We start from the raw sequence: 72,089 nt of genomic DNA on the forward strand, positions 1-72,089 counted from the left end.
ACATTGGTGGGACAATATTGGTGTAAATTCTGAGCTGCACTGGTGGGGCACTATTGGTGTATATTCTGGCCTGCATTGTTCGGGTACTATTGTTGTATATTCTGAGCTGCACTGGTGGGACACTGTTGGTGTATATTCTGTGCTGCAGTGGTCAGGCACCTTTGGTGTATATTTTAAGCTGCAGTGATTGAGCTCTATTGGTGTATATTCAGGCCTGTGGTTTTGGGCTGTATCTTTTCATGTATATTCTGAGCGGTAGTGTTGGGGCACTATTGGTGTATATTCTGAGCTGCGCTGGTGGGCAGTATTGGTGTATATTCTGAGCTGCGCTGGTGGGCAGTATTGGTGTATATTATGAGCTGCACTGGTGGGACACTATTGGTGTATATTCTGAGCTGCATTGTTCGGGCACTATTGTATATTCTGAGCTGTACTGGTGGGACACTGTTGGTGTATATTCTGGGCTGCAGTGGTCAGGAACTATTGGTTTATATGCTAAACTGCAGTGATTGAGCTCTATTGGTGTATATTCGGGCCTGTTGTTTTGGGCTCTATGGTTTCATGTATATTTTGAGCTGCACTGGTGGGACACTGTTGGTGTATATTATGGGCTGCAGTGGTCAGGCACTATTGGTGTATATTTTAAGCTGCAGTGATTGAGCTCTATTGGTGTATATTCCGGTCTGTGGTTTTGGGCTATATGGTTTCATGTATATTCTGAGCTGTAGTGGTAGGGCACTATTGGTGCATATTCTGAGCTGCAGTGGTGAGACACTATTGGTGTATTTTCTGAGCTGTGCTGGTGGGCAGTATTGGTGTATATTATGAGCTGCACTGGTGGGACACTATTGGTGTATATTCTGAGCTGCATTGTTCGGGCACTATTGTATATTCTGAGCTGCACTGGTGTGACACTGTTGGTGTATATTCTGGGCTGCAGTGGTCATGAACTATTGGTGTATATGCTAAGCTGCAGTGATTGAGCTCTAGTGGTGTATATTCGGGCCTGTGGTTTTGGGCTTATGGACTCATGTATATTCCGAGCTGTAGTTGTGGGGCATTATTGATGTATATTTTGAACTGCACTGGTGGGGCACTTTTGGTGTATACTCTGAGCTGCGCTGGCGGGGCACTTGTGGTGTATATTCTGAGCTGCGCTAATGGGCCAGTGTTGGTGTATATTCTGAGCTGCATTGGTGGGACACTATTGGTGTATATTCTGAGCTACATTGGCGGGACACTATTGGTGTAAATTCTGAGCTGCACTGGTGGGGCACTATTGGTGTATATTCTGGCCTGCATTGTTCGGGCAATATTGTTGTGTATTCTGAGCTGCACTGGTGGGGCACTATTGTTGTATATTCTGAGCTGCACTGGTGGGGCACTATTGGTGTATATTCTGGGCTGCAGTGGTCAGGCACTATTGGTGTATATTTTAAGCTGCAGTGATTGAGCTCTATTGGTGTATATTCGGGCCTGTGGTTTTGGGCTGTATGGTTTCATGTATATTCTGAGCTGTAGTTGTGGGGCATTATTGATGTATATTCTGAACTGCACTGGATGGGCACTTTTGGTGTGTACTCTGAGCTGCGCTGGTGGGGCACTTTTGGTGTATTTTCTGAGCTGTGCTGGTGGGACAGTGTTGGTGCATATTCTGAGCTGCATTGGTGGGACACTATTGGTGTATTTTCTGAGTTACATTGGTGGGACAATATTGGTGTAAATTCTGAGCTGCACTGGTGGGGCACTATTGGTGTATATTCTGGCCTGCATTGTTCGGGTACTATTGTTGTATATTCTGAGCTGCACTGGTGGGACACTGTTGGTGTATATTCTGTGCTGCAGTGGTCAGGCACCTTTGGTGTATATTTTAAGCTGCAGTGATTGAGCTCTATTGGTGTATATTCAGGCCTGTGGTTTTGGGCTGTATCTTTTCATGTATATTCTGAGCGGTAGTGTTGGGGCACTATTGGTGTATATTCTGAGCTGCGCTGGTGGGCAGTATTGGTGTATATTCTGAGCTGCGCTGGTGGGCAGTATTGGTGTATATTATGAGCTGCACTGGTGGGACACTATTGGTGTATATTCTGAGCTGCGTTGTTCGGGCACTATTGTATATTCTGAGCTGTACTGGTGGGACACTGTTGGTGTATATTCTGGGCTGCAGTGGTCAGGCACTATTGGTTTATATGCTAAACTGCAGTGATTGAGCTCTATTGGTGTATATTCGGGCCTGTTGTTTTGGGCTCTATGGTTTCATGTATATTTTGAGCTGCACTGGTGGGACACTGTTGGTGTATATTATGGGCTGCAGTGGTCAGGCACTATTGGTGTATATTTTAAGCTGCAGTGATTGAGCTCTATTGGTGTATATTCCGGTCTGTGGTTTTGGGCTATATGGTTTCATGTATATTCTGAGCTGTAGTGGTAGGGCACTATTGGTGCATATTCTGAGCTGCAGTGGTGAGACACTATTGGTGTATTTTCTGAGCTGTGCTGGTGGGCAGTATTGGTGTATATTATGAGCTGCACTGGTGGGACACTATTGGTGTATATTCTGAGCTGCATTGTTCGGGCACTATTGTATATTCTGAGCTGCACTGGTGTGACACTGTTGGTGTATATTCTGGGCTGCAGTGGTCATGAACTATTGGTGTATATGCTAAGCTGCAGTGATTGAGCTCTAGTGGTGCATATTCGGGCCTGTGGTTTTGGGCTTATGGACTCATGTATATTCCGAGCTGTAGTTGTGGGGCATTATTGATGTATATTTTGAACTGCACTGGTGGGGCACTTTTGGTGTATACTCTGAGCTGCGCTGGTGGGGCACTTTTGGTGTATATTCTGAGCTGCGCTAATGGGCCAGTGTTGGTGTATATTCTGAGCTGCATTGGTGGGACACTATTGGTGTATATTCTGAGCTACATTGGCGGGACACTATTGGTGTAAATTCTGAGCTGCACTGGTGGGGCACTATTGGTGTATATTCTGGCCTGCATTGTTCGGGCAATATTGTTGTGTATTCTGAGCTGCACTGGTGGGGCACTATTGTTGTATATTCTGAGCTGCACTGGTGGGGCACTATTGGTGTATATTCTGGGCTGCAGTGGTCAGGCACTATTGGTGTATATTTTAAGCTGCAGTGATTGAGCTCTATTGGTGTATATTCAGGCCTGTGGTTTTGGGCTTTATGGTTACATGTATATTCTGAGCTGTAGTTGTGGGGCACTTTTGGTGTATATTCTGAGCTGCGCTGGTGGGACAGTATTGGTGCATATTCTGAGCTGCATTGGTGGGACACTATTGGTGTATATTCTGAGCTACATTGGTTGGACACTATTGGTGTATATTCTGAGCTGCACTCGTGGGACACTATTGGTGTATATTCTGAACTGCACTGGTGGGGCACTTTTGGTGTATATTCTGAGCTGCACTGGTGGGACACTATTGGTGTATATTCTGAGCTGCATTGTTTGAGCACTATTGTATATTCTGAGCTGCACTGGTGGGACACTATTGGTGTATATTCTGGGCTGCACTGGTGGAGCACTTTTGGTGTATATTCTGAGCTGCGCTGGTGGGGCACTTATGGTGTATATTCTGAGATGCACTGGTGGGGCACTATTGGTGTATATTCTGAGATGCACTGGTGGGACACTATTCGTGCATATTCTGAGATGCACTGGTGGGCACTATTGGTGCATATTCTGAGCTCCAGTGGTGGGACACTATTGGTGCATATTCTGAGCTGCAGTGGTGGGACACTATTGGTGTATATTCTGAGCTGCGCTGGTGGGCAGTATTGGTGTATATTATGAGCTGCACTGGTGGGACACTGTTGGTGTATATTCTGGGCTGCAGTGGTCAGGCACTATTGGTGTATATGCTAAGCTGCAGTGATTGAGCTCTATTGGTGTATATTCGGTCCTGTTGTTTTGGGCTGTATGGTTTCATGTATATTTTGAGCTGCACTGGTGGGACACTATTGGTGTATATTCTGGGCTGCAGTTGTCAGGCACTATTGGTGTAAATTCTGAGCTGCACAGCTGGATCAATGTTGGTGTATATTATAAGCTTCGGTGATTGCGCTCTATTGGTGTATATTCGTGCCTGTGGTTTTGGGCTGTATGGTTTCATGTATATTCTGAGCTGTAGTGGTAGGGCACTATTGGTGTATATTCTGGGCTGCAGTGTCGGGACACTATTGGTGTATATTCTGAGCTGCAGTGGTGGGACACTATTGGTGTATATTCTGAGCTGCACTGGTGGGGCACTATTGATGTATATTCTGAGCTGCACTGGTGGGGCACTATTGGTGTATATTCTGAGATGCACTGGTGGGACACTATTGGTGCATATTCTGAGCTGCAGTGGTGAGACACTATTGGTGTATATTCTGAGCTGCGCTGGTGGGCATTATTGGGGTATATTATGAATGCACTGGTGGGACACTATTGGTGTATATTCTGAGCTGCAGTAGTGAGGCACTATTGGTGTATATGCTAAGCTGCAGTGATTGAGCTCTATTGGTGTATATTCGGGCCTGTTGTTTTGGGCTGCATGGTTTCATGTATATTTTGAGCTGCACTGGTGGGACACTATTGGTGTATATTCTGGGCTGCAGTTGTCAGGCACTATTGGTGTAAATTCTGAGCTGCACTGCTGGAGCAATGTTGGTGTATATTCTAAGCTTCGGTGATTGCGCTCTATTGGTGTATATTCGTGCCTGTGGTTTTGGGCTGTATGGTTTCATGTATATTCTGAGCTGTAGTGGTAGGGCACTATTGGTGTATATTCTGGGCTGCAGTGGTGGGACACTATTGGTGTATATTCTGAGCTGCAGTGGTGGGACACTATTGGTGTATATTCTGAGCTGCACTGGTGGGGCACTATTGATGTATATTCTGAGCTGCACTGGTGGGGCACTATTGGTGTATATTCTGAGATGCACTGGTGGGACACTATTGGTGCATATTCTGAGCTGCAGTGGTGAGACACTATTGGTGTATATTCTGAGCTGCGCTGGTGGGCATTATTGGGGTATATTATGAGCTGCACTGGTGGGACACTATTGGTGTATATTCTGAGCTGCAGTGGTGAGGCACTATTGGTGTATATGCTAAGCTGCAGTGATTGAGCTCTATTGGTGTATATTCAGGCCTGTGGTTTTGGGCTGTATGGTTTCATGTATATTCTGAGCTGTAGTTGTGGGGCATTATTGATGTATATTCTGAACTGCACTGGATGGGCACTTTTGGTGTGTACTCTGAGCTGCGCTGGTGGGGCACTTTTGGTGTATTTTCTGAGCTGTGCCGGTGGGACAGTGTTGGTGCATATTCTGAGCTGCATTGGTGGGACACTATTGGTGTATTTTCTGAGTTACATTGGTGGGACAATATTGGTGTATATTCTGGCCTGCATTGTTCGGGTACTATTGTTGTATATTCTGAGCTGCACTGGTGGGACACTGTTGGTGTATATTCTGTGCTGCAGTGGTCAGGCACCTTTGGTGTATATTTTAAGCTGCAGTGATTGAGCTCTATTGGTGTATATTCAGGCCTGTGGTTTTGGGCTGTATCTTTTCATGTATATTCTGAGCGGTAGTGTTGGGGCACTATTGGTGTATATTCTGAGCTGCGCTGGTGGGCAGTATTGGTGTATATTCTGAGCTGCGCTGGTGGGCAGTATTGGTGTATATTATGAGCTGCACTGGTGGGACACTATTGGTGTATATTCTGAGCTGCGTTGTTCGGGCACTATTGTATATTCTGAGCTGTACTGGTGGGACACTGTTGGTGTATATTCTGGGCTGCAGTGGTCAGGCACTATTGGTTTATATGCTAAACTGCAGTGATTGAGCTCTATTGGTGTATATTCGGGCCTGTTGTTTTGGGCTCTATGGTTTCATGTATATTTTGAGCTGCACTGGTGGGACACTGTTGGTGTATATTATGGGCTGCAGTGGTCAGGCACTATTGGTGTATATTTTAAGCTGCAGTGATTGAGCTCTATTGGTGTATATTCCGGTCTGTGGTTTTGGGCAATATGGTTTCATGTATATTCTGAGCTGTAGTGGTAGGGCACTATTGGTGCATATTCTGAGCTGCAGTGGTGAGACACTATTGGTGTATTTTCTGAGCTGTGCTGGTGGGCAGTATTGGTGTATATTATGAGCTGCACTGGTGGGACACTATTGGTGTATATTCCGAGCTGCATTGTTCGGGCACTATTGTATATTCTGAGCTGCACTGGTGTGACACTGTTGGTGTATATTCTGGGCTGCAGTGGTCATGAACTATTGGTGTATATGCTAAGCTGCAGTGATTGAGCTCTAGTGGTGTATATTCGGGCCTGTGGTTTTGGGCTTATGGACTCATGTATATTCCGAGCTGTAGTTGTGGGGCATTATTGATGTATATTTTGAACTGCACTGGTGGGGCACTTTTGGTGCATACTCTGAGCTGCGCTGGTGGGGCACTTTTGGTGTATATTCTGAGCTGCGCTAATGGGCCAGTGTTGGTGTATATTCTGAGCTGCATTGGTGGGACACTATTGGTGTATATTCTGAGCTACATTGGCGGGACACTATTGGTGTAAATTCTGAGCTGCACTGGTGGGGCACTATTGGTGTATATTCTGGCCTGCATTGTTCGGGCAATATTGTTGTGTATTCTGAGCTGCACTGGTGGGGCACTATTGTTGTATATTCTGAGCTGCACTGGTGGGGCACTATTGGTGTATATTCTGGGCTGCAGTGGTCAGGCACTATTGGTGTATATTTTAAGCTGCAGTGATTGAGCTCTATTGGTGTATATTCGGGCCTGTGGTTTTGGGCTTTATGGTTACATGTATATTCTGAGCTGTAGTTGTGGGGCACTTTTGGTGTATATTCTGAGCTGCGCTGGTGGGACAGTATTGGTGCATATTCTGAGCTGCATTGGTGGGACACTATTGGTGTATATTCTGAGCTGCACTCGTGGGACACTATTGGTGTATATTCTGAGCTGCACTCGTGGGACACTATTGGTGTATATTCTGAACTGCACTGGTGGGGCACTATTGGTGAATATTCTGAGCTGCATTGTTTGAGCACTATTGTATATTCTGAGCTGCACTGGTGGGACACTATTGGTGTATATTCTGGGCTGCACTGGTGGAGCACTTTTGGTGTATATTCTGAGCTGCGCTGGTGGGGCACTTATGGTGTATATTCTGAGATGCACTGGTGGGACACTATTGGTGCATATTCTGAGCTGCAGTGGTGGGACACTATTGGTGTATATTCTGAGCTGCACTGGTGGGACACTGTTAGTGTATTTTCTGAGCTGCATTGTTCGGGCACTATTGTATATTCTGAGCAGCACGGGTGGGACACTGTTGGTGTATATTCTGGGCTGCAGTGGTCAGGCACTATTGATGTATATGCTAAGCTGCAGTGATTGAGCTCTATCGGTGTATATTCGGGCCTGTGGTTTTGGGCTGTGTGGTTTCATGTATATTCTGAGCTGTAGTTGTGGGGCATTATTGATGTATATTCTGAACTGCACTGGTGGGGCACTTTTGGTGTATACTCTGAGCTGCGCTGGTGGGGCACTTTTGGTGCATTTTCTGAGCTGTGCTGGTGGGACAGTTTTGGTGCATATTCTGAGCTGCATCGGTGGGACACTATTGGTGTATATTCTGAGTTACATTGGTGGGACACTATTGGTGTAAATTATGAGCTGCACTGGTGGGGCACTATTGGTGTATATTCTGGCCTGCATTGTTTGGGCACTATTGTTGTATATTCTGAGCTGCACTGGTGGGACACTGTTGGTGTATATTCTGGGCTGCAGTGGTCAGGCACCTTTGGTGTATATTTTAAGCTGCAGTGATTGAGCTCTATTGGTGTATATTCGGGCCTGTGGTTTTGGGCTGTATGGTTTCATGTATATTCTGAGCTGTATTGGTGGGGTACTATTGGTGTATATTCTGAGCTGCACTGGTGGGACACAATTGGTGTATATTCTGAACTGCACTGGTGGGGCACTTTTGGTGTATATTCTGAGCTGCGCTGGTGGGGCACTATTGGTGCATATTCTGAGCTGCACTGGTGGGACACAATTGGTGTATATTCTGAGCTGCACTGATGGGGCACTATTGGTGTATATTCTGGGCTGCACTGCTGGAGCAATATTGGTGTATATTCTAAGCTGCTGTGATTGAGCTCTATTGGTGTATATTCTGAGATGCACTGGTGGGACACTATTGGTGCATATTCTGAGCTGCAGTGGTGGGACACTATTGGTGTATATCTGAGCTGCACTGGTGGGACACTATTAGTGTATATTCTGAGCTGCATTGTTCGGGCACTATTGTATATTCTGAGCTGCACTGGTGGGACACTTTTGGTGTATATTCTGGGCTGCAGTGGTCAGGCACTATTGATGTATATGCTAAGCTGCAGTGATTGAGCTCTATTGGTGTATATTAGGGCCTGTGGTTTTGGGCTGTGTGGTTTCATGTATATTCTGCGCTGTAGTTGTGGGGCATTATTGATGTATATTCTGAACTGCACTGGTGGGGCACTTTTGGTGTATACTCCGAGCTGCGCTGGTGGGGCACTTTTGGTGCATTTTCTGAGCTGCGCTGGTGGGACAGTGTTGGTGCATATTCTGAGCTGCATCGGTGGGACACTATTGGTGTATATTCTGAGCTACATTGGCGGGACACTATTGGTGTAAATTCTGAGCTGCACTGGTGGGGCACTATTGGTGTATATTCTGGCCTGCATTGTTTGGGCACTATTGTTGTATATTCTGAGCTGCACTGGTGGGACACTGTTGGTGTATATTCTGGGCTGCAGTGGTCAGGCACCTTTGGTGTATATTTTAAGCTGCAACGATTAAGCTCTATTGGTGTATATTCGGGCCTGTGATTTTGGGCTGCATGGTTTCATGTATATTCTGAGCTGTATTGGTGGGGCACTATTGGTGTATATTCAGAGCTGCACTGGTGGGACACAATTGGTGTATATTCTGAACTGCACTGGTGGGGCACTTTTGGTGTATATTCTGAGCTGCGCTGGTGGGGCACTATTGGTGTATATTCTGAACTGCACTGGTGGGACACAATTGGTGTATATTCTGAGCTGCATTGTTTGGGCACTATTGTATATTCTGAGCTGCACTGGTGGGACACTATTGGTGTATATTCTGGGCTGCACTGGTGGAGCACATTTGGTGTATATTCTGAGCTGTGCTGGTGGGGCACTTATGGTGTATATTCTGAGATGCACTGGTGGGACACTATTGGTGTATATTCTGAACTGCACTGGTGGGGCACTTTTGGTGTATATTCTGAGCTGCACTGGTGGGACACTATTGGTGTATATTCTGAGCTGCATTGTTTGGGCACTATTGTATATTCTGAGCTGCACTGGTGGGACACTATTGGTGTAAATTCTGAGCTGCACTGGTGGGGCACTATTGGTGTATATTCTGGCCTGCATTGTTTGGGCACTATTGTTGTATATTCTGAGCTGCACTGGTGGGACACTGTTGGTGTATATTGTGGCTGAAGTGGTCAGACACTATTGGTGTATATTCTAATCTGCAGTGATTGAGCTCTATTGGTGTATATTCAGGCCTGTGGGTTTGGGCTGTATGGTTTCATGTATATTCTGAGCTGCACTGGTGGGACACTACTGGTGTATATTCTGAGCTGCACTGATGGGGCACTATTGGTGTATATTCTGGGATGCACTGCTGGAGCAATATTGGTGTATATCCTAAGCTGCTGTGATTGAGCTCTATTGGTGTATATTCTGGGCTGTGGTTTTGGGCTGTATGGTTTCATGTATATTCTGAGCTGCACTGGTGGGGCACTATTGGTGTATATTCTGAGCTGCGCTGGTGGGACACTATTGGTGCATATTCTGAGATGCACTGGTGGGACACTATTGGTGCATATTCTGAGCAGCAGTGGTTGGACACCATTGGTGTATATTCTGAGCTGCAGTGGTCGGAATTATTGGTGTATATTCTGAGCTGCGCTGTTGGGGCAGTATTGGTGTATATTATGAGCTGCACTGGTGGGGCACTATTGGTGTATATTCTGGCCTGCATTGTTCGGCCACTATTGTTGTATATTCTGAGCTGCACTGCTTGGACACTGTTGGTGTATTTTCTGGGCTGCAGTGGTCAGGCACTATTGGTGTATATTTTAAGCTGCAGTGATTGAGGTCTATTGGTGTATATTCGGGCCTGTAGTTTTGGGCTGTATGGTTTCATGTATATTCTGAGCTGTAGTGGTGGGCACTATTGGTGTATATTCTGAGCTGCGCTGGTGGGGCACTTTTGGTGTATATTCTGGGCAGCAGTGTTCAGGCACTATTGGTGTATATTCTGGGCTGCAGTGATTGAGCTCTATTGGTGTATATTCGGGCCTGCGGTTTTGGGCTGTATGGTTTCATGTATATTCTGAGCTCGACTGGTGGGGCACTATTGGTGTATATTCTGGGCTGCAGTGATTGAGCTCTATTGGTGTATATTCTGAGCTGCACTGGTGGGACACTATTGGTGTATATTCTGAGCTACATTGGTGGGACACTATTAGTGTATATTCTGAGCTGCACTAGTGGGACACTGTTGGTGTATATTCTGGGCAGCAGTGTTCAGGCACTATTGGTGTATATTCTGGGCTGCAGTGATTGAGCTCTATTGGTGTATATTCTGAGCTGCACTGGTGGGACACTATTGGTGTATATTCTGAGCTACATTGGTGGGACACTATTGGTGTATATTCTGAGCTACACTGGTGGGGCACTTTTGGTGTATATTCTGAGCTGCACTGGTGGGACAGTATTGGTGCATATTCTGAGCTGCATTGGTGGGACACTATTGGTGTATATTCTGAGCTACATTGGTGGGACACTATTGGTATATATTCTGAGCTGCACTGGTGGGGCACTATTGGTGTATATTCTGGCCTGCATTTTTCGGGCACTATTGTATATTCTGAGCTGCACTGATGGGACACTATTGGTTTATATTTTGAGCTGCACTGGTGGGACACTGTTGGTGTATATTCTGAGCTGCAGTGGTGGGACACTGCTGATGTATATTCTGGGCTGCAGTGGTCAGGCACTATTGGTGTATATTTTAAGCTTCAGTGATTGAGCTCTATTGGTGTATATTCGGGCCTGCGGTTTTGAGCTGTATGGTTTCATGTATATTCTGAGCTGCACTGGTGGGGCACTATTTGTGTAGATTCTGGGCTGCAGTGGTCAGGCACTATTGGTGTATATTTTAAGCTGCAGTGATTGAGCTCTATTTGTGTATATTCGGGCCTGTGGTTTTGGGCTGTATGGTTTCATGTATATTCTGAGCTGTAGTTGTGGGGCACCTTTGGTGTATATTCTGAGCTGCGCTGGTGGGACAGTATTGGTGCATATTCTGAGCTGCATTGGTGGGACACTATTGGTGTATATTCTGAGCTACATTGGTGGGACACTATTGGTGTATATTCTGAGCTGCCCTGATGGGACACTATTGGTGTATATTCTGAACTGCACTGGTGGGCCACTTTTGGTGTATTTTCTGAGCTGCACTGGTGGGACACTGTTGGTGTATATTCTGAGCTGCATTGTTTGGGCACTATTGTATATTCTGACCTGCACTGGTGAGGCACTATTGGTGTATATTCTGGGCTGCAGTGGTCAGGCACTATTGGTGTATATTCTGAGCTACACTGCCAGAGTAATATTGGTGTATATTCTACGCTTCAGTGATTGAGCTCTATTGGTGTATATTCAGGCCTTTGGTTTTGGGCTGTATGGTATCATGTATATTCCAAGCTGTAGTGGTGGGGCACTATTGGTGTATATTCTGAGCTGCATTGGTCAGGCACTATTGGTGCATATTCGGAGATGCACTGCCGGAGTAATATTTGTGTATATTCTAAGCTGCAGTGATTGAGCTCTATTGGTGTATATTCGGGCCTGTGGTTTTGGGCTGTATGGTTTCATGTATATTCTGAGCTGTAGTTGTGGGGCATTATTGATGTATATTCTGAACTGCACTGGATGGGCACTTTTGGTGTGTACTCTGAGCTGCGCTGGTGGGGCACTTTTGGTGTATTTTCTGAGCTGTGCTGGTGGGACAGTGTTGGTGCATATTCTGAGCTGCATTGGTGGGACACTATTGGTGTATTTTCTGAGTTACATTGGTGGGACAATATTGGTGTAAATTCTGAGCTGCACTGGTGGGGCACTATTGGTGTATATTCTGGCCTGCATTGTTCGGGTACTATTGTTGTATATTCTGAGCTGCATTGTTTGGGCACTATTGTATATTCTGAGCTGCACTGGTGGGACACTATTGGTGTAAATTCTGAGCTGCACTGGTGGGGCACTATTGGTGTATATTCTGGCCTGCATTGTTTGGGCACTATTGTTGTATATTCTGAGCTGCACTGGTGGGACACTGTTGGTGTATATTGTGGCTGAAGTGGTCAGACACTATTGGTGTATATTCTAATCTGCAGTGATTGAGCTCTATTGGTGTATATTCAGGCCTGTGGGTTTGGGCTGTATGGTTTCATGTATATTCTGAGCTGCACTGGTGGGACACTACTGGTGTATATTCTGAGCTGCACTGATGGGGCACTATTGGTGTATATTCTGGGATGCACTGCTGGAGCAATATTGGTGTATATCCTAAGCTGCTGTGATTGAGCTCTATTGGTGTATATTCTGGGCTGTGGTTTTGGGCTGTATGGTTTCATGTATATTCTGAGCTGCACTGGTGGGGCACTATTGGTGTATATTCTGAGCTGCGCTGGTGGGACACTATTGGTGCATATTCTGAGATGCACTGGTGGGACACTATTGGTGCATATTCTGAGCAGCAGTGGTTGGACACCATTGGTGTATATTCTGAGCTGCAGTGGTCGGAATTATTGGTGTATATTCTGAGCTGCGCTGTTGGGGCAGTATTGGTGTATATTATGAGCTGCACTGGTGGGGCACTATTGGTGTATATTCTGGCCTGCATTGTTCGGCCACTATTGTTGTATATTCTGAGCTGCACTGCTTGGACACTGTTGGTGTATTTTCTGGGCTGCAGTGGTCAGGCACTATTGGTGTATATTTTAAGCTGCAGTGATTGAGGTCTATTGGTGTATATTCGGGCCTGTAGTTTTGGGCTGTATGGTTTCATGTATATTCTGAGCTGTAGTGGTGGGCACTATTGGTGTATATTCTGAGCTGCGCTGGTGGGGCACTTTTGGTGTATATTCTGGGCAGCAGTGTTCAGGCACTATTGGTGTATATTCTGGGCTGCAGTGATTGAGCTCTATTGGTGTATATTCGGGCCTGCGGTTTTGGGCTGTATGGTTTCATGTATATTCTGAGCTCGACTGGTGGGGCACTATTGGTGTATATTCTGGGCTGCAGTGATTGAGCTCTATTGGTGTATATTCTGAGCTGCACTGGTGGGACACTATTGGTGTATATTCTGAGCTACATTGGTGGGACACTATTAGTGTATATTCTGAGCTGCACTAGTGGGACACTGTTGGTGTATATTCTGGGCAGCAGTGTTCAGGCACTATTGGTGTATATTCTGGGCTGCAGTGATTGAGCTCTATTGGTGTATATTCTGAGCTACACTGGTGGGACACTATTGGTGTATATTCTGAGCTACATTGGTGGGACACTATTGGTGTATATTCTGAGCTACACTGGTGGGGCACTTTTGGTGTATATTCTGAGCTGCACTGGTGGGACAGTATTGGTGCATATTCTGAGCTGCATTGGTGGGACACTATTGGTGTATATTCTGAGCTACATTGGTGGGACACTATTGGTATATATTCTGAGCTGCACTGGTGGGGCACTATTGGTGTATATTCTGGCCTGCATTTTTCGGGCACTATTGTATATTCTGAGCTGCACTGATGGGACACTATTGGTTTATATTTTGAGCTGCACTGGTGGGACACTGTTGGTGTATATTCTGAGCTGCAGTGGTGGGACACTGCTGATGTATATTCTGGGCTGCAGTGGTCAGGCACTATTGGTGTATATTTTAAGCTTCAGTGATTGAGCTCTATTGGTGTATATTCGGGCCTGCGGTTTTGAGCTGTATGGTTTCATGTATATTCTGAGCTGCACTGGTGGGGCACTATTTGTGTATATTCTGGGCTGCAGTGGTCAGGCACTATTGGTGTATATTTTAAGCTGCAGTGATTGAGCTCTATTTGTGTATATTCGGGCCTGTGGTTTTGGGCTGTATGGTTTCATGTATATTCTGAGCTGTAGTTGTGGGGCACCTTTGGTGTATATTCTGAGCTGCGCTGGTGGGACAGTATTGGTGCATATTCTGAGCTGCATTGGTGGGACACTATTGGTGTATATTCTGAGCTACATTGGTGGGACACTATTGGTGTATATTCTGAGCTGCACTGGTGGGACACTATTGGTGTATATTCTGAACTGCACTGGTGGGCCACTTTTGGTGTATTTTCTGAGCTGCACTGGTGGGACACTGTTGGTGTATATTCTGAGCTGCATTGTTTGGGCACTATTGTATATTCTGACCTGCACTGGTGAGGCACTATTGGTGTATATTCTGGGCTGCAGTGGTCAGGCACTATTGGTGTATATTCTGAGCTACACTGCCAGAGTAATATTGGTGTATATTCTACGCTTCAGTGATTGAGCTCTATTGGTGTATATTCAGGCCTTTGGTTTTGGGCTGTATGGTATCATGTATATTCCAAGCTGTAGTGGTGGGGCACTATTGGTGTATATTCTGAGCTGCATTGGTCAGGCACTATTGGTGCATATTCGGAGATGCACTGCCGGAGTAATATTTGTGTATATTCTAAGCTGCAGTGATTGAGCTCTATTGGTGTATATTCGGGCCTGTGGTTTTGGGCTGTATGGTTTCATGTATATTCTGAGCTGTAGTTGTGGGGCATTATTGATGTATATTCTGAACTGCACTGGATGGGCACTTTTGGTGTGTACTCTGAGCTGCGCTGGTGGGGCACTTTTGGTGTATTTTCTGAGCTGTGCTGGTGGGACAGTGTTGGTGCATATTCTGAGCTGCATTGGTGGGACACTATTGGTGTATTTTCTGAGTTACATTGGTGGGACAATATTGGTGTAAATTCTGAGCTGCACTGGTGGGGCACTATTGGTGTATATTCTGGCCTGCATTGTTCGGGTACTATTGTTGTATATTCTGAGCTGCACTGGTGGGACACTGTTGGTGTATATTCTGTGCTGCAGTGGTCAGGCACCTTTGGTGTATATTTTAAGCTGCAGTGATTGAGCTCTATTGGTGTATATTCAGGCCTGTGGTTTTGGGCTGTATCTTTTCATGTATATTCTGAGCGGTAGTGTTGGGGCACTATTGGTGTATATTCTGAGCTGCGCTGGTGGGCAGTATTGGTGTATATTCTGAGCTGCGCTGGTGGGCAGTATTGGTGTATATTATGAGCTGCACTGGTGGGACACTATTGGTGTATATTCTGAGCTGCACTGTTCGGGCACTATTGTATATTCTGAGCTGTACTGGTGGGACACTGTTGGTGTATATTCTGGGCTGCAGTGGTCAGGCACTATTGGTTTATATGCTAAACTGCAGTGATTGAGCTCTATTGGTGTATATTCGGGCCTGTTGTTTTGGGCTCTATGGTTTCATGTATATTTTGAGCTGCACTGGTGGGACACTGTTGGTGTATATTATGGGCTGCAGTGGTCAGGCACTATTGGTGTATATTTTAAGCTGCAGTGATTGAGCTCTATTGGTGTATATTCTGGTCTGTGGTTTTGGGCTATATGGTTTCATGTATATTCTGAGCTGTAGTGGTAGGGCACTATTGGTGCATATTCTGAGCTGCAGTGGTGAGACACTATTGGTGTATTTTCTGAGCTGTGCTGGTGGGCAGTATTGGTGTATATTATGAGCTGCACTGGTGGGACACTATTGGTGTATATTCTGAGCTGCATTGTTCGGGCACTATTGTATATTCTGAGCTGCACTGGTGTGACACTGTTGGTGTATATTCTGGGCTGCAGTGGTCATGAACTATTGGTGTATATGCTAAGCTGCAGTGATTGAGCTCTAGTGGTGTATATTCGGGCCTGTGGTTTTGGGCTTATGGACTCATGTATATTCCGAGCTGTAGTTGTGGGGCATTATTGATGTATATTTTGAACTGCACTGGTGGGGCACTTTTGGTGTATACTCTGAGCTGCGCTAATGGGCCAGTGTTGGTGTATATTCTGAGCTGCATTGGTGGGACACTATTGGTGTATATTCTGAGCTACATTGGCGGGACACTATTGGTGTAAATTCTGAGCTGCACTGGTGGGGCACTATTGGTGTATATTCTGGCCTGCATTGTTCGGGCAATATTGTTGTGTATTCTGAGCTGCACTGGTGGGGCACTATTGTTGTATATTCTGAGCTGCACTGGTGGGGCACTATTGGTGTATATTCTGGGCTGCAGTGGTCAGGCACTATTGGTGTATATTTTAAGCTGCAGTGATTGAGCTCTATTGGTGTATATTCGGGCCTGTGGTTTTGGGCTGTATGGTTTCATGTATATTCTGAGCTGTAGTTGTGGGGCATTATTGATGTATATTCTGAACTGCACTGGATGGGCACTTTTGGTGTGTACTCTGAGCTGCGCTGGTGGGGCACTTTTGGTGTATTTTCTGAGCTGTGCTGGTGGGACAGTGTTGGTGCATATTCTGAGCTGCATTGGTGGGACACTATTGGTGTATTTTCTGAGTTACATTGGTGGGACAATATTGGTGTAAATTCTGAGCTGCACTGGTGGGGCACTATTGGTGTATATTCTGGCCTGCATTGTTCGGGTACTATTGTTGTATATTCTGAGCTGCACTGGTGGGACACTGTTGGTGTATATTCTGTGCTGCAGTGGTCAGGGACCTTTGGTGTATATTTTAAGCTGCAGTGATTGAGCTCTATTGGTGTATATTCAGGCCTGTGGTTTTGGGCTGTATCTTTTCATGTATATTCTGAGCGGTAGTGTTGGGGCACTATTGGTGTATATTCTGAGCTGCGCTGGTGGGCAGTATTGGTGTATATTCTGAGCTGCGCTGGTGGGCAGTATTGGTGTATATTATGAGCTGCACTGGTGGGACACTATTGGTGTATATTCTGAGCTGCATTGTTCGGGCACTATTGTATATTCTGAGCTGTACTGGTGGGACACTGTTGGTGTATATTCTGGGCTGCAGTGGTCAGGCACTATTGGTTTATATGCTAAACTGCAGTGATTGAGCTCTATTGGTGTATATTCGGGCCTGTTGTTTTGGGCTCTATGGTTTCATGTATATTTTGAGCTGCACTGGTGGGACACTGTTGGTGTATATTATGGGCTGCAGTGGTCAGGCACTATTCGTGTATATTTTAAGCTGCAGTGATTGAGCTCTATTGGTGTATATTCCGGTCTGTGGTTTTGGGCTATATGGTTTCATGTATATTCTGAGCTGTAGTGGTAGGGCACTATTGGTGCATATTCTGAGCTGCAGTGGTGAGACACTATTGGTGTATTTTCTGAGCTGTGCTGGTGGGCAGTATTGGTGTATATTATGAGCTGCACTGGTGGGACACTATTGGTGTATATTCTGAGCTGCATTGTTCGGGCACTATTGTATATTCTGAGCTGCACTGGTGTGACACTGTTGGTGTATATTCTGGGCTGCAGTGGTCATGAACTATTGGTGTATATGCTAAGCTGCAGTGATTGAGCTCTAGTGGTGTATATTCGGGCCTGTGGTTTTGGGCTTATGGACTCATGTATATTCCGAGCTGTAGTTGTGGGGCATTATTGATGTATATTTTGAACTGCACTGGTGGGGCACTTTTGGTGTATACTCTGAGCTGCGCTGGTGGGGCACTTTTGGTGTATATTCTGAGCTGCGCTAATGGGCCAGTGTTGGTGTATATTCTGAGCTGCATTGGTGGGACACTATTGGTGTATATTCTGAGCTACATTGGCGGGACACTATTGGTGTAAATTCTGAGCTGCACTGGTGGGGCACTATTGGTGTATATTCTGGCCTGCATTGTTCGGGCAATATTGTTGTGTATTCTGAGCTGCACTGGTGGGGCACTATTGTTGTATATTCTGAGCTGCACTGGTGGGGCACTATTGGTGTATATTCTGGGCTGCAGTGGTCAGGCACTATTGGTGTATATTTTAAGCTGCAGTGATTGAGCTCTATTGGTGTATATTCGGGCCTGTGGTTTTGGGCTTTATGGTTACATGTATATTCTGAGCTGTAGTTGTGGGGCACTTTTGGTGTATATTCTGAGCTGCGCTGGTGGGACAGTATTGGTGCATATTCTGAGCTGCATTGGTGGGACACTATTGGTGTATATTCTGAGCTACATTGGTTGGACACTATTGGTGTATATTCTGAGCTGCACTCGTGGGACACTATTGGTGTATATTCTGAACTGCACTGGTGGGGCACTTTTGGTGTATATTCTGAGCTGCACTGGTGGGACACTATTGGTGTATATTCTGAGCTGCATTGTTTGAGCACTATTGTATATTCTGAGCTGCACTGGTGGGACACTATTGGTGTATATTCTGGGCTGCACTGGTGGAGCACTTTTGGTGTATATTCTGAGCTGCGCTGGTGGGGCACTTATGGTGTATATTCTGAGATGCACTGGTGGGACACTATTGGTGCATATTCTGAGCTGCAGTGGTGGGACACTATTGGTGTATATTCTGAGCTGCACTGGTGGGACACTGTTAGTGTATTTTCTGAGCTGCATTGTTCGGGCACTATTGTATATTCTGAGCAGCACGGGTGGGACACTGTTGGTGTATATTCTGGGCTGCAGTGGTCAGGCACTATTGATGTATATGCTAAGCTGCAGTGATTGAGCTCTATCGGTGTATATTCGGGCCTGTGGTTTTGGGCTGTGTGGTTTCATGTATATTCTGAGCTGTAGTTGTGGGGCATTATTGATGTATATTCTGAACTGCACTGGTGGGGCACTTTTGGTGTATACTGTGAGCTGCGCTGGTGGGGCACTTTTGGTGCATTTTCTGAGCTGTGCTGGTGGGACAGTTTTGGTGCATATTCTGAGCTGCATCGGTGGGACACTATTGGTGTATATTCTGAGTTACGCTGGTGGGCAGTATTGGTGTATATTATGAGCTGCACTGGTGGGACACTATTGGTGTATATTCTGAGCTGCATTGTTCGGGCACTATTGTATATTCTGAGCTGTACTGGTGGGACACTGTTGGTGTATATTCTGGGCTGCAGTGGTCAGGCACTATTGGTTTATATGCTAAACTGCAGTGATTGAGCTCTATTGGTGTATATTCGGGCCTGTTGTTTTGGGCTCTATGGTTTCATGTATATTTTGAGCTGCACTGGTGGGACACTGTTGGTGTATATTATGGGCTGCAGTGGTCAGGCACTATTGGTGTATATTTTAAGCTGCAGTGATTGAGCTCTATTGGTGTATATTCTGGTCTGTGGTTTTGGGCTATATGGTTTCATGTATATTCTGAGCTGTAGTGGTAGGGCACTATTGGTGCATATTCTGAGCTGCAGTGGTGAGACACTATTGGTGTATTTTCTGAGCTGTGCTGGTGGGCAGTATTGGTGTATATTATGAGCTGCACTGGTGGGACACTATTGGTGTATATTCTGAGCTGCATTGTTCGGGCACTATTGTATATTCTGAGCTGCACTGGTGTGACACTGTTGGTGTATATTCTGGGCTGCAGTGGTCATGAACTATTGGTGTATATGCTAAGCTGCAGTGATTGAGCTCTAGTGGTGTATATTCGGGCCTGTGGTTTTGGGCTTATGGACTCATGTATATTCCGAGCTGTAGTTGTGGGGCATTATTGATGTATATTTTGAACTGCACTGGTGGGGCACTTTTGGTGTATACTCTGAGCTGCGCTGGTGGGGCACTTTTGGTGTATATTCTGAGCTGCGCTAATGGGCCAGTGTTGGTGTATATTCTGAGCTGCATTGGTGGGACACTATTGGTGTATATTCTGAGCTACATTGGCGGGACACTATTGGTGTAAATTCTGAGCTGCACTGGTGGGGCACTATTGGTGTATATTCTGGCCTGCATTGTTCGGGCAATATTGTTGTGTATTCTGAGCTGCACTGGTGGGGCACTATTGTTGTATATTCTGAGCTGCACTGGTGGGGCACTATTGGTGTATATTCTGGGCTGCAGTGGTCAGGCACTATTGGTGTATATTTTAAGCTGCAGTGATTGAGCTCTATTGGTGTATATTCGGGCCTGTGGTTTTGGGCTGTATGGTTTCATGTATATTCTGAGCTGTAGTTGTGGGGCATTATTGATGTATATTCTGAACTGCACTGGATGGGCACTTTTGGTGTGTACTCTGAGCTGCGCTGGTGGGGCACTTTTGGTGTATTTTCTGAGCTGTGCTGGTGGGACAGTGTTGGTGCATATTCTGAGCTGCATTGGTGGGACACTATTGGTGTATTTTCTGAGTTACATTGGTGGGACAATATTGGTGTAAATTCTGAGCTGCACTGGTGGGGCACTATTGGTGTATATTCTGGCCTGCATTGTTCGGGTACTATTGTTGTATATTCTGAGCTGCACTGGTGGGACACTGTTGGTGTATATTCTGTGCTGCAGTGGTCAGGGACCTTTGGTGTATATTTTAAGCTGCAGTGATTGAGCTCTATTGGTGTATATTCAGGCCTGTGGTTTTGGGCTGTATCTTTTCATGTATATTCTGAGCGGTAGTGTTGGGGCACTATTGGTGTATATTCTGAGCTGCGCTGGTGGGCAGTATTGGTGTATATTCTGAGCTGCGCTGGTGGGCAGTATTGGTGTATATTATGAGCTGCACTGGTGGGACACTATTGGTGTATATTCTGAGCTGCATTGTTCGGGCACTATTGTATATTCTGAGCTGTACTGGTGGGACACTGTTGGTGTATATTCTGGGCTGCAGTGGTCAGGCACTATTGGTTTATATGCTAAACTGCAGTGATTGAGCTCTATTGGTGTATATTCGGGCCTGTTGTTTTGGGCTCTATGGTTTCATGTATATTTTGAGCTGCACTGGTGGGACACTGTTGGTGTATATTATGGGCTGCAGTGGTCAGGCACTATTCGTGTATATTTTAAGCTGCAGTGATTGAGCTCTATTGGTGTATATTCCGGTCTGTGGTTTTGGGCTATATGGTTTCATGTATATTCTGAGCTGTAGTGGTAGGGCACTATTGGTGCATATTCTGAGCTGCAGTGGTGAGACACTATTGGTGTATTTTCTGAGCTGTGCTGGTGGGCAGTATTGGTGTATATTATGAGCTGCACTGGTGGGACACTATTGGTGTATATTCTGAGCTGCATTGTTCGGGCACTATTGTATATTCTGAGCTGCACTGGTGTGACACTGTTGGTGTATATTCTGGGCTGCAGTGGTCATGAACTATTGGTGTATATGCTAAGCTGCAGTGATTGAGCTCTAGTGGTGTATATTCGGGCCTGTGGTTTTGGGCTTATGGACTCATGTATATTCCGAGCTGTAGTTGTGGGGCATTATTGATGTATATTTTGAACTGCACTGGTGGGGCACTTTTGGTGTATACTCTGAGCTGCGCTGGTGGGGCACTTTTGGTGTATATTCTGAGCTGCGCTAATGGGCCAGTGTTGGTGTATATTCTGAGCTGCATTGGTGGGACACTATTGGTGTATATTCTGAGCTACATTGGCGGGACACTATTGGTGTAAATTCTGAGCTGCACTGGTGGGGCACTATTGGTGTATATTCTGGCCTGCATTGTTCGGGCAATATTGTTGTGTATTCTGAGCTGCACTGGTGGGGCACTATTGTTGTATATTCTGAGCTGCACTGGTGGGGCACTATTGGTGTATATTCTGGGCTGCAGTGGTCAGGCACTATTGGTGTATATTTTAAGCTGCAGTGATTGAGCTCTATTGGTGTATATTCGGGCCTGTGGTTTTGGGCTTTATGGTTACATGTATATTCTGAGCTGTAGTTGTGGGGCACTTTTGGTGTATATTCTGAGCTGCGCTGGTGGGACAGTATTGGTGCATATTCTGAGCTGCATTGGTGGGACACTATTGGTGTATATTCTGAGCTACATTGGTTGGACACTATTGGTGTATATTCTGAGCTGCACTCGTGGGACACTATTGGTGTATATTCTGAACTGCACTGGTGGGGCACTTTTGGTGTATATTCTGAGCTGCACTGGTGGGACACTATTGGTGTATATTCTGAGCTGCATTGTTTGAGCACTATTGTATATTCTGAGCTGCACTGGTGGGACACTATTGGTGTATATTCTGGGCTGCACTGGTGGAGCACTTTTGGTGTATATTCTGAGCTGCGCTGGTGGGGCACTTATGGTGTATATTCTGAGATGCACTGGTGGGACACTATTGGTGCATATTCTGAGCTGCAGTGGTGGGACACTATTGGTGTATATTCTGAGCTGCACTGGTGGGACACTGTTAGTGTATTTTCTGAGCTGCATTGTTCGGGCACTATTGTATATTCTGAGCAGCACGGGTGGGACACTGTTGGTGTATATTCTGGGCTGCAGTGGTCAGGCACTATTGATGTATATGCTAAGCTGCAGTGATTGAGCTCTATCGGTGTATATTCGGGCCTGTGGTTTTGGGCTGTGTGGTTTCATGTATATTCTGAGCTGTAGTTGTGGGGCATTATTGATGTATATTCTGAACTGCACTGGTGGGGCACTTTTGGTGTATACTGTGAGCTGCGCTGGTGGGGCACTTTTGGTGCATTTTCTGAGCTGTGCTGGTGGGACAGTTTTGGTGCATATTCTGAGCTGCATCGGTGGGACACTATTGGTGTATATTCTGAGTTACATTGGTGGGACACTATTGGTGTAAATTATGAGCTGCACTGGTGGGGCACTATTGGTGTATATTCTGGCCTGCATTGTTTGGGCACTATTGTTGTATATTCTGAGCTGCACTGGTGGGACACTGTTGGTGTATATTCTGGGCTGCAGTGGTCAGGCACCTTTGGTGTATATTTTAAGCTGCAGTGATTGAGCTCTATTGGTGTATATTCGGGCCTGTGGTTTTGGGCTGTATGGTTTCATGTATATTCTGAGCTGTATTGGTGGGGTACTATTGGTGTATATTCTGAGCTGCACTGGTGGGACACAATTGGTGTATATTCTGAACTGCACTGGTGGGGCACTTTTGGTGTATATTCTGAGCTGCGCTGGTGGGGCACTATTGGTGTATATTCTGAGCTGCACTGGTGGGACACAATTGGTGTATATTCTGAGCTGCACTGGTGGGACACTGTTGGTGTATATTGTGGTCTGAAGTGGTCTGACACGATTGGTGTATATTGTAATCTGCAGTGATTGAGCTCTATTGGTGTATATTCAGGCCTGTGGTTTTGGGCTCTATGGTTTCATGTATATTCTGAGCTGCACTGGTGGGACACTACTGGTGTATATTCTGAGCTGCACTGATGGGGCACTATTGGTGTATATTCTGGGCTGCACTGCTGGAGCAATATTGGTGTATATTCTAAGCTGCTGTGATTGAGCTCTATTGGTGTATATTCTGAGATGCACTGGTGGGACACTATTGGTGCATATTCTGAGCTGCAGTGGTGGGACACTATTGGTGTATATTCTGAGCTGCACTGGTGGGACACTATTAGTGTATATTCTGAGCTGCATTGTTCGGGCACTATTGTATATTCTGAGCTGCACTGGTGGGACACTTTTGGTGTATATTCTGGGCTGCAGTGGTCAGGCACTATTGATGTATATGCTAAGCTGCAGTGATTGAGCTCTATTGGTGTATATTAGGGCCTGTGGTTTTGGGCTGTGTGGTTTCATGTATATACTGCGCTGTAGTTGTGGGGCATTATTGATGTATATTCTGAACTGCACTGGTGGGGCACTTTTGGTGTATACTCCGAGCTGCGCTGGTGGGGCACTTTTGGTGCATTTTCTGAGCTGCGCTGGTGGGACAGTGTTGGTGCATATTCTGAGCTGCATCGGTGGGACACTATTGGTGTATATTCTGAGCTACATTGGCGGGACACTATTGGTGTAAATTCTGAGCTGCACTGGTGGGGCACTATTGGTGTATATTCTGGCCTGCATTGTTTGGGCACTATTGTTGTATATTCTGAGCTGCACTGGTGGGACACTGTTGGTGTATATTCTGGGCTGCAGTGGTCAGGCACCTTTGGTGTATATTTTAAGCTGCAGTGATTAAGCTCTATTGGTGTATATTCGGGCCTGTGATTTTGGGCTGCATGGTTTCTTGTATATTCTGAGCTGTATTGGTGGGGCACTATTGGTGTATATTCAGAGCTGCACTGGTGGGACACAATTGGTGTATATTCTGAACTGCACTGGTGGGGCACTTTTGGTGTATATTCTGAGCTGCGCTGGTGGGGCACTATTGGTGTATATTCTGAACTGCACTGGTGGGACACAATTGGTGTATATTCTGAGCTGCATTGTTTGGGCACTATTGTATATTCTGAGCTGCACTGGTGGGACACTATTGGTGTATATTCTGGGCTGCACTGGTGGAGCACATTTGGTGTATATTCTGAGCTGTGCTGGTGGGGCACTTATGGTGTATATTCTGAGATGCACTGGTGGGACACTATTGGTGTATATTCTGAACTGCACTGGTGGGGCACTTTTGGTGTATATTCTGAGCTGCACTGGTGGGACACTATTGGTGTATAGTCTGAGCTGCATTGTTTGGGCACTATTGTATATTCTGAGCTGCACTGGTGGGACACTATTGGTGTAAATTCTGAGCTGCACTGGTGGGGCACTATTGGTGTATATTCTGGCCTGCATTGTTTGGGCACTATTGTTGTATATTCTGAGCTGCACTGGTGGGACACTGTTGGTGTATATTGTGGCTGAAGTGGTCAGACACTATTGGTGTATATTCTAATCTGCAGTGATTGAGCTCTATTGGTGTATATTCAGGCCTGTGGTTTTGGGCTGTATGGTTTCATGTATATTCTGAGCTGCACTGGTGGGACACTACTGGTGTATATTCTGAGCTGCACTGACGGGGCACTATTGGTGTATATTCTGGGATGCACTGCTGGAGCAGTATTGGTGTATATCCTAAACTGCTGTGATTGAGCTCTATTGGTGTATATTCTGGGCTGTGGTTTTGGGCTGTATGGTTTCATGTATATTCTGAGCTGCACTGGTGGGGCACTATTGGTGTATATTCTGAGCTGCGCTGGTGGGACACTATTGGTGCATATTCTGAGATGCACTGGTGGGACACTATTGGTGCATATTCTGAGCAGCAGTGGTTGGACACCATTGGTGTATATTCTGAGCTGCAGTGGTCGGAATTATTGGTGTATATTCTGAGCTGCGCTGTTGGGGCAGTATTGATGTATATTATGAGCTGCACTGGTGGGGCACTATTGGTGTATATTCTGGCCTGCATTGTTCGGCCACTATTGTTGTATATTCTGAGCTGCACTGCTTGGACACTGTTGGTGTATTTTCTGGGCTGCAGTGGTCAGGCACTATTGGTGTATATTTTAAGCTGCAGTGATTGAGGTCTATTGGTGTATATTCGGGCCTGTAGTTTTGGGCTGTATGGTTTCATGTATATTCTGAGCTGTAGTGGTGGGCACTATTGGTGTATATTCTGAGCTGCGCTGGTGGGGCACTTTTGGTGTATATTCTGGGCAGCAGTGTTCAGGCACTATTGGTGTATATTCTGGGCTGCAGTGATTGAGCTCTATTGGTGTATATTCGGGCCTGCGGTTTTGGGCTGTATGGTTTCATGTATATTCTGAGCTCGACTGGTGGGGCACTATTGGTGTATATTCTGGGCTGCAGTGATTGAGCTCTATTGGTGTATATTCTGAGCTGCACTGGTGGGACACTATTGGTGTATATTCTGAGCTACATTGGTGGGACACTATTAGTGTATATTCTGAGCTGCACTAGTGGGACACTGTTGGTGTATATTCTGGGCAGCAGTGTTCAGGCACTATTGGTGTATATTCTGGGCTGCAGTGATTGAGCTCTATTGGTGTATATTCTGAGCTGCACTGGTGGGACACTATTGGTGTATATTCTGAGCTACATTGGTGGGACACTATTGGTGTATATTCTGAGCTACACTGGTGGGGCACTTTTGGTGTATATTCTGAGCTGCACTGGTGGGACAGAATTGGTGCATATTCTGAGCTGCATTGGTGGGACACTATTGGTGTATATTCTGAGCTACATTGGTGGGACACTATTGGTATATATTCTGAGCTGCACTGGTGGGGCACTATTGGTGTATATTCTGGCCTGCATTTTTCGGGCACTATTGTATATTCTGAGCTGCACTGATGGGACACTATTGGTTTATATTTTGAGCTGCACTGGTGGGACACTGTTGGTGTATATTCTGAGCTGCAGTGGTGGGACACTGCTGATGTATATTCTGGGCTGCAGTGGTCAGGCACTATTGGTGTATATTTTAAGCTTCAGTGATTGAGCTCTATTGGTGTATATTCGGGCCTGCGGTTTTGAGCTGTATGGTTTCATGTATATTCTGAGCTGCACTGGTGGGGCACTATTTGTGTATATTCTGGGCTGCAGTGGTCAGGCACTATTGGTGTATATTTTAAGCTGCAGTGATTGAGCTCTATTTGTGTATATTCGGGCCTGTGGTTTTGGGCTGTATGGTTTCATGTATATTCTGAGCTGTAGTTGTGGGGCACCTTTGGTGTATATTCTGAGCTGCGCTGGTGGGACAGTATTGGTGCATATTCTGAGCTGCATTGGTGGGACACTATTGGTGTATATTCTGAGCTACATTGGTGGGACACTATTGGTGTATATTCTGAGCTGCACTGGTGGGACACTATTGGTGTATATTCTGAACTGCACTGGTGGGCCACTTTTGGTGTATTTTCTGAGCTGCACTGGTGGGACACTGTTGGTGTATATTCTGAGCTGCATTGTTTGGGCACTATTGTATATTCTGACCTGCACTGGTGAGGCACTATTGGTGTATATTCTGGGCTGCAGTGGTCAGGCACTATTGGTGTATATTCTGAGCTACACTGCCAGAGTAATATTGGTGTATATTCTACGCTTCAGTGATTGAGCTCTATTGGTGTATATTCAGGCCTTTGGTTTTGGGCTGTATGGTATCATGTATATTCCAAGCTGTAGTGGTGGGGCACTATTGGTGTATATTCTGAGCTGCATTGGTCAGGCACTATTGGTGCATATTCGGAGCTGCACTGCCGGAGTAATATTTGTGTATATTCTAAGCTGCAGTGATTGAGCTCTATTGGTGTATATTCAGGACTGTGGTTTTGGGCTGTATGGTTTCATGTATATTCTGAGCTGTAGTTGTGGGGCACTATTGGTGTATATTCTGAGCTGCACTGCCGGAGTAATATTTGTGTATATTCTAAGCTGCAGTGATTGAGCTCTATTGGTGTATATTCAGGCCTGTGGTTTTGGGCTGTATGGTTTCATGTATATTCTGAGCTGTAGTTGTGGGGCACTATTGGTGTATATTCTGAGCTGCACTGCCGGAGTAATATTGGTGTATATTCTAAGCTGCAGTGATTGAGCTCTATTGGTGTATATTCGGGCCTGTGGTTTCGGGCTGTATGGTATCATGTATATTCCAATCTGTAGTGGTGGGGCACTATTGGTGTATATTCTGAGCTGCACTAGGTGGGCATTATAGGTGTATATTCTGGACTGCAGTGGTCAGACACTATTGGTGTATATTCTGTGCTGCACTGGTGGGGCACTTTTGGTGTATATTCTGAGCTGCGCTGGTGGGGCACTTTTGGTGTATATTCTGAGCTGCACTGGTGGGGCAGTATTGGTGCATATTCTGAGCTGCATTGGCTGGACACTATTGGTGTATATTCTGAGCTACAATGGTGGGACACTATTGGTGTATATTCTGAGCTGCACTGGTGTGGCACTTTTGGTGTATATTCTGAGCTGCACTGGTGGGACAGTATTGGTGCATATTCTGAGCTGCATTGGTGGGACACTATTGGTGTATATTCTGAGCTACATTGGTGGGACACTATTGGTGTATATTCTAAGCTGCACTGGTGGGGCACTATTGGTGTATATTCTGGCTTGCATTTTTCGGGCACTATTGTTGTATATTCTGAGCTGCACTGGTGGGACACTGTTGGTGTGTATTCTGGGCTGCAGTTGTCAGGCACTATTGGTGTATATTTTGAGCTTCAGTGATTGAGCTCTATTGGTGTATATTCTGGGCTGTGGTTTTGGGCTGTATGGTTTCATGTATATTCTGAGCTGCACTGGTGGGGCACTATTGGTGTATATTCTGAGCTGCGCTGGTGGGACACTATTGGTGCATATTCTGAGATGCACTGGTGGGACACTATTGGTGCATATTCTGAGCAGCAGTGGTTGGACACCATTGGTGTATATTCTGAGCTGCAGTGGTCGGAATTATTGGTGTATATTCTGAGCTGCGCTGTTGGGGCAGTATTGATGTATATTATGAGCTGCACTGGTGGGGCACTATTGGTGTATATTCTGGCCTGCATTGTTCGGCCACTATTGTTGTATATTCTGAGCTGCACTGCTTGGACACTGTTGGTGTATTTTCTGGGCTGCAGTGGTCAGGCACTATTGGTGTATATTTTAAGCTGCAGTGATTGAGGTCTATTGGTGTATATTCGGGCCTGTAGTTTTGGGCTGTATGGTTTCATGTATATTCTGAGCTGTAGTGGTGGGCACTATTGGTGTATATTCTGAGCTGCGCTGGTGGGGCACTTTTGGTGTATATTCTGGGCAGCAGTGTTCAGGCACTATTGGTGTATATTCTGGGCTGCAGTGATTGAGCTCTATTGGTGTATATTCGGGCCTGCGGTTTTGGGCTGTATGGTTTCATGTATATTCTGAGCTCGACTGGTGGGGCACTATTGGTGTATATTCTGGGCTGCAGTGATTGAGCTCTATTGGTGTATATTCTGAGCTGCACTGGTGGGACACTATTGGTGTATATTCTGAGCTACATTGGTGGGACACTATTAGTGTATATTCTGAGCTGCACTAGTGGGACACTGTTGGTGTATATTCTGGGCAGCAGTGTTCAGGCACTATTGGTGTATATTCTGGGCTGCAGTGATTGAGCTCTATTGGTGTATATTCTGAGCTGCACTGGTGGGACACTATTGGTGTATATTCTGAGCTACATTGGTGGGACACTATTGGTGTATATTCTGAGCTACACTGGTCTGGCACTTTTGGTGTATATTCTGAGCTGCACTGGTGGGACAGTATTGGTGCATATTCTGAGCTGCATTGGTGGGACACTATTGGTGTATATTCTGAGCTACATTGGTGGGACACTATTGGTATATATTCTGAGCTGCACTGGTGGGGCACTATTGGTGTATATTCTGGCCTGCATTTTTCGGGCACTATTGTATATTCTGAGCTGCACTGATGGGACACTATTGGTTTATATTTTGAGCTGCACTGGTGGGACACTGTTGGTGTATATTCTGAGCTGCAGTGGTGGGACACTGCTGATGTATATTCTGGGCTGCAGTGGTCAGGCACTATTGGTGTATATTTTAAGCTTCAGTGATTGAGCTCTATTGGTGTATATTCGGGCCTGCGGTTTTGAGCTGTATGGTTTCATGTATATTCTGAGCTGCACTGGTGGGGCACTATTTGTGTATATTCTGGGCTGCAGTGGTCAGGCACTATTGGTGTATATTTTAAGCTGCAGTGATTGAGCTCTATTTGTGTATATTCGGGCCTGTGGTTTTGGGCAGTATGGTTTCATGTATATTCTGAGCTGTAGTTGTGGGGCACCTTTGGTGTATATTCTGAGCTGCGCTGGTGGGACAGTATTGGTGCATATTCTGAGCTGCATTGGTGGGACACTATTGGTGTATATTCTGAGCTACATTGGTGGGACACTATTGGTGTATATTCTGAGCTGCACTGGTGGGACACTATTGGTGTATATTCTGAACTGCACTGGTGGGCCACTTTTGGTGTATTTTCTGAGCTGCACTGGTGGGACACTGTTGGTGTATATTCTGAGCTGCATTGTTTGGGCACTATTGTATATTCTGACCTGCACTGGTGAGGCACTATTGGTGTATATTCTGGGCTGCAGTGGTCAGGCACTATTGGTGTATATTCTGAGCTACACTGCCAGAGTAATATTGGTGTATATTCCACGCTTCAGTGATTGAGCTCTATTGGTGTATATTCAGGCCTTTGGTTTTGGGCTGTATGGTATCATGTATATTCCAAGCTGTAGTGGTGGGGCACTATTGGTGTATATTCTGAGCTGCATTGGTCAGGCACTATTGGTGCATATTCGGAGCTGCACTGCCGGAGTAATATTTGTGTATATTCTAAGCTGCAGTGATTGAGCTCTATTGGTGTATATTCAGGACTGTGGTTTTGGGCTGTATGGTTTCATGTATATTCTGAGCTGTAGTTGTGGGGCACTATTGGTGTATATTCTGAGCTGCACTGCCGGAGTAATATTTGTGTATATTCTAAGCTGCAGTGATTGAGCTCTATTGGTGTATATTCAGGCCTGTGGTTTTGGGCTGTATGGTTTCATGTATATTCTGAGCTGTAGTTGTGGGGCACTATTGGTGTATATTCTGAGCTGCACTGCCGGAGTAATATTGGTGTATATTCTAAGCTGCAGTGATTGAGCTCTATTGGTGTATATTCGGGCCTGTGGTTTCGGGCTGTATGGTATCATGTATATTCCAATCTGTAGTGGTGGGGCACTATTGGTGTATATTCTGAGCTGCACTAGGTGGGCATTATAGGTGTATATTCTGGACTGCAGTGGTCAGACACTATTGGTGTATATTCTGTGCTGCACTGGTGGGGCACTTTTGGTGTATATTCTGAGCTGCGCTGGTGGGGCACTTTTGGTGTATATTCTGAGCTGCACTGGTGGGGCAGTAATGGTGCATATTCTGAGCTGCATTGGCTGGACACTATTGGTGTATATTCTGAGCTACAATGGTGGGACACTATTGGTGTATATTCTGAGCTGCACTGGTGTGGCACTTTTGGTGTATATTCTGAGCTGCACTGGTGGGACAGTATTGGTGCATATTCTGAGCTGCATTGGTGGGACACTATTGGTGTATATTCTGAGCTACATTGGTGGGACACTATTGGTGTATATTCTGAGCTGCAGTGGTGGGGCACTATTGCTGTATATTCTGAGATGCACTGGTGGGGCACTATTGGTGTATATTCTGAGCTGCAGTGGTGGGGCACTATTGGTGTATATTCTGGCCTGCATTCTTCAGGCACTATTGTTGTATATTCTGAGCTGCACTGGTGGGACACTGTTGGTGTGTATTCTGGGCTGCAGTTGTCAGGCACTATTGGTGTATATTTTGAGCTTCAGTGATTGAGCTCTATTGGTGTATATTCCGGCCTGGTTTTGGGCTGTATGGTTTCATGTATATTCTGAGCTGCAGTGGTGGGGCACTATTGCTGTATATTCTGAGATGCACTGGTGGGGCACTATTGGTGTATATTCTGAGCTGCAGTGGTGGGGCACTATTGGTGTATATTCTGGCCTGCATTCTTCAGGCACTATTGTTGTATATTCTGAGCTGCACTGGTGGGACACTGTTGGTGTATATTCTGGGCTGCAGTGATCAGGCACTATTGGTGTATATTCTGGGCTGCATTGTTCGGGAACTATTGTTGTATTATATTCTGAGCTGCACTGGTGGGACACTAATGGTGTATATTCTGAGCTGCAGTGGTCGGACACTATTGGTGTATATTCTAAGCTGTGGTGATTGAGCTCTATTGGTGTATATTCCGGCCTGTGGTTTTGGGTTGTATGGATTCATGTATATTCTAAGCTGCATTGGTGGGACACTTTTGGTGTATATTCTGAGCTGCACTGTTGGGACACTATTGGTGTATATTGTGAGCTGCACTGGTGAGGCACTATTGGTGTATATTCTGAGCTGCAGTGGTCGGACACTATTGGTGTATATTCTAAGCTGTGGTGATTGAGCTCTATTGGTGTATATTCCGGCCTGTGGTTTTGGGTTGTATGGTTTCATGTATATTCTGAGCTGCACTGTGGAACTGTATGAATCGTGCACTTTTGTAGCTAGAGTAGAGTGCCCTATTGGCGATCTTTGCTAGAGTGCTGCCCCTGCAAAGCCCAGGAAGTGTGAGCCAGCCACGGTGGGAAGGCGGCCGGACTGGCGGTTTCTCTAAGCTCAAGCGGCGAGGCTGTTCATCCAGGTGACTGACCTCCTTACAGGGGTGTAAAGATGCTTATTCTTGGCACCCCGGGAGAGACGGGGATGTACACATTCTTCTTATTCATACATCTTTGACATTATTGTTTCATGTGAAAGATGTATGAATTGGCCCCTGGACCGACCGCATAGTTAGGATCTGTGGAGATTCTTAGGGGTTCTCCTCTGGCTCCAACCTTCTCTCTGCACATTATTTCTGCAAGTAAGGCGCCATCTTGCTTGCTCGATCTTCTGATTGGAGGTGAGGTGGCTCTACCCCTTCTACACTATTGGCTGAGGGAGGAAGCCCCTAATCTGGTGCACGTTGAGTTTCCATGGGATGGACTCAACCTCTTCCAGAAGCAACAATGGCTCCAATCCCTCAATGGTCATTTATGGCAGAATTGGCAACGCCGCGCGACTCACCAACCAACGTCGGATTCTGTTCCACGGGATTTGGAATTCCACCAGGCCCAGCTTGGCGCTGCCGTCTTTCTGTGGAGACATCTGGTTAAGGAGAACGTTCCAAAATATCCAACGTCTGGGGGTCAGGGACCACACTTGTATGAACCACTTAAAGTACCCACTTCTAGGCGCTGGCAGCACTCATGACATCAGCGAGCAGAGAACATCCAGAAGCTCGCATCAGCAATACAACTTGACCCGCTGCAGATCCCTCTTCCCTAATATGTACCAACTCCTGGCTCCCAAAGGGGTTGCCTACCCATCCTGCCCCAGGGTTTAGCAGAGAACATCCAGGAGCTCCCATCAGCAATACAACTTGACCCACTGCAGACCCCTCTTCCCTAACATGTACCACCTCCTGGCTCCCAAAGGGGTTGCCCACCCACCCTGCCCCAGAGTTTGGTACCAGCAGTGGCCGCACCTGTACTTCACTGCGAATAATGTACATTATGTGCAGTGACCCCAATTCATGTCCCCCACCACCCTCTCCGCCAGCCGCCGCCTGTCATTGCCCAATACTGCTGCTCACCCACTGTAAAGCTCCCAGCCGTGGGAATGCTCCTATTCGGCGCTATAAGTACACAGATGTCAAGTGCTTCAGTAAGAGGCAATAACCCCAACTCAAATGCACTGAAATAATACAAGCCTTGGATTACATACACACAGCAGCCAAACAGGCAAGTGTCCCCCAGTTAGGCCGCATATAGAGTTCCAGCGCCCAGTCACGTCACAGCTTTATCAATGGCATAGAGAGAGCGCTCCATTGGCAGACAAATCTGAGGGGTCCTATTATTCCCAATAAGAAGACTTAAAAGCATCTCGTGACTGATGCTAGTGTCCCACTTCCCCAAAGCAGTACCGACCTCGGAAGAACACAAATCAGAGCCAGCCCTGCTGGGACTCGAACCCGCGACCACAAGTTCCTTTCTTATTGGCCACGTGGTAAACAGCGGGGGTTAACGCTGCTTTTAATGCAAATTTAAGAGTTTCAGATTGAAAGTCGGAAAAAAAGCCGGTTCTGCGCAGGAACCGTCCTCGACACAGACCCGTCTATAATGCTCGTGCAGTCTCACATGGCCCCAAAATGGGTGACAGCTGGAGGGGCTGCATGACTCTAGAGACCCTTCCCATCACAGCACACTTCCCGCATGCAGTAACACTGTTCTCCCATGCTGCACATGCGCAGTGCACACCCAACGCTCCCAGCAACTGCAAACAACATGTGGGACACAGCCGCCTATTGTGCAGGAGCGTTCACTTACAGTCCAGCTCCATGTACTGAGCGCCAAAAAAGGGCGTACCGGTTCGGTACACCCCTTTTGGGGCGTATTTCTTATGTAATGCTGCCATCTAGTGTCACATGGCTGCAGTGCTCGAAGTAATTCCAATGCTGATTGTGCGCATTTGCCTACTGTACATTTCATCAGGGGCGTTGCTAGGGGGGGGGGGGGCTAAGGGGGCTATAGCCCCTGATCTTTTGGTTGTAGCCCCTGATCGAATCTTAGGAGCTACAGCCAAAAGACTAGCTAGCCCCCAGTCCCAACAGTTCCAACATCAGCCTAGCCCCGGGTCTTTTCCAGACCTAGCAACTCCCCTGCATTTCTTGGTAACTGCTGCCTGCACGTCCATTAACATAAACAGCTAAAAGTCCCCGGTTCAAGAGTGCTATCCCGCTCCTGTACTTTAGTCACTCTGCTGTTAATCACCCAATGATTAGATTACTATTAAAAGTCGCCCCGGGACTGACCCCCAACCGTAGAGCAGGGTGTCCATCCAAGAGACGCATAAGAGGCACCCTACAGGCAGTCCACACTCTGGGTATCTGGGCATGATACTAAAGTCGCTGTCAGGTGGGGTGAAGGTCTCCTGAGGCCCCTTCTCCGCGCCCCTACTATCCTGTGTCTTGCTCTCTCTTCTGGGATTCCATTTGAGCAGGACATGCCTGGCTCTAGGGCAGAGGTCTTCAAACTATGGGGCGCGCCCTCCAGGGGGACGAAGCTACCTTCCCGGGTGGGAAGGGGGAGAGGAAGGGGTTGGAGTCAGGGAGCGTGAGTCCCTTGCCTAAAATAAAAAAATAAAATATATATATATATATATATATATATATATATTTCTTTTTTTAAATAGAGGAAGTGGGCAAGGGCGGATCACAGGGTCGGACTGGAGCATAAAACTGTCTCAGGCACCATTGAAAAAGTGGCCCACAGTTGCAAGTGGCAATTCATTCCTTTAGTCACAGACTGTTTGAATAGTACCCAAGGGGGTGTTTTTTGTTAAAATATAAGCAAATTGAGTTATTTAAGGAATATTTATTCAGCAACAACGGTCAAAACTACTAGCTGCATAGCGAAGTAACTCAACAAACTAGCCCATTTAGACCAAAAAAACTGGCCCACACTAGAATTTTGCATTTTTGGCTCAGGCATTGCCCTATTGCCCTATAGCCAGTCTGAGCCTGGCTGCTCATCCATAATAGGCAAGGGGGAGTCGACTCAGTGGCCCCTTCACCCATTATGAAGGAGGCAAAGAGCCAGCCCAGTGAAACACTGAGCGCTCCCTCAGCTACTTTTTCCAGCTGCAGGAGTGTTGCGCAGACAGGACGCATACACTATAATCCGGGGGAAGATGACTACGCTTTCTTGTAATCTGTGTGCCCTGGGTGACAGAGGGGAAGGTTTGGGCAAAAGTGTCCAGGACGGTCGTGGTTGCTGCGCCCTCCCTTGGGTGCCTGCCTTGCATGTGGTTACTCTGCCCCATGCCCCCGCCCCTCTAACATCACTTCCTTTCTCCCCGCTATTCCCAAACTAGAACGTCAAAGAGACACCCCCCCCACAAATTAAACAGTTACCCAAGGTGGGTGATAACAACATAACTCAGTTCACTAGGCCACTTCCTCAATCAGGCGACGAGGCCTGGTTCTGGCTCTCTGGGGTCGGGAGCTGACTAGGTCAGCACGTTCACTTGCCTCATGCCCCCCCATCAATGTCAACATTGTCAGACCTCTCTGAGTCTTCGTGATTTCCTTGGTAAGAGTCATCGGACACATAGTTGAGAGGTATCTCTACTATTCCACTGGGACGCCGGGACCCTGACGTGGGGATTTTCTTGAAGTGTGATGAGCTGCGGTTGGTCATGCCCCGGTCTCCTTGGGCCATGATCATGGAGCCCTTTCTTTCAGTGATGAAGAGTGGCTCCTCTTGGAATGCAGCCGTGTGTTTGTGAGTCTGAGGTTGCTTTACGACTCCCACATCCCCAAGTGCAATGTGAGGAGTCTCGAGCCTGCCGACGTCCGTCGGCATTTGATTTCATGCGCTCCCTCGCCGCCTGGTCCCTTTCTCTCAATTCTGTGTCCATTGGTGATCGACTCTTGGGTTGGCTGGCCTGGGGCAGCCGAACATCATTTCTGCTGGGGCTTTCCCCGTAGTACTATGTCCTGTACTGCAATCATTTTGTAACATCTGATGGAGCACTTGCTCACAGGGCTGTCCAGTGAGCTCCGCCACATGTAGGGCCCTCTTCAGATTGGCCATGAACCTTTCGTTCATGCCGTTGGCCTGAGGCGACAACGGAGTGACCTTGGTGGGGATGGAACCCCATGTATTCACTAAATTTGGTGAAGCTGTGCCCATAAGAATGGCGGCCTATTGTCTGTCTTTACCTGACAAGGGACGCCATAAGCCGTGAAGATTCGGTCTAGCACAGGGATCACATGGCGAGTTGCCTTTGATGATACTATCTGAGCTTCCGGATACCTCGAGTGCTCTCCATGACAGCTAGCACATATCCCCCCCTCAATAGGCCCTAAGAAGTCCGCCGCTACTGCCTCCCACACCCCTCCAGGCCGTTCCGACATTCAGCGGCTCGGGATGATGATTCAGGGGGAGAAGACAATAGGTGGGGCATTGCCTCAGGAGCTCCTCAACCATGGCGTCCAGCTGCGAAAACCAGACCTTCTAACGCAGCATCCGTTTTATAGGAGACCACTCCCCTGTGCCCTTCATGAGCCAGCTCGACCACCTTCCTCTTCAAGGCGGTGGGCATCAGCAACTTGTGTCCTTTAAGCAGGAGGTTGTCCTCCGAGAGTGCCAATTCCTCTTTCACACGCAGGAGTCGGTCAACTTCCAGGTGCACTTCATCTGGTGCGAGCCAGCCTCGTTCCTTGGCCTTTCTCCACTGACCTGAGCGAAGTCCCTCACATATGATTTGACAGGCGCTGTCTGCGTCCACTTCCTGCACCAGGCGAGATGGTTCGATACCCTCTGGCACTGCTAGTTGGATCAAATATCGCAGATAACAATCTGCCACTGATGGTTCAAGTGTGCATTCCTCTCGGGGGTGACGGGACAGAATGTCAGCCAGGTTTTCCTCTTTCCTGGGCCAACAAGTGATCTCAAAAGCATAGTCCTGTAGCTGTAAACCCCATCTTGCGATGTGGGGAGGCATCGTCGCCTGGGGGTTGCCGTAGAGAAATAGGAGTGCTTGATGATCCGTCACCATTCAAAGGGGTTTACCGTGATGAAATAGATGAAAGTGTTTGCATGCACATACTACAGCGAGGCTTCCTTTTTCTGCCTATGAGTAAGCCTGTTCTGTGGCATAGAGGCTCGTGCTGGCGTATGCGACAGTGTGTTTCTGGCTGGTGTCCTTTTCGTCGATCTGGGCTAGAATGGCGCCTAATCCCACTGGACTTGCGTTCACCGTGAGCTGGGTCTTACATGCAGCATCTGTGTATGACATGTTCTCCGCTCTGGCTACTCTTTCTCGAATGACTTCAAAAGCCTTCTGGCATTCCTCTGACCAGTTGAACACCGCATTTTGCTTAGTCAGCCCTTGGAGGGGCTCACTGACCGTGGCAAAGTCCTGTATGTACCTTGTACAGTAGCTTGCGAGGCCTAAGAAAGACCTGAGTTCTGATATGTTAGTCAGTGGGGGTGTCTCGTTGAGTGCGGCTACTTTGTCTGGATCGGGTGTCCTGCCGTTCTCCGAGAATACATGGCCAAAGAAGTGCAGTGTGTATTCAGGAATTCACACTTCTCTTGGTTGAGGGTGAGGTTGGCAGCTTCTAGGACCATGCAAACGTTGGTCAAAGTTTCATCATGCTTTCCCACGTCTGCCCAAAACTCTAAGATGTCGTCACTATGGTTCAGACAATTTGGAATGTGCTTGATTATGTTATGGACCTCTGCTTGAAATATCTCGGCCGCCGAGGAAACCCTGAAGCTCAATCTTTTGTATCGGAACAACCCCAAATGGGTAACAAAGGTCATTATGTTTCAACTTTCCGGACTGAAGACCAGCTGGTGGTAGCCTTTCTTCAGGTCCAGCTTGGAGAAGACGCTGGCCCCATTTAGTAGATGGATCATGACAGTGATCTGCAGAGCCATGTGTCTCTCCCTTTGAATTGCTCTGATTACTTACGGTAATCCTCATTACTCCTAGTCCTACTCTTCCTCGTCACAGTACTTACCTCATGAGGCCCCTGCCTCCGACACAGGACCTTCTTTTATTTCTGTTTATTTCTATAACTCTCACCCCACACCCACGTCACTTAGTTTCACATTACCAAGCCGTAGCATGGGACCTTCCCCGCAGGGAGGGTGAGGAGGGTCATCAGTACTGTGATGAGGAAGAGTAGGACTATGAGTAATGAAGATTACCGGTAAGTAATCAGAGCATTACCTCCATGTCCACTCTTCCTCGTCCCAGTACTTACCTCATGAGGTATACCAAAGCAACAAATGGGGGAAAAGGTCCCAATGAGACACAGAGTCAAAACACACACCTTTAATAACTCCAAATTTACATCCCCACAGACAAAACTCCAACCCCGATGGAACCAACCCCCGTGTGGGAGACATTCAACCTATAGTGGTTGATGAAGGTGCTCTGATCAGCCCAAGTGGCAGCTCTACATATCTCCTGTAGAGAAACCCCCCTTGCATCGGCCCATGAGGCCGCCAAACCTATGGTGGACCGCCCCTGAACGTGCGCAGCCACAGGCAGGCCAGAAGCAACATAGGCCATGGAGACCACAACACGGATCCATCGGCTAATGGACACTACAGATGCCTTACGCCCAGCCCCAGCCGGGCCAAAAGTAATCAGAAGACTGTCAGAGTGGTGGAAAGGGGCAGTCCTAGCCAAATACTCCAACACCGCCCGCCGCACATCAAAATTATGCCAAGCCACTTCCTCTGGCGATTGCGGATTCTGAAAAAAGGCAGGGAGAACCAGATCCTAAGAGGTGTGAAACCGAGAAACAACTTTAGGGAGAAACTTCGGATCACACCTCAGCACCACCAAGTCTGGCAGAACCCTCAGGAAAGGGGGGTGACATAACAGAGCCCCAATCTCCCCAAGCCTACGGGCAGAAGTTATGGCAATAAGAAAGGCAGTCTTCAGCGCCAGATGTTTCACATCAATCTCGGAAATGGGCCCTTGAAGAAACGTTAAGACAAGAGGGAGATCCCAAGGAGGAAGCCCCTTATAAGTACAAGGACGGGAAGAAGAAAAACCCCTGAGCAACTTCCCCACCAACACCTCACCATCCAAGTACCCATCAGAGTCCCCCAAAAGGAATTTTATGGAGGCCCACTGAGAGCGAAGCGTGGAAACCGCCGGGCCCTTGTCAAACCCATCCCGGAGGAATTGAAGGATAGCGGGGAGGCCAGAACGCAGGGGAGGTATCCCAGACCAACCACACCAGTCCCGGAAATGGCTCCAATGTCTGCCGTAAGCCTTCAGAGTGGAGGGTCTAAGAGCATTCATTATGGAATCTACCACAGGACCAGAAAACCCCTGAGATATCAGCCTAGCCCGTGCAATATCCACACTGCCCATTGTATCTGGCGGACTGCGAACCGCAGCTCCCCCAGCTCCCCAAGAAGGGCTCCTGGCACCGAAACTCCAACAGAGAGGGAAACCAACTCCGGCGGGGCCAGAACGGAGCCAACAACAATACAGTCACCCTGGACACTCTGATGCACTGAACCACCCGGGGCAGAAGAGGAATAGGTGGAAAAGCATAAAGGAGACCCTGAGGCCACTGCACAGAGAGGGCATCCGCCCCCCAATCACCCTCTGCCTGAAAACGAGAGCAGAAGAGGGAACTTTTGCTGAGGCTGGAGACGCAAACAGGTCCAGAATAGGGGTCCCGAACCTGACACAGATCTCTGCAAAAACCTGGGTCGACAGGACCAGTTCCACCGAGGAGGGAAACCGGCGGCTGAGAAGATCCACCCGAACATTGTCCACCCCCCTGATATGCAAAGCCACCAGGGACACCAGATGTGATTCCCCCCATGCACCTATCTGAGCTGCCAGGGCATTCAAGGAGCGGCCGGAACCCCCTTGGCGGTTAACGTAAGCCAAAGCTGTCGTATTGTCCGTCCGGACCAAAACTGCCCGGCCCACCAGCAACCTCCTGAAGTACACCAGAGCCCGGAGAATGGCACACAACTCTCGCCAATTGGATGTTCGATGGCTCTCTTCCGGATCTCACAACCCCTGAGTAGAGAGGACCCCCAACGTAGCTCCCCAGCCCCTTCCACTGGCATCGGTAGTAAGTGTGGTCACAGGAGGAATGATCAGGAACACCCCAGCCCGTAGTTTCGGAACCACCACTGCAGGGAGACCCACAGCGCTGGGGACACCGGAATCAAAGCCTCGAAAGCTTGAGATGTCAGGAGCCAGTGGGAGAGAAGGTAAAACACCAGGGGGCGTAGATGAAGACGGGCCTAGGGAACTAGAAACACGCAAGAAGCCATGTGCCCCTGCAACTTCAGCAATAGGCGAGCTGGGACATACTGCCTCCTGAGAACCTTGCCCAGAACAGCCAGCAAGCGACGGACCCTGCCAGAGACAGGGACACCCTTCCCATCCTGGTGCAAACCTGTGCACCAATGAAAACTAGATCTTGAGACGCCTCCAGTTGAGACTTCTGCCAGTTCACCAGGAAACCCCAGTCCTGCAATGCCTGGCAGACCAATCGGAGATGAGACATGACAGTTTGCCGGCAGGACGCTTTGATCAACCAATCGTCCAGGTAGGGAAATATCTGAATGCCCCGCAGATGTAAGTGCGCCACCAGGGGAGCCACCAGCTTGGTGAATACTCTGGGGGCTGATCGCAGTCCGAATGGGAGTACCCTGAACTGAAAATTTCGGGATCCCACTGCAAAGCGGAAGAACTTCATGTGCCAGGGACGGAGAGCCACGTGGTAATAAGCGTCCTGGAGATCCACAGATGTCATCCAATCCCCCTTTAATAACATCGGAAGAATCTTCTGTAAAGTCTCCATTTTGAAGTGTTCTTTTTGGACGAAGCAGTTCAGGGCTTTGAGGTCCAGAATTAGACGGTACTTCCACGAAGGTTTGGGGACCAAGAACACCCGCGAGTAGAACCCCTGTTCCTGAACAGGGAGAGGAACGGGCATGATGGCTGCCTTCAACACTAATTCGCAGAGAGCGGCGTCCATGGCCAACCTCTTGAGCCGAGACCTGGGAACCACAGTCCGAACCATGCAATGCTGGACAGGAGGAGACAGGAAATGCACTCGATAACCCCATTGTACTGTGTCCAGAACCCATGAGTCGGAGCACCACCTTTCCCATACTGGAAAAAACTGCCGGAGCCGCCCGCCCACCGGCAATTCCAAACCGTCAGGACTTAAGTGCCGGCCCAGGACGTGAAGAGCGTGGAGGACCGCGACCCCCCCTAGTTCTCCAAAAAGAATGTGGTGAGGAGCCGGGAAAAGACCTGCTGGTCACTGGACCAGCACCAGAGGAAGACTTCTTGGCCGTTGAAGGAGGCTTGCGTCGAAGTTTGTCGGCATGTTTGTCCACCCTAAAAACTTTGTGCACCTTATCCTCAAGGCAATCACCAAAAAGCCTGGACCCAGTGAAAGGAAGTTTCAGGGCAGCCGCCTTCTGAGACCCATCAGTCTTCCAGTCCCTCAGGTGCAATGCTTCCGGGCAGATATACCAGCCCCCATGGCCATGGCTGAACCACGCACCCCATCAAAAGCCAGATCGGCCAAAAGCTCAACCTGTCTCTGCATGTCTGTAAGTAAAGGGGCACAATCCGAGCCTTCATTGACAGCCTTTTTCAACTTCCTGAAACCATTCAACACCGTTTCAGCTGTGTAGGCCAATAGATATTCGCTCGAAGGGTCAGATGCGCTCCTGCATCAACCTTATCAAGCCCGGAATTAACTCGGCTGTCCACTGGATCCCGGACTGCCGTCTCCTCGGCCGACATAGAGGAGCGACCCACCAGGCTGGCGAGGATATCGTCGACCTCAACTGGATCAGACAGCAAAGTCTCGCCCTTCAATGGGTAAAGTTTGGACATGAAGCAGGGCATTGCAATCTTCTCCGGGTCATGCCATTCCCGGGGGATTTTATCCCGGATATCGGAAACCAATGGCAACCCCTTCCTAGATGTATGCCTATACTGGCGAATAGAAGGGTCGGCCCCCTCCACCAATACCAGTGGCTCTGAAAATCCCATGCAATCCCCAACTTGAGCAAGCACCTCCTCCACTGACTCTCTGTCCATATACTTCCCTTCTGCATCAGCCGATGATGCACATGAAGATGCCGATGACTCAGTGCCAGAAGAAGAAGAGGAGGACGAGGAAGACAGACGCCTGCGCTTGTGTCCATGAGCATGTGTGCGACTCCCTCTACGATGCTTAAGCAGCTTCTTCAAATCCTTTCTGGTCAGGGAAAAACGCTTAGCCTTCTTCTTTCTCTTTCAGTATAACTCAGGAGAAGAGGAAGATGAAGAAGAAGACAGAACCAGATGCCTGCTCTTCGCAGAATGTTTTCCCATGTAGAGACACCCAAAAACAGTGACCAAAGGAAGCCTGCTTCACCACCAAAGACCTCTGCACACTGAACAAAGGCTCCACATACAAACAATTGCCAATGTGCCTCTCCCACATTCAAATAGAGGCCAGAAAGAACAACAACCAATAGGAATAACATCAATATATTCCTTTGGCAACACTGCTTGCAGCACCAGAGGCGGAGCCCACCCACCTCCGGACCACGTGGATCAAACAAGAAAAAGGAGCTGCCAAGCTGCGCACAGCCGCCCCTGCAGCATGGCCATGCAACGGGAAAACATGCCCCCAAACTCCTTACCTTAATCCGGGTCCGTTTTCCAAGAACCCGGGCCACAATGCCCTGCGCTGGCCAAAGCCCAGCAGAAACCAGGCAAGGCAGCCTGACTCGACTGGGTCCCAAGCCCCGCAGGGAACCCAGGAGTCTTGCCACACCTGAGGGAGCCGAAGGCCCTACCACACAGCCCCACCAGGGGGCCAGCATTCGGAGCTCCCCAGCGCCCCGCGCCAGCAAGAAAAAACAAGCCCAACCTGCCGGAGGCAGGAAAAATTAAACTAAGTGACGTGGGTGTGGGGGAGCAGTTATAGAAATAAAAAGAAATAAAAGAAGGTCTTCTGTCGGAGGCAGGGGCCTCATGAGGTAAGTACTGTGACGAGGAAGAGTGGAGTGCAAGTGGAAGCAGTCATTGCAGTCTCCAGCCTTTTTGACTGAAACTCTGTGCAACAACCTGGTTTGGAGTCCTACTTCACTGTCTACTACTTCTGGCTGTGCAGGGGTTAAAAACTCCCAGGACCGCGAAGCGGAGCGAAGTGGTGTGCAAGTGGAAGCAGTCATTGCAGTCTCCAGCCTTTTTGACTGAAACTCTGTGCAACAAGCTGGTTTGGAGTCCAACTTCACTGTCTACTACTTCTGGCTGTGCAGGGGTTAAAAACTTCCAGGACCGCGAAGCGGAGCGAAGTGGTGTGCAAGTGGAAGCAGTCATTGCAGTCTCCAGCCTTTTTGACTGAAACTCTGTGCAACAACCTGGTTTGGAGTCCTACTTCACTGTCTACTACTTCTGGCTGTGCAGGGGTTAAAAACTCCCAGGACCGCGAAGCGGAGCGAAGTGGTGTGCAAGTGGAAGCAGTCATTGCAGTCTCCAGGCTTTTTGACTGAAACTCTGTGCAACAACCTGGTTTGGAGTCCTACTTCACTGTCTACTACTTCTGGCTGTGCAGGGGTTAAAAACTCCCAGGACCTCGAAGCGGAGCGAAGTGGTGTGCAAGTGGAAGCAGTCATTGCAGTCTCCAGCCTTTTAGACTGAAACTCTGTGCAACAACCTGGTTTGGAGTCCTACTTCACTGTCTACTACTTCTGGCTGTGCAGGGGTTAAAAACTCCCAGGACCGCAAAGCGGAGCGAAGTGGTGTGCAAGTGGAAGCAGTCATTGCAGTCTCCAGCCTTTTTGACTGAAACTCTGTGCAACAACCTGGTTTGGAGTCCTACTTCACTGTCTACTACTTCTGGCTGTGCAGGGGTTAAAAACTCCCAGGACCGCGGAGCGGAGCGAAGTGGTGTGCAAGTGGAAGCAGTCATTGCAGTCTCCAGCCTTTTTGACTGAAACTCTGTGCAACAACCTGGTTTGGAGTCCTACTTCACTGTCTACTACTTCTGGCTGTGCAGGGGTTAAAAACACCCAGGACCGCGAAGCGGAGCGAAGTGGTCTGCAAGTGGAAGCAGTCATTGCAGTCTCCAGCCTTTTTGACTGAAACTCTGTGCAACAACCTGGTTTGGAGTCCTACTTCACTGTCTACTACTTCTGGCTGTGCAGGGGTTAAAAACTCCCAGGACCGCGAAGCGGTGTGCAAGTGGAAGCAGTCATTGCAGTCTGTGCTGTCGGCTGAGGCAAGGTGGGGAATCCTGCCGCATTATCCATCTTTTTTATCAGGTAAACCCCCATTGACTCGAACTGTGACTGCTTCATTGACATTCATGATTGAAATCTGAATCAAGTATAACAGAACTTGTGAGAACCGTCATTGTTCGCCATTGTTTGTAACAATTGGAGCAAGCTTTGGAATACTTTGGTGCTTCCTCTGCACGCTAGTCATAGTTGGGGGAGCCGGCGTGAGTGAGGAGAAAGAAGTACCTCGCGTAACGACGGTGTACTTCATAGCCCTTTTTTAGCCGCGCGTTCTCAGCACATATTCTAGCTCTGCGTGGGAAGCAAGAGAAGGGCTGAGAAGGGCTGAGCGGCGACTGCGGGCTCTGTAGCCTTTGAGCTGCTCAGCTGCAGTGTTGCTCCTCATCATCGTACACGCTGTGGGAGGGGCGCTATTTGGCGTCTATTGGGGCTCACAATAACTGAGCTGGTCGGCTCCATTGTGAATTGCCTCTCTGCTGCAAAAACAGGCGGAGGGTTGAGCAGCGCATTTGAGCAGTGTAGCTTGTGAGCTGCTCTGTCCTAAATACATTTTAGCGCTCACAGGTGGGGTTCGTTTTGATACGTGTAGGAAGACGCAGCTGCTCTCTTTCTTGGTAATTCCTCCTGCCTGAGGACCTCTGAACATTGTAGTGCTCCAGTCTTTGAGTGTGAAGCAGGCTCATGAAATTGAGGAGTACCCCACTACAGGATGATCCAAGAGCCCCAGAATGGGAGGACCCAGACCTGAGAAGGATTCAGTTAAACAGTGGTGCTAATTGTCTTATAGATGAGCCTGGCAGGGGCCAAGCGATGGAGGTGGGGGACTCGCGGTTACAAATACAAGCGTTAGTGCATATAACCCCATGTCTCCCCCTTGTCTCCACGCCTGTCAGATGTAAGGGGGCCTTGTATCCTGAGCCCACCCTAGCCGATAAGTGGAAAAAAGGTTTAGAATACACAACAACAACGACAAAAATTCAGAAAAAAATAGAAGAGCATTTTGGGGCAAATAAAGTGGTGCCTGATGAATTAACATATGGACCAAGTAATATATCATCAAGCTCCCTAGAAGATGTTTGTAAACTGGCCAAATGTGTCAGTTGCCACTCGGCTCTGGACACAGGTGATCCAACTCTGAGTCATCTGAATCTTACAAATACAGAAGACAACCAGGAACTCGGAACTCCGGTACAGGCCCGCCAACCGGTCGAATTATCTGTTGCTATCAGTCCAAACGTAACACAGGAAGAAATTCTGGTTGAGGGGCCGGAGTCGAATGTCAACTCCTTAACTGCACTCAGTTATGTGTTGAATTCGCTGGTCTCCGTTTTTGAACTTCTGAAATCTGAAGTGCAAATTCAATCTGGAACCATGATGGAATTAACAAAAGAAGTAGCCGCACTGGACAGCTCCGTAGCAGGCTGCTGCAATGCTGTTAATTCATGTGTATTGCCGAAATTACAGTTGATGCAACTGGAGTGCACTAAACAGGGTTTGGACATTTCTGCAATACAGAGGTCCATTGCAGACATTCATAAATCTGAAGAGGCAGATAGATCCCTTAAACAGGGTATTTTGGCCCAATTGCAATTCTACAATCATAACTCACAAGAACAGTTGGGAAAAGAGCCTATAGAGGCAGATCCTACAATTGACTGTGAATCATCTCTTTCAGCGTCCACACTGGAAGAATTCATGAGACTGGCAAATGTGAATGTGGATCCCTTCCATGGAGTCGCAATGGAGAAGTCTTCAGCAACCAATACCAGCAGTCAGCTGGACTCCCAAGAGGCTGCATTAGAAGAAGTGGGTGTCTCAAGTCCACACCAAGACAGGAAAAAAATGAGAAAGAGGGCAGCAAGACGGGCTAAAAGAATCAAAGAAATTAAATCTCAAAGGAAAAATGATAACTTGGAGAAAAAGCCAAAAAATCAGAGTAGAACAAAGCAAAATAACTCGGCCACTAACTCATTCTTAAAGAAAGTTGGAAATAACCATCCGACTCTGATAGAGGATGATATGGAAATGATGGAATTAACATCCCCCAACAGCTCATCTGTTAAGGGGGGGGACCCACAGAGGAATTGCAATCTCGTGAAATCCCCTCAACTCACCGATGAACACAAAAAAAAGCAGGCATCATTAAAAAGAAGGTCGACCAAAGTATGTTCACGAAAGGATCCCAAACAGAAAAGTTCCCTGACAAACCAGAGATGGCCCAAGCACTGTCTAACCCAAAGAAGTCAATTCCTTTGGCCCCTATCTTTCTGAAAGCTAAACAAAAGACGAGAGCAAATGCGTCACTGAATGATAATGATCCTACGGTGTTGAGGAATCTTAACATTAAGATTGCTCCTATCTTTTTGAAAAAAAAAATAGCCCCCAACAGAACTTGAAAGCACCCAGCGAATGTGAGTCAAATGACAATACAAATGTGAACAAGCGAGTCAGAGCCCAATCATATTCACCTCTAGACACCTTGGTAAAAGAAATCTCGCATAGTGAGCTACAGGGATCACAGCGTCTGGAGGCAAATTTGGCAGTTGAAAAGAGCAACACATGTGACATTATGGATGCGAGTTGGAATAGTGGGGAGGATGTAAGAGCCCACAGATCTGAAATTAGGAGAGCAGTAGATGCTTACATGCAAGGCCTTTCTATTCCTCTACTCATAGATCCAGCGTCATCAACCACCCATTGCAAACTACTTGATGGTGTTGACAAAATCACGGGGAGTGTGAAACAAGCCCAGAAGGGGCCGGAGATGGGAGGGTCTGTCCCCATGATTCAAGCAACAGTAACATCTGTGACTCCAGCCGCAAGTTTGGATGTAAACACCCTAGGGTGCCCACCCCTGTGGCCGGCTCTGATCTATCTTCACCCCCACAATTGAGCCTACCCATTGATTTTACAAAGGATATATTGGCGCTGATTCAAGATGCTCTAGGGGATTTGGCACCCAACCTGAAAGAGAAAAGAAATAATGTGACCTCCACCAGGGCATTAAAACACAAGGGACTGTGGGAATGGGGAAGGTTACTCCTCGAGTGGCACTGTGTTCCATGATTTTGAAATGTAGACCTGCTCCATGGACTCAATACGATCTGAACCGAAGAGCTATATTAGCCATCTTTTCGGATATACCATTGCTGGAAGATATATCTTCAGCTGACTTGACTTTGGTAGAATTCACATCCAATCAGAATTTAAATTCAGTACGGGTGTGGATGCAATCTAGAGCAATTCGTAATCTGGTATGGCAAGCGAAAAACTCATTATTTGATTTGGGCTTTCTGCTCGACTTAGAAATCGACAGTGTTTTGGAGTCTGAGTTGTCAAGCAATATGGAATCTATGCCAAGGGCAAAAATTGTCACAGCGAATTGTCAAGATTTAAAGGAGCCATTGAAGGATAGGACTTTGTGTGCACGCAACTGCAGCAGTAATTCGAACTAGCTATCTAACCTGGCAAAGTTAACGCCTCTTACCTTGGTCAGCTGGAATTCGCGGGGTTTCAAACATTTGCTAAATAATGATGAGAGTGGCCTAGGCAAATTCCATATAATTCTGCTGCAAGAGACTTGGTTGCTAAGTCCCATAGTCTGGTCAGGTTATCAAAAACACTTGAATCCAGCTTTGAAGCCCGCAATAGGCAGACCCTCTGCGGGTCTACTGGTGGCGCTGAAAGACGAACCGGGATCATCATCACAGGTGTGGGCCATACCGAATGCATACATGCTACTTGTAAGGGCGGTAATTAATGGTGACATCTATGCAATTTTGAATATATACTGGAACCCAGTAGCCATTACAACTGAGTGTTTCGTTAGGGATTTGAATACATTATTTGACATAGTATCTGCGGATGATAAGATTTTGTACTTCATCTTAGCAGGTGACTTGAATATGAATTGCTTAGCACCAAATGGGGCACAAAAGAGTGAAAAGCTGTTACAATGGAACACAATGGTCACTCACAGGAACTTGCAAATGTTGAATGGAGCATTTAAAACAGACATCCCTCCTGCACCAACTTGGAAGAGAGGAAATTCTGTATCCACAATTGATTTCATCTATGTAAATTGTGCTTTATGGTCAGCAATGTGTTCCTTTTGTGTGTCTCCATCTGTAACAAGTGACCATAACATGTTGTGTGCCACTTGGCAATTAATGGCAAATGTGAATGATATCAAACACAAGATAATTGAAGGTGGTTGCTTTGTGGTAAATGGCAGCAAGAACCGACTCTGATGGTCGGAGAACGCCTTGTGGCATTTTAATCAAATTTTATATGACTCAAATACCTCAACTAACTGGCAAGCATCAGACATAGGTTTAACATATTGCAATACAATGCAATTATATAGCCACCAGAAGGCTGTGAATTCCAAAAGAGAAAGGCACATCCATGTTTTTGGTAGCTCAATATTAATTAGGAAGAGAGCATATCGTGCTGAAGTGAGAAGTTTGGCAAAGCTTCCTCTCACCATTAGATTGACTCTCATAAAAAAAAGTCCACCTGAACTACAATAACTGGGTCAAAGGACATCGAGCCAATCTATATCAAAAAGATGGTGCAATTATGTTGTCGACTTTGGCTGATAAAAATATCACAAAAATGTGGGCAATAATAAATCAAACTAATAACGCCCGCCAATTAGACCTTCAGACATCGACAGTTGAGGTACATCAGTGGGTAGATTACTTCCAATCCCTATATGCTTCACCCGTAAACACGGTCTCGACATTAAATACACGAGAGGTGTTGAGGTTCTGTCTACATACTGACCAAAAGGAAATAAAACACCTAATTATGACATCAAGCAACTCGTGTGCAGTAGGGCCTGATGGGATTTCTAACTCTCTGATGAACAAACACCCTGAAGTCTGGAGCTCAATTCTCTACAAGATATTTTCTGCAATAAACAACCATCAAAAATTACCAAAAACATGGACGGATGCAATTACAATTCCGATTTATAAAAAGGGTGACCGTCAAATACCAACGAGTTACCGACCAATTTCTTTATTGGATGCACCTGCGAAAATATTTTGTAGAATAATATTAAAGGAGCTTAATGAGTGGGTAGATCAAAATAGTCTAAGAGACCCATTCCAGTCAGGCTTTGTAAAGGGCATGGGCACAATACCGAACATGTTAGCACTCTCAATGATACAATCAGAGCAAGTTGATGGTGGACTCCCCTTATATTTGGGGTTTATCGACTTTAAATCCGCCTTCGACTACATTGATAGAGATATGCTTATAGCTAAGCTAAGGCAACATCAGTGCCCAGTGTCCCTTATAAACTTAGTGATCTTACTACACTCCTCTGCCTCCGTGCGAGTTAAACTAAATATGGGCGGAAGATTATCACCAGCTATCCAAACATATAGAGGAGTGAAGCAGGGCTGTGCTCTTGCCTCATTTTTATTTAACTTCTTTATTTTTGATCTAGGCCCTGCACTAATGAACTGCGTAGTTGATGCGCCTCGTATAGGATCTCAAAAGGTTGCCTACTTACTATACGCAGATGATTTGGTATTACTATCCCACACTCCCATAGGCCTACGAAACATGTTAAACCAATTAGATTCATATGCAACATTAAATAACCTTGTGATCAACACAGCCAAATCCCAAATTTTAGTGTGTAATAATAATTTTACAAAAAAATATCATCTGGAGTGGTCCCTCCAAAATTGTGTACTAACTAAAGTTGCCAGATATAAGTATCTCGGAGTATATATTGAGCACAAGAAAACCCTAAGTACCATGACAGCTGAAATTAGGGTTAAACTTAGTTCTTTGATTTCACAATCTAAAATCATGTTAGGAAGATATGGAAAGTTCACTGTGAAACACATTGTGCTCTTTTATAAGGCCAAAGTAATTCCAATTCTGCTATATGGTGTCGAGGCTTTGGTACCACAAAACCGCAAATTCTGGGATAGCTTAGAAGCTAGATTTTGGAAAAATGTTCTATCACTCACCCCAGGTACACCACTGGCCATGCTGCAATATGAACTGGGTCTGGTCTCCTTATATGCCCATGTATTATGGAAGCAGTGTGCGCTTCTATGGAAAATGCTGGATGGTTTAGGGAGGCCTACCTTTCTAAATGTACTAGCCCAAAATCTATTAACTGCAAAAGTTGGTATGTCATGGATGTGGAGAAGTCACACGCTTAATGCGGCTGCTGATGCCTCAGTATCGATTGAGCTTCTGTTGACTTCTGTTGAAAATTTATCAAGCAGACTGGATTTTCAACATGGAACTTTGCACAAAACTTAAAGACTTTAACCTCGAGGCTTTTGGCATCAAAAGGTATGGGGTAATAGCAGAGTATCTGCTGAAATTCCTGTCACATGCATGCCGACAGAAATATCTAAGATTCAGATTCAATCAATATGAGACAAATGAGATCCTGTCTAGAAGAAAGGTAATATCGAAGGATCAGAATTTCTGTCGTCACTGTAAAGTTAATGGACAATGTAAAACATTACAACATCTCATCATTGAATGCCCCACATTACATGACATCAGAGTGAAATGCTTCGGGGGAAAGTTGTCGGTTCAGAGTGGCACCAGTTCTGTGCAAATATGGAATTGTCTGTTTTCTAATCCAAGAATGACTATACAACTTGCAATTGTGCAATTTCTTAATATAATTTTCCCTGGCTCGAATTCTGCATAAATTAATTCAAAGTGAATGGTGATTGTCAGTTCTAAGTAATTTCAAGGAGGGCTTTCACTTTCACTTTGTATCATTCTGTTTATTTTGTTTTATGTGGTTTTATTATGTGTACTTGTTTCATATTTGCCTATAATGGGGTGTAAATATTCGTTGTAAAGTATAAGATGTTTAAGTATGCTAAATGATAATGTGTATAAAAATTTGAAAAGTTGGTTTTCCAGCTATAACAAATAAAACATTTCTTTTTTTAAAAAAAGGAAGAGTGGACGTGGAGGTAATGCCTGGTTTGGCCGTCTCATATCCACGCAGTCTTATGGCGTCCAAGCTCTTCTTACGCATGGGCACAATGGGCGAGACCCAGGTGGTGGTACCTGTTGCCGTCTCTATGATATCTTGCTCGAGGAGTTTGTGCAGCTCGTCCTTCACCTTTTTTTGTATATTTACCGGTATGCCCCTGTAGTGTGGTGCCACAGGGTGCACCTATTCATCTATGTGTAGCTTTATGTGTCTGTTACGGAGTTTTCCAATGCCTTCGAACAAATTGGGGTAGAGGTTCTTGGTCATGTGCACCGAGTCTATGTATTTCTGGACCATGATTTTATATAGCACGTGTACTAGGCCCATTTCAATGGCCGCCTTGAAAGTTAGCATGCAGCCGCTTTCCTTGCCAGACTTTAGTACATGTATCAACACCTTCTTTTTGTGTCTCTTATATCTGCATGAGCCCTCAAATTGGCCTGTGGACTTGAGGGGCATAGTGGCTCCGTAAGCGTATATGTCGACGGTGGTTGGACCCAGCTTGTGACGTTGTGGCAAGTCCTGAAAGACCTCCTCGCTGATCACGTTTACTGTTGCCCCTGTGTCGATGAGGAACTCTGTGGGCCTTTCATTGAGCTTTAGGATGAGAGTGGGCCGAGGTCTGTGGCTACTGTATTTCCCAGGGCATATACGTACGCATTTCTTCGATGATCACTTCCCGAGGAGCTACCTTCGGATTCTGAAGGAGATTGTTCGACAAGGTACCTCACATGGCATTGTGAGCACTGCTCCAGTTGCTCTCGGGTCACATATCTTCTCCTTTCTCTCCTCTTTCTCCTGTTTCTCACATCTCCAGAGTCCCTGTCTTTTGGATCCGGATCAACCACTCTCTCAAGGGTGTGTGTCATTGCCCGTGTTGGGAGCGTCTCTCCTCTCTCTGTTCCTATTGATTCGGCATACTGCCTTAAAATGTCCTTCTTCCCAGCATGTGGTGCACCGCTGACAGCTTGCAGGGCAGGAACCTTCATGGGGATATTCGAATCCACACTTGAAGCAGTATGGTTCATCGGGCCTTCTCTCTGGCTGTAGACAATGTACCGTCTCCCGGGTGGCGGAATTGTTAAAGCATTCAACCTGCGGGTCCACCGGCCTTTCCGCCCTTGCCAGCGTTAGTATCTTGTCTAAAGTGCGGGCCTTTTGCAGTCATTTTCTTCGGAATGTCTGTGATTCGCATCCAGCAATGATTTGTGATTGTAAGGCCTCTGTGTTAGAGTAGTTCACTAAGTCGCAATGCTTCATTTTGATTCTGCGTCTCATGACGTACACATCCATTGTCTCACCTTGCATGGTGGCGTGGAACAAGTGTCTTTCATCGTCCACATTGGTATGTGGGGTGAAGTATGCTGACAATGCTACTTTTAATTCCTGTAAGGGGCCTATGGATGTTGCAGGCATTTCGTCGACGATATCGCGTGTGGCAGAACCAACCGCCAGTTTTAACAAACATTTTTGCCTGTCTTCCTCAATGGGCCTCGTGGCCACCATGTATAACACAAAGTCCCTCTTCCACCGGGACCATCTGGGCCCCATGTTGCTACTGTCCGTTACATCAAAAACCCCTGGCATTTGGGCTGTTAAGGCTTTTGGAAGCCTATATTGGGCCTGCTCTTGTGGAGCTGTTGCTTCTGCTACCACTGGCCCCTGGACCACTGGTGCCGGGTCCCCAACCTGGAACCGTGCCCCATCCTGGCATGACATCCTCTCAACTGATGTCTCCTTCTGGTTTGGGAACTCTCACGGTCGCCTCTGAGGCACGAGCACCATGTGGGAGAGCGTCTGTGCTCAGCACCCTGCAGCCTGCCTGCCCCTTTAGTGGCTGCCTCCTGGCACGAGCAGCATCAGGGCAATGTCTTTCCCCACTCACCACGTGGGCTGCATCACCGCCGCAGCCCGGGCCTTGCCAACACTACACTGAGCGTGCTGGAGTGGGCAAGGCATTGTTTTCACCACTTGCAGCCCAGGTGTTTTCTGCAGGCATAGCGCGCTCCCCTTTGTGTGAGACAGACGTGTCTCCAACACAAGCCTCTCACCGTGTCGCTGTGGGCATCCGCACCTCCTGTGTGCCCGCCTCTTCACCAGTGTGATGGCCAAGCATTGTGAAGTGAGTGCGCACCTCGCTGCGCCGTAATAAATAACTGACACGGAGCTGCACAATATACATCTTCTTTATTTCAGCTTCCAGTTACTCTGCCTACTGCCCTCTGCCCACCCTCCTAACGCCACTTCCTTCCCTGCCTCCCGCTATTCCTGAACTACAACATCAACGCAACAGAGCCCATCTGGACTTCCAGAGCAAGCTGGCCATCTGGTCCTTCTATTCATTCCATTGGTCAACTACCAGATTACCGGGCTCGGAGCAAGACCATTTGGTAGTGCAATATATTCCATTGGGCCCTGGCGGGAAGGGCTCCTGGCAAAGGAACGGGTGGCCCCCAGATGGCAAGGGGGTCAGTCAACCCATGTGAAATTCAAGTGCCCAAGGGAGGCGGCTGCACCCCCAGCTGGGGCAAGCTGGGGCTGCTGCTGGACAGGGCCATACATAGCTGCCAAGTTTCCCAGTTCCATGAGGTATCTTTGAGCCAGTCATGATTTATTTTCGCACTGCATGCTGGGACTTATATGCCCACCCTTGCAATAGGAAAAACTACACGTTCCAGCATTCAATTGGAAGCTAAAAGCAGGACAGGCTCGAGGTGTCACACATGGAACTGGGAAACTTGTCAGGGAGGCACAGTCCAAACGGCGGGCAGTAGAGCCATTGTTCAACCTCTCTTAGAGCCTATAAAGTTCTGCTCCATTATTTGCAGTGAAAGCCTGCTGTAAAATGTCAGGGCTCTGGGGTCCAAGGACACCACAACAGAAGACCCTCAGGCAGAGCACTCTCAGAGAAAACCTGAAGACCATCATCTTCCCATGGCAACAAGGCCAAATAAGAATGGAGGGGGTCATTCACTAGATAGCTCAGTTACTCAGCCTAAAAGGCCTGGAGCGGATCCAACATTTCCCAGACCTGATTGGGGAAAGAAACCTATAGTGGGGGTGCCTAACCATCATGGATGCCCCTTTCCCCACAGGAGGAATAAAAGAAAGGGACCCACACACCTCTTCCTAATGCCACAGCACCACCCACTTTATGCTGAGCCCCCTGAAATAAAAACAATGTTGGCAGGGCCCCTGCTGTGATTCTCCATTAAAAGCAGTCACCCTCCTTCCTTTGGAAAGAGCCTTGGTCCCCACCTGGACACCCTTGGGGCATCCCCATTTGAAGACAACTAACCAATAGTGAGGTGTACATGTGTACCCATTTTCCCAACCAGAAATGTCCATCTCCATCCAGCAGCAGGCCTTTCCCCTGTAAAACAACCATCTGCCTTGGAAAATTGATTGGGAACAACATTTTTTAAATTCCCCAGGGGGAGGAAAACGAGCAGTCCATAGCCTGTTAAGACTCCTGAAGTTAAAAGGGTATTGTGTCAAAAAAACGCATGGCAAAATAACGAGGCCGAAAACGCCACATTAAAAACGCATGGCAAAATAACAAAGCCGAAAACACCGCATTTGTGTAATTATTGTTTTGGTATTTTTTTTAAATAAATATATGGGAGGTTGGTTTAGGGAATAAAAACGGGTGGGGGATGTGGGAGTGCTCAGGGGTGGGGGTCTCCCCCCACATTAAAAAGGAAAAGTAGGGCAACAATATTTTCGAAATTCGAAAAATGTGTTGTTTTAGGCCTCGTTTTCATGATTTGCGGTTGAATGAATGAGGTAAAAATGTTCGCGGTAGAAACGACTGAAGGTTATTTTTTCGAAATAACCTTTGGTCTTTTCTCCCCTGAACATTTCACACTTGGCCAAAACCCCGCCCACACCCCCAAAACACCCCACCCCCCGCCTGCTATTTACCTTTCATTCCGGCACGCTGTGTCCCTGCGACGTCTGTTCCCTTTCACTTCCGTGATTGGGAACCGGCGCTGGAGGGTGCATTCCTTTTTTTTTTTTTTTTTGAGACTGCGGGTCAGCTGCGGTGGACAACACCGGAGCCCTTTTTTTCGAGACTGCCGGCCAGCTGTGGCGGTGTCCCTCATAACCCCCGCTCACTATACTGTATGTATAGTATAGTGAGTGGGGGTGTTGCAGGGGACACCCCCCACATCCTCCACAGCCCTAGACCGAATCCAAATGTTGGTAGAACATTTGGTGGTACCTATTTTCGAACTTCTAGATGGGTAGGTCATTTAGATTCAGTCATTTTGGCTTTTGGCCGAAACCCTTTTCTTTTCGTTATTTTAACATAGATTCGGCTAAAAGCATCTTGCCTATATAAAAGTCGGTATGCTGGGGAGAGTTGGGAATCTCTCCTCCAACAAACACCCTTCCTAGCAGCATGGCATGGATTCAAGATGACCGCTGCTCTTGTAAAGCATCTAACCCCAACCCCCCCAACCTGAGTGGTCAACTATAAATCCTCAAATTAATCAGATCACTACAGGGCACCGCCTGATCGCTCCAGCCAATCAGGGAGCAAGCAACTGCTCTGAGGGCTTTATGAGAAGCTCCACATCCTCGGTTGGTTTGAGGGTTCGTTCGAGTGTAGGTGACTCTGCAGGAGCTGCAGCAGAGGGAGCAAGAGGGTGAACGCTTGGGAAAGGAGAGGTCTTAGCATAGTGGAGAGGAAAACAACGTAAGATTGGGGTGAGGGTGGAGCAAACAGGGGGATGTTTGCTGCCATAGGAGGGAGATAGCAAGGAGGATGAAACAAGTGTAACCGGCAGAGTGAGGAGGTGGAAGAGGAAAGAGCCCAGGAGTAGGTGAAGCAGTCAAGAGTGGAAAAAAAGGGCCAGGCCGTGACAAGGAGAAGAGGAAGGAAGAGCCAAGAGAAGTCTCGAGGCAGGAAGAAATAACCTGAGCAAGGAAAGCAGGAGGAGGAGCAGGAGGGGCAGAGTGAAGTGGCAATGGCATGCAGTGATACAATCGCTACCTGACTGAGGAAGGGAGGAAGAGAGAAAAGGGTTAACTTTGAAAGAGGCAAAATACAGAGGGCTTCATCACGAGTTAGGCGATAGCCCTTAAATGCGTTGGAAATGGTATTACCGCCATTTTTAAAGGCTGGCCCGATCATGAGTTGGGTGCTAAATGGGCTGTTTTACCTCCAGCTTTTTGCTGCAGGTGAAAATACCATTTAGCGCCATGTTTTTGGCGTAATTACCGCTGGCTGTATTAGTGTGCTGTATTTGCGCGGAAAATGCCCCCAATGAGTCCAATAAGGAATGGGGATTTACCATTAACACCCAATAATTCGGTGGTAATAAGGCCGGAACTGCTGGTGCTAACGCTATTACATTTGGTCAGTATTACAGCCGGGATACCGCCCAACTCATGATATGGCCCATAAACTGAAAGGAAAGTATAGGAAACCCTTCAAAATCTTTTGTTCCAAGTCTTGCTGGGGCAAGGGATCCAGAGTGGGGGGGGGCAGGAGACCCTTTGAATTCTTTCGTCTGTAGGCCTTGTTGGGGAGAGAGATACTCTAAGCCCAGGAGTGCCAAATGTTAGCAAACCCAGGAGCGCCAACCTGCATCCAAAGAAGTATTGTGATACACTTTAAGGTCCACAAACTGAAAGTGACCCTTGAACTAAATAAAAGATGATACAATCGCGTCCATGGACATTCTTGGATTAGGGTTTTTGGATTTTAGATCTTCAGGGTCCCACTCAGGTTAGGAATTTGTTATCTTTCTCAATGTATTTGTGTTTGCATCAAACCTGTGCATTTTTTAATAGAGTTATAACCCTCCTTCATTCAGGGACGTCATTTAGGGGTCACCAGGGATCACAACTGTGACCTCTGAGGTCTCCCTTGCTACCCCGTGGTGTCCCATACAACCCCTAAAAAAATATATATATGTTTTCTTCTTTTTATTTTTTTGCAAGCTCCTGGGCTGCGGCCAGCGCCATGTGGCTCTTTGCTTTTGGAGTGGCGAAAAAAGAAAAAGAACAGGGGTTCCACAAGTGTAACACTTTGAGCAGTGACCCTAAATAAGAAAGAATAGGAATACCAAATAATTTGTCTTTCTGGAATTCTATACAATAATTGCTAGACTCATTAAAGTTTTTTCAGGCACACTTCAGGGGGTGAGTCACTGATTTAGTCTGTTCTTAAACACCTCAACTCAGCCTTTCATCCTTCTGAGGTCGATAAATGAGTACCAACACAGGTTGGGTGATATTGTATGTATATTTGTTCTATATAAAGCACTTAAGCGTAAGTGCTATATAATAACACATCATTATCGTTTGGCCATGGACATCTGCTTGCATTCACAGTAATTTGGTAATATGGGCCTATACACACTGATATTAACGATACATATGGCGATCCGTTCTTGTATGAAATGTTTATCACTTTATAGTTATATTGTAACCATATTTTTCATAGTGTACTTGTGAACAATGCTCTGTGAAGCCACTTCCTGTTTTGTCAAGGGGTGAAAGGTTGTGTTTCATCACTTCCCGTGATATCACTTATGGGGTGGGGTCAAATTACATCACTTCCTTCCTGTGATGTCATCAGCGGTCAAGGGTCGTGTTATGTCACTTCCGCTACCCCTGGCATTTTGGTGAAATGACGTCCATGCCTGCATTATATTTTCCACCCTAGAGGTCATTTCAGGCATTATTCAACCATATTACTGACTGTAAATAAAGCTGTTGAAACTTACCTTTGTGCCAGCATTTTTGGGCATCCTTTCGGCCTCTGACATTAATGAGACCAATTTAGTCCAGCACATTTAACTAGCTTATAAAATAGGAGTAGATACACATGGCATTATGTAGACTCAAGTCTGTTTATTAATTTAGCAATATTTGACATTGCTTGATAGTGTATTAATTCCCCATTATTTATTTTTTACAAACACTATATAAAATAATGAATTCATAGGTAGATCATATCTTTACAGAATTGCAGCTATATTCTATTTGTGTTGACCAACTTATATTGGGAAGTTGTTCTGTCCCCCTCATACCTGCATGCCATTACTTAATAGTCATTTTATAAACTAATTTACAGGTAATCACAACATATTTGAACACCTAGCAAACGTCCAGTCGATCGGCTGTGCAATCGTCGACGCTGATCCTGAAGCAATGATATTTCAAGCTATTTGAAGGCAGGCAACCAGATCCATCCTGACGGTGTGATTGGATTCACTCAGGCCTACTCATGCTACCTTCTACAAACCAACTTGTTGAAGGTAATTCTCAAGTACTTGGACATTGGAAATGTGTCATTGATGTCCAGTCATATCGCAGTAGCCTACTTTTGGGTTTTTAGACATTACAACACACATCAAGGGCACTTCCTTACCAAGTATCTGGCATCTAAGTTAGTAGATGTCTTTTTTTCTGGAAATGTCCTCCGCTTCAGAAATCTGCAACCTGCGGCGCGCAAGGTGCTTTGGACTGGCACGCCCATGATCCCTCACAAATGACTATGCTGGCTAGGGCTGATGGGAGTTGTAGTCTGAAACATCTGGAGAGCCAAATGTTGCAGACCCCCATTTACAGGACAGATGTGTGCTCTGAACACCACGCATCTTTTTTAGCATGTTTTAAGAGTTCTTTTATCACTTATTGTGGTGGCCCACCACAGGTCACCAGGACAGGCCACATCAGATGCTGGGATCACCCAGTTTACCAATCGTGCTGCGGTCACGCAGCAAACCAAGGGCAGGGGACACCCTGCAGAGCGGCCGGATCACCGGGCACAACACCGTGGCTGGGGACACCCAGCTGATGGCAGCCTCGGCTCTGGGGGGTACCCAGGCCGGGGCTGCAGCACAAGGCTGTGGTCACACGGTATACACCAAACAAGAATGACACAGACACGAGTTGCCACTTCCTGGGGCTCTGCTGCACTGATCCTCACGTGCCAGCAGAGCCCCTTTTATTTGAGGAGCGTCATGACGATGTCATGACGCTTTTCCTTAAAGGGGCAACAGGCCCACACTTAAATGGGCCACACAGCACTTCCCTCCTTTATTATAGCAAAAGAAAAACCCACAACACACAGAGAACAGCGACCCTCTACTGGGGTCCAAGTATGGTGTATTCCAGTCCACACCCCACTACTATACTACAAAATCACTGAAAATGGTGGTGCATTCTAGTCCGAGCCTCCACTGACAGCCACCTGGACCGCCGCCACTCTGGGGGGCCTCCTCCCTCTAAACATTTCTGGCCGATGGCCCCGCCATGCTGGCTGGCATTGGGTCTGTGCACACCCGTGCGAAGTGATCCACCTTTCGGCACCTCCCACAGATGTGTCCTTTGGCCGGGCACTCCTGCACGTGCGGGAGGTCCCACCCACACTGATGGCATATGGTGGCACCTGGGTTTCTCCTTGGCCAATCCCCTCTTCTTGTTGGCCTACTTCCTTGCCTCTTGCTGACGGCTGACACCTCCTCCAACTTGACCCGTTGCATGGGGGATTCCAGCTTGAGCTGTTACCTGGAGAGGTCCATGGCCGAGGCATGCACCTCCATCAACTCTGGGGTGTGACCGAGTTCTAGTGTTTGGTCGAGGTTTAGCCCTGGGTCCCTGAGGACTTGTTTCCGCAGCTTAGATGAGGTACAGCCATAAAAGATCTGTGCCCTGATTTTGTCCTCCTCAAAGTTACCCAGTGCGCAGGACAACGCAATGCCATGCAGCTTTCCATGAAACGCATCGAGGCTCTCCCCTTCCTCTTGCCTCGCGCATCTCATCCTGAACCATTCATAGTCCCTGTTGACCATGGGTCTGAAGTACTTGTTCAGTGCTGCAATGGCCGCGCCACATGACTGGTCTCTGGGCCGTAAGGTCTTAAGCAGCCTCCGAACGGCTCGACCGACTGAGTACAGGAGGGTTGGGCGGATCGCCCTGTCCTTGATTTCCATCGGCTAAAAATACAGCTCTAATTTTTAAACCCACGCCGTCCACTGGGGTCCCAGACTGGCAGGTGCACCCACCACATCGAAAGGATACAGGGGCCCCAGACCACCTTGTCGACACACCACTTCATTTTCCTCATCCCCCATGATGGTTGATGGGCGTGCGGCAGTTGGCGCTCACTGTCGATGGGTCCTGGGTTGACTGACCACTGTGGAATTCCTTGAGGGCGCTCAAGCACTCCTTATGGAGCAGCTACCCTCTCAGGGGGCTTGTTGGTGGTGGAGATGTGGCAAGGGTTTGATGACTTTGCCGGGCCCAGGTCACGGAGGGCACACAAGCACTCCTTGAGGAGCTGCTACCCTTTGGGGAGTTTGGGGAAGGTAGAAAGGTCAGGAGGGGTTGATTAGTACTTTAGTACCCAACGCACTGGGGTACTTGGGCACTGCAGCACCTTCCAGGGGAGGACCGGTTGTTTACTGGCCTCAACCTCCTCTTTCTTTATTTTCACTGTGGGCCTGGTGATTGTAGGCCACCTCCCCTCCTTTACGGGGCACCACGGGCCGTAGTGTCCCCTTGCTCCTTAAAACTTTTGTGGTCTTTGTTATCCAAATGTTGCAAAATAAATGTATGTATTATTTTTTTTTCTGGCGCGTTGTTCGTGAGCCACGCCTTTTCCCTTCTGTTGTGGATGCAGAGAGTCACAAAAACACCAAACCCAAAAAAAAAATCACTGCCGCGGCCCGGTGACTGCAGGGGGCCACCAGCTGGTTACAGTGCCCCATTTCCACACGCGGTCCAAGGGACCAGCTGCCTGCCTCCGCGCTTACACCATTGCAGGCCTGGGTCCTCCCAGGCGCCGCCCCCTTCCTTTGTGTGTCGTCTGCTACAGCTTTTATCCCCGGCGCTCCCACTGCACCTCCTCCCTTGCGGCCGACGCCACACCTGATCGGGCCGCCTCAGATGTTCGGTGGACCCCAGGCAGCCTGTGCACGCACACCGCACAGGGCCCTGGACCACCCGTAGCGCAGAGGACGCTGCTCCCTCTCACCACGCGGCCTCCTTTGCCGCTTGCCCAAAAGAGGCTTTGGCAGCCCGCACACGGATGTGCGCGGGGGCCCAGACCACCTTGTCGCCAAAGTGGTGGCCCACCACAGGTAACCAGGGTGGCCCACACCAGACGCTGGGATCACCCAGTTTGCCAATCGTGCTGCGGTCACGCAGCAAACCAATGGCAGGAGACACCCTGCAGAACGGCCGGATCATTGGGCACGCCACTGTGGCTGGGGACACCCAGCTGATGGCAGCCTCGGCTCTGGGGCACCCAGGACGGGGCTGCAGCACAAGGCCGAGGTCACACGGCAAACCCCAAACAAGAATGACACAGACACGAGTTGCCGCTTCCTGGGGCTCTGCTGCACTGATCTTCACGTGCCAGCACAGCCCCTTTTATTTGGGGAGCGTCATGACGCTTTTCCCTAAAGGGGCAACAGGCACACACTTAAATGGGCCACACACCACCATATTATTGTGTTCTTAGTTATTCACCATAAACAATAATACAATCAGAGGTATGTTATTGGCATGACAAGTTAGACAGTTATTCCCAGAGTAAATACGTGGGACACATAAATGTGACATTCTTTTAAGTAGTGATCATTTCGTTTTTCATCTTTTTTTCTACACATCCATATCGCTCGATACACGTTGTCTGTCTCTGGTGGCACGCAGGAATATATTTGCACTCCCTCTCTCTGCAAATTCTGGTTGTTGTTCAGGGGTGAAGCACAGCTGTTCTTGTCCTCTTTTACTTGCACAGACGTCCTTATTCGCACAGAATGTCGGCAAATGCGTGTGGCGAATATCTTCCCACGTAGGGCAGCGTCTCCCATTTTCTGTTTCTCTCAACTCCCTCTGTTGACCGGTTCTGTCCTCCCTAAACTGCGTCACGTGCTTGAGATGTGTGGGCCAGACTCTGCGTTTGGCCAGTGTTCGCATGTGCTTGCTGTTTCTTAACAATATTAGGGGTTATTTCTCTTGCTGTGGGATTTGAATATAAACCTGTGCTTTGGTTGTATAAAAGCTTAGAATGCATTTACTGGTGGACTGAAGTTTGATATTTGCTTCTCTGTGTCGTAGAATTAACAGAGGGTCTTTTTTCCTGAAGTGTTTTTATTGCCAGATGCACTTATTCTGAGACCTGGGTTGGTGAAATCTGTGACGTGCTGAACCTGTATTTCTTAGCTATGCAGCACCTCTAGCTCCACGTTAAGATGGCCGTTCCAGCATGACTTCCAATCATGACATCAGATCTCTGCTGATTGGCCACATTACAGCTCTGATGTGCACCTGCTTTTTCGCTAGGCTGTCTGCCTAATTTGCCATAAATATCGCGAAGCTGGACGCCCGCCGCCAACATCCTTCCTAATTTCCAAGGCTGCATCATCTAAGTGTTTGTATGCACTTTGGATGTCCCTTGAGCCCCCTCGCCTGCAAACCAGATCTGTTTCATTAAGAATTGTGCTAACCGCCATTAGCACCCGCAAGGAGATTGCCACTCCAAAATGGCTGTCTCGGATTTCGAAGTGCCTGCCTGCCTGCACTCCCCGGCTCTGAGGAGGAGGAACAACAGACCCCCTCGCCCTGTTCCATTGGCTCCCTGCCCCCTTTAAGCAGCCAATCACGGGCCGGCAGGCTCGAGCCGGCTCCATACACAGGCACAGTGCCTGTCGTGAGCCTGTCTGGGGCCGTATGGGCTCTGGGAACCCAGCGCTGCCACCCAATACTGGTAAGTCACACTTGCCTTATCCCGCCTACGCTGCCCCTCGATCTGTGAAATCACGCCTGCTGTGCCAAAACAATACTGCCACCCTTTCCTGCACCTAACTGCACTGACCCATGCCATAACACTCTGCCTTTACCACCTAAGACTGTAGTCTGCCCAAATCACGCATCTGGATCCCTGAGGCACCTTCACCCGATGTACTATCACGCTGTCAAGGCATATGCTGTATCCACCAGGATCACAACCGTCTAACTATTGTTGAAGTTACTGCCTAGTTGAACTTTGTGAAATTGTTGCCACTTTCCCGTTTTGTTGTTACCAGCTATTGTCCCCACAATGATGAAACTAACTTCCCTTACTACTGCTGTATGATTAACCCTCACAGAGGACCACAACACCTAGCTGAACCATCACTGCTTCACTAGTCACAGGCACTCGTAGCATTACTGTGTCCACCAGATTTAGACATACTCCCATTGTTTAAATAACTTCATTCATTTGAATCTTTTACTGTTACCAGGTTACACTGACTAGCCTTTAAGTGCCCTGTGCCAAAATTGCACCTTGCCTATGCGTGTTTCTGCATTGCCTAGTATGATGTGCCCTGTGCCTAATGTAACTGTGCTGTACACTAGGGTCGCCAGAGACCACTGTGCAATTGTGTTGTGCCTTATGGTCACTTACTGACCACTGTACACATGTGTTGTGCTTAGCTGCTACCCTAACCAGCCTGTTGTCTGCTCCATTTTTGCCAGTTTTACACACAACTCCAATCTAGCTACTGTACTCACGCCCTCCCATTGCCTTGAACTATGCCAGCCTGGCTCATCCTCATCACGTTCCCCTTCTGTGTCATGCCTAATCACACGCCTTGTAGCAGAAGCAGCTACATCCCATTTAGCAATGGTCTGCCCTAGACATCACCCCATTCCCTGCCCTACACCCTTCCTGCCCACCCTGCCTCCCTTCCCCCACAGTGCCCCTATAGACCATACTGCAAAAATCGACATCACTCTAGGTCACCCTCCACTTCACCGCGCTGACCTTGCCAAAGATGCCCACTGTGACACCAACCAAAACTCACCCAAAATAACAGAATATCGCCCTACAGCCTACCCCAACATCACCACCCGCAACAACAGACTAGGCTGCAGACTTCTCACCTTACCGAGTAAAACACTAACTACGCCCACGACTAAAGACACCAACAAAAATAGCCATGCAAGCACCGGTTCACTAAAAGGAGCCTTACTTAACGTCAGATCCCTTGTTGCTCACCCTACTGAAATCGCCGACCTCATCAGTTCAGAAGACCTGGACTTCCTTGCCACCACAGAAACCTGGCTTCATGCAGCAGCAGGTCCCTATACCTAACCCTTGCGATTCCTGACAACTACTCCATCCTTAGGGCCGACAGACCCAATGCTCGCGGAGGAGGGGTAGCTCTCATATTCAAATCCTCGCTTGACATTAGATATGTTACCTCCCCCCTACTAAATTCATGCGAACACCTTTCCATTAAAATACAAACTTCACCTAAGACCACTATCACCTCGGAACTAATATACAGGCCCCCTGGTCCAACAGGGACCTTTGAGGAAGATATAACATCCCTCATAGCAGAGAAATCCAAACCTCTCTCACAGAATATTATCCTAGGTGACTTTAACCTGGGTTACAATGATCCTCACAATACCCCTGCATCCTCCCTTGCTAATGCCCTCTGTGAACACAACTACACTCAACTCATCACCTTACCTACGCATCAGAAGGGCAGAACCTTAGACTGGCTCGCTGCCTACAACTGCAATATCACCTGTAAGGACCCCCAACCCCTCATATGGACTGACCATCTCCTACTCTCATTTGATATTAGCACCAACAACCCGAACCACATACAGTGCCCCCTGGCACCAGCTTGTCTGACTAGAAACAAGCGTAACATTACCTTAGAAACCCTCATTCCATTGTTTCTGCCTACCCTTAACATGATCCCTGACACATCGGACCATAACGTACTTGTAGACACCTACAATGACGCCATGTCCAAAGCCATTGACATCATTGCCCCCTTAAAATTACGTAAAAGTAAACCTAGAGCCCATCTTAACTCCTGGTACACACTGGAACTTAAAATACTAAGAAATAAGAAAACTAAAATGGAAACCCTGTGGAAAATGAATCCATCTGAGGAACACAAAATTAATCTCACCAATGCATCCTCCCTCTATAAAAAAGAAATAATTCGCACCAAAAAGGAAGCCTACAATGTAAGAATAAACAAGCTAGCTCCAATACTAAAGCATTATTTACTATCTTGAAGGAGCTAGAAAACCCCAATCCACCTATGGACACGTCCGTGAAGGATCAATTATGGTGCACCAGCATCCAAAACGCCCTTGCGAATAAAATCACTGGCCTGTAAACGAAAATTGAAAGTAAAGGACTACAACTCTCCAACAGTAACCTATCCATCCCTAGTTCACCTACTACGTCCAATATCAACTGTGGTTTCACCTTCAAAAAGGTAACCGCACTAGAAGTGCAAAGAATTATAACCTCTCTCAAACCGTCAAACTGTAAAGGGGACAGCTGTCCCGCACAGATTATAAAAGATGCCGCAAGAGACCTCTCCCCATTTATTTCTAAATTTATAAACGTATCATTCTCTACCAACTCAGTACCTAACAACTTGAACCAGTCATGGGTCCTCCCTCTTCTAAAAAAACAGACCCTGGACCCAGCCCTTCCTACTAATTATAGGCCTATCACCACCGTTCCCTTCCTGCTAAAAATCCTGGATAGAGTTGCTTACTTGCAAATCCAGAATTATCTAGAATCCAACCAATTACTGGGACTGTGTCAATCTGGCTTTCGACCTCAGCATGGAACAGAAACTGCCCTTGTTGATCTCAAAAGTCAGATCGACGACATTAAAGACAAGGGTAAGGCTGCCATCCTACTCCTCCTAGACCTCTCAGCAGCTTTCGACTTGGTCGACCATAAAATACTCTGTAACCACCTCTCCTCTGCTGCTCATTTCTCCCCTTCTGCTGTCACATGGATACAGTCCTTCCTGGCCAACAGAACCATGAGGGTCTTTTCCCCTGTGGCAGCAGCAGACCCCATCCCCATTACTTGTGGTGTCCCACAAGGCTCATGCGTCTCCCCCACACTTTATAATATTTTTACAAAGCCTCTCTTTGATAAATTGGATCGTCTGGGTGTCACCTATACAAACTATGCGGATGACACCCAGATACTCCTCACCATAACTGGCAATTACAATACTTATGTCACCAGGATCAATGAAATTTTCTCTGTCATTCAGGCATGGATTGGATAGCCACACATGGCCTCTGCCTGAATGACGAGAAGACCGAACTGCTCATTGTTGGTTCACCTAACAACGTACAAAAACTGAGCCCCAACTATTCTAAAATCATCATCGATGGCAACACCATCCCTGTCGCCAAAAACGTGAAAACTCTTGGTTTCTATCTTGATGCCAATATCAATCTCACCCAGCAAGTCAATTCTACCGCTTCCTCCACCGCCTACACAGGAAAACTAATTCGGACCTGCAGACCTTTTCTCTCTACTAATAGTTGCCTTACTCTAGCGAGAGCCCACATACAGTCCAAGTTAGAATACTACAACAGCCTCTACCTAGGTGCCAACCAAGCTATAATTAGTAAACTCCAAGTCATTCAATATAATGCGCTACGAGCAGCACTAAATATTCCTAGGCGAGAGCATATCTCCAACATTAGAATCACATGCAAATGGCTTACCATCCAACAAAAAATTGACCTCAAAACTCTCTGCCTTACATACAAAGCTCTCAACCACTTAGCCCCTCCCTATCTTACCAATAAGTTCACCTGGAAGCAATCCAACAGAATTACTAGATCTTCCAACACCCTATGTCTCATGGTGCCCAGATATATCTCCAAAAGAGCCAGAGGCTCTAGCTTCACTGTCCTCGCCTCCCAACGTTGGAACTCCCTGCCACTAAACATTAAGTCGGCCAGTTCCTTCAGTCCTTCAGGAAACTTGCCATTGGGTGGCTATTGGCACAAAGTTAATTAGTATGTTAGACACAAAGTCAATTAGTTTGTTAGACACAGTTACTATCTGTATATATTGTACATGTACCAGTTATGTCTTAATTGGCCATGGCCTGTACTCTCTGCATATAACTTTTGCTAAAAGTATCACTGTTAATTACCATGTATTGTGCTTTGTAACATGTACCAACACCCATTTACTCCCGGGTCCGGAGCGCTTTATAAATAAAATAAACAAACAAACAAACAGATGTTACGCTTCCTGCTCCTTCTCGTGCCAGCAGCAGGCGTGTCTGTACAGCACAGGAGCCACTGGTGTGCTAGAGCACATCTCTGCATGGGCATGCTAACACTGGATGTATGATGTGCTGTTATGGACTTCTACCTACTTATGCCATTTCTGGTGTCTCAGGTCAGTAGTGCACCTTTTTTCCGTTCCATGATCCAAACTGGTTGCCCTTCGCCCCAGCCCTCTCCATTTACCCATTCATATTATACAGAGGTTAGTTTCTAATTCTATTCTAGTAACTCATCGCTGTATGTGCCCCCAATTAAACTTCCCATACAGGCTTGTCCTGCATGATGGGCTGCTGCTGTTACTCCTCAATCTCCGCTCCTGTTGCCTGCAGCACACTCTAATACCCCATCACACTTCTGCAATCTCCTTTCACGTAACTATTATGATACGGGCTTCATTACCAAACCCTCTGTCCCTGTTATTGAAGATGTTGTTGCATGTCACACCCTCTTGGGAGCATGGTAACTCCCAGGATGTGTGTAATGGTCACATGGTGGTAACCATGTGACCAACTCAATAAAAGGGACGAGCCAGTTCCTGCTCATTAGTCGAACAAAAAACGGACTCCTGCGTGTTTAGTGTGGCACCATGCTGGTGCCACACCATGTGCAGAAGGCCTATGGGATGGGCCCTGCTCTGGATGGTGCCCTGCCGGGCAACACTGTCCCACTGTCTTTGGGGTGCAGTGTGACCACTGCTATGGTCGCAGCCCTGGCCTGGGTTCCCCCAGAGCTGAGGCTGCTGTAGGCTGGGTGCCCCCCAGCCACAATGTCCCGTGCCAATGATCCAGAGCCTGCAGGATGCTTCCTGCGGTGTGTTGGCTGTGTTAGCGCAGCTCTATGGTCCCTGTCAGGTGATCCTGACATCAGCGGTGGCCCGCTCCGGTGACCCGGGTGTGGGCCACAACAATGGCGATAAAGATGGGATGTCTGGGCCCCTCATGCAATGAAAAACAGCAGAGGTGGCCTTGGCCGCGATATAAGGAGGTGGGGTTGCACTGCCCTGTGTGCCCCCGAACAATCAGCAGTCATCACTGTGCGTATGGAGGGGTGCCTGCACTCGCGCCTCCCCGGCCGCGGCCCTCATTGAAGAGGGTGCTCGTGTGACTGGGGTCAGTTTGAGCCGGCACCCCACTGTGTACACAGCAAAAGGAAGTGATGCGGCCGCAGTCGTGAGTGAAAGGTACACATCCCGCCTGGTGAGATGAAGCTCCGGGCTCAGAGCGATAAAAACAAAAACCATAGATGCAGAGTGGACAGGCCTTTGGCAGCCCCACAGAGAAGATGGGGGGCATGGCCTGGGAATGACGGACCGCAGCGGTGCAGCACAGGGTAGTGCGGCCAGGCCAGCATATTTCCAGAGGAGCTGCGGGTCCTCGCACTCCCCGCACCGTGACAAAGAGGTAGCCTGGGGACACGTACAACCCAGAGGTACATGATTTGCGTCCGTGAGGTGGGGGAGCATTCAGTCTGGCTCAGGAAGCAAATGGACAAAGAGCACCTTTTGTCCCTGACACTGCGTAGGGGGGAGGCTGTGGGCTCATTGGGCCCATGGGACTGAAGTCCATGGCCTCCTCATAGCTCTGGTCTGTGTCAACACTTTCTGCTCCAGCCTCGTCCCCAGTGTTTTCATCAGGACCCCCTTGAGGACCTCTTTGCGGCTGGGGTGCAGATGCCACCGGGATGGTGGTTGGCTGGGGTGCAGGTGCCTCCGGGATTGTGGGCGGCCAGTGACATGCAGATGTCGAGCGTGCTCACACCTGCCGGAGGATGCTGTGGAGTCCTGTGTGGACGTAGTGGTGGTCCGTCTGTGACGTGGCATGGTGGCCCGGGATGTTATTCGCTGTCCAGCCTCATTGCCAGATGATGTGCCTGAGGGAGTCAGAAAGGCAGGGCATCAGTGATGGGTGTGAATTGATGAGACAGACATGAATGCTGTTGCTTCTTGATGACAATGTTGTGTCAGGGACATGGTGGTGGCCCTGGCATGGTGCACACATGCTTGTGTCAGGGATACTGTGTCCGTGCATGCGTGGTGTGCCTACATTCTCTGTGTACAGTGGCACTTCCGTGGTGTACTAGTGTTTCACGGTTAGGGTGTTATGGGTGTGGCACACAAGCTGTATGATGTTTTGTTGTGGCTGGTTGTGCCATGGTTGTGTTCCACATGTGACTGCTGCCTATGGCACTTACTGCGTTGGTGATGATTTTGCTACATGGGTGGTGGTGGATTGGACGAGGGGGCCACATGTTTCATTGCTGTGTGCGGCACGTCGTTTGCTGGTGGTGTAGGTTCTTGGCACTGACGTGACTTAGGGCCTGTGCTAGCACAACGGTTACAACACAAGTTAGGCTGTTTCAAGGGGATGTGTGTCTGAGTACTAGCAGGAGCAACTTGTGAGGGTGATACAGGGAGCCTATGTTATGTTCACTGTGTGAGTGGGGTATGATTGAGGTTTGGGTGCAAGGTGTATGTGGATGGGTGCAACCAGCTGGGGGGGAGGCAGCAAGCAGGCCTGTTCTGGCATTGTGCACAACATACTTGATATGTTTGCAAAGTCTATTGTATGCAGTGTGGACAAGGTGGATGATGTGACATTGGGCTTACGGGTATTTACCAGCATCCTCCGATGTCACAGCTCCAGCCTCTGTTGCAACAACTCCCTCAATCGACTCTAGGTGGAGCAGCATGCTCCTGCAGGTCTCCTCCAATGGCTGCAGGTGGATGGGGGGTGCAGTGCCGCCTCTTGTGGCCAGGTCCTAGGTGTGCTGTGCCGACAGGAGTTTCGCACAGTCAGACGAAGGTCGTCCCACCTTTTATGGCAGTCCCTGACGGTTTGTGGTTTTGTTACAACCGCCGTTACCTTCTGGGCCACCTCCTCCAAGATTTCCTTCTTGCGTAACTGCGCCTGCCTTCTGAGGTTGTTGTTGAATATCTGGTCAGCATGCTCGACGATGGTATCTGCCACAATATTCAATTCAGCCTCGCTGAAGCGTGGCTTGTGCCTCCAGGTTGCAGGTATCCTTGCAGACATGTCTCCTGATGTGATTCAGTGCTCGGGATATGGGTTACACTCCTGTGCTCTCAGGATTGCAATGGATTGTGTTTTGTTAATGGCCGCCGGTCCAGTTCATTTTCAGGCGAACACGTTATTTCCGGTCACAGTAATAACGGCACCGGTGTTACCGGTGCCAGTGAGTCAGATAGCGTGGAGCTGGAATCCGAATCACCAGCACCAAGGGTGGTGGTGTGGGGATTTGAGGAGGGTTTGGTGGTATTACCAGCATGCTGGTGCAACCGTTTTCTGCATGCAAAAATGCACATGCACGCTAACACAGAATCAACCGTTGATTCCGGCAGCAGTGCTTCACGGACACAGTAGCACAGGCCCGTCAGTAATTATGATTTTTTAATGAGGCCTATAGTCTCTTTTCCATGGGCGTTGGGTGGCGAATTTCAACCCGGGATTCCCCTCGTCTGTGCGACAATCCCTAGAAAGTTCTTCACTGATATCAACACCCTGGATATCTATGTTTCTCGCTTTCGAGGGCCTCTCCACTTCCAAAGAAAAGTTCATTTAACAAATGAAAGCTTGTTCCCAATGTTTACTGGGTCATGAGGACACCCCTGGGTTCCCCTCTTCATGGTGCTGACCCTTTCAATTGCTCACCAACGTTTCAGGTCGGTTGATGGCTTCACCACTGGGTCCCCCTCTTCTGGGCACTGACCGTTCTTTCAAAAATCTCAGTTTCTTTTCAAACAGTTCTAATGGACATCCCTCCACCGTGTTCACTCCCGTCAACACACTGTTTCTTGGGACTTTAACTTTGCCCCTCTTTTCATTAACATCCCTCCCCCAGGTTCACTCTTGCTGCTTCTTAAATTTTGCTTCCACATTTGGGGTGACAACTTTCACCCTTGGATCACCCTCCGACCACTCTCTAGTCTTAGCCTCCCTTCTTTGGATTCCCTTGTGGCTCTCGATCAGGGTGATAGTGGTTCACCCCTAGGTCCCCCTCTTCTGGGCACTGACCCCTATTTACCTTCACAGTCCTACTTTTACACAGTTCATGGTTTGCGGGATTTACTTGCCTTGCTTTCACACTGTTTGTAGATCAAAGGCTTTCGATTGTACTGGGGTTTTACTTGACCCTCAGCATGACCATTTTGACCTAGTCTGCTGGCTCTCCTATGGCCTTCTGGTATCTGTGGTTTCTATCATATGGGACTCGACCAGTTTCCCTCTGCACCTGGTCTCCCCTTCAATACTTGTTACAGTTTCTTAACACAGTTCATTAATCGTAGTTCAAACCTGCTACTTATCGATTCTCTCACTCAACACAGCCCCGTTCTCATTGATTCTCCCCTCGACTACCGGCTGTGATGAAACGCTTGGCTTTTGGCTTTCCCGGAGTCAAGCTTGGTA

Source organism: Ambystoma mexicanum, chromosome 4q (genome assembly GCF_040938575.1).
Source record: "Ambystoma mexicanum isolate Mex_15411 chromosome 4q, UKY_AmexF1_1, whole genome shotgun sequence".
Classification (NCBI taxonomy): domain Eukaryota; kingdom Metazoa; phylum Chordata; class Amphibia; order Caudata; family Ambystomatidae; genus Ambystoma; species Ambystoma mexicanum.